Below are 62,999 nucleotides of genomic sequence, written 5' to 3' on the forward strand. Positions count from 1 at the left end.
TAGACTAAATGACATCCCTGCCTTGCTTCTAGCCTTAAACCACCTCATCTTCAGCAATTCCAGTGCCACAAAGAAAGCATAGAAATCTTAGAAAGGCTGAACATCTAATCTGTACTGCCACAAAACAGCATTATTATGAAGACTACACTGCCTGGGCTGGTTTGTTGTTGTAGGAGAGCTCTCCAGTACTAGGCAGCTCCTGTTTCTAAAATATAAATCACCACTAAAACCATTTGCTTGAGTTCAAAACCAACAATGGTGTACTCAAATTGCAATAAATTAGTTATGTAGGGTAACACAGAGAAACATCAAAAACTACATTAAGTCAAGGGGAATACAGTAAATATTTTTATAAGCTGGTGTCAGAGCACAATGCAGTTATTTTTAAGCTATAGCTTCAATCTTTGTCTGCCTATGGATATCGTGTGAGCTCGTTTTGCATCTTCCTGATTTGTTTTCTGCTCAAGCTTCAAAAGTCAGAGCTGGGGTAAAACATTCTTCAGGCAAGTTTTGAGATCAGCTGCTCATGATGTACTTGAGCTGAGACCTTCGGTTCCCTTTCCCAGCAGCTAATGCAGCACCTGGGGAACAACCTAATACCAAAATATCACATGTACAGAGAAAAGCATTTCAGGAAAGCATCACTCCTAAAGAGAATGAAGCAGACTGTAAATCTATCCAGCTCAGCCTCCCCTACAGCTGGGAAGGTCTCTCACTCCAGATTCCCTCCATCTGTCTTTTCAGCATTGATCTGTCACCACAGACAGCTGCTGACAGACGGCCCCGATTGACACAGCCACGCAGGAAATGGTGATAACCAATTATCACTGTGCAGGAATTCATCTCACAGACAGGCATCCCTGCCCACCAGAGTCTGCAGTTAACACAACCAAGTACCACCATCATTGCAGCAGCACTTTTTAAATTTAGCTTTAAACAGAATTTCAAAAATCAGCAGTGTCATGACCTCATGCACTCTGCCTTGTTCAATAATGCTAATGGCAGCTGCTTATGCCAGAGGCCTGGGAATGGTTTGTTCTTTTTCCTCAGGAAAAAAGCCAGACTTTGGAGAAGAACATAAAGTTTCAATCAAGAGTAAACCTGCCCTGTATCCTTCTTGCCCAATACCTTGTTCTCAGGAGCAGTGTGAAGCAGCTGTGGGATAGTCCCTCAGCAGATGACAGTAATCAGGATTTCTCTACCTGCTCCCATAACCACCCCAGCAGACTTGCATGAACACAGCCCTGCCCACTGCAGCTACCCCAGCACCAGTGCAGGAGAGCACACCCTGCCCTTTGTGCTCCTCCACAGCAAGGGAAAGAAGTTGTACCAAGACAAAAGACATCACATCCTTGACATTAAAGCTGAGTTGATGTAACTAACACAAAATTATATCTTTACAGAATGATACTGACCAAACTTCTATAAGGATACCTGGACACAGAGAATAAATTGATTAAAAACAATGTCTAAAAGTACAGTGAGTATAAAAAAATTATATTATGGATCAATTATTTACACACTGCCCCAAACCCCATATCTTCAGACCTGTTTAGGAAAGGATATTTATTTTACAGTTTAAAAAGATACCAGGAGATACAATAAGCTATTTCAGACATTAAATGAAAGCATTCCTGAATGCTGAAAACGATTGTGTACAGAATAGGCACAGAGAAGGAGCCTTTGAGAATCCTGAATAAGAAAATAAATCCCTTTATTTGCCTTGGAGAGTCTTTTTTTTTTGATGTCAGCTCAACTTTTCTTTGAAATTTTAGCATCAAGTTGCATACTGCAAAAGGGAAGCAGAAATGTTTATTTATCAGCAGAGAATCACAAGCCACTCTCTGCCCAGGATGGTCTCTGCCCTCTTTACAACTGCTGAGATGGCAAATACATCTCCTAATCCTGGATAATGGTATTGCTCAGGATAAGAAGTTCCAGAAGCAGTTTGCAAACCCCACATTTGTGTGGAAGGATGTGTGAAAAGATTCAAAGCAAAGGGTGAAATGGCTTGAAATTGCATTTTTCACATTCTGTTCTTTATGAATATAGAAATACAATTTTTATTCCTGTTCCCTCCCCCAGGATCATAGGAAAAATCACCATATTTCCTCAATATGTGAGTGGAAAAAAGACCATCTGAAATTAAAAACTAGTTTGAAGTGCAAAGGCTAAAAGATAAGGTTTTCTTACGTATATTTTCAGTGCAAAAGCAACCTTCCTGTTAAATCCTTGGTAATTTCATAATGTAAGAGGCACCTAACAAAGAACCACTGAATAACAAGGTAAACTTCTTGATTATCAGGAGGCTACAGCCTGTCAGGAGCTCAGTATTTCCTCAGTCCCCAGGCAGAGCCCTTTCCAGCTCGCCATGCATGAGCCATGCAGAGAGGTGAGCTCTCTCCACAGTGGGCTCTTCTCGGGGCTCTGAGGTGTGACTGCAGGGACAGGGGCTGGGGGTTTCATGCTGCCAACACCTGTGGTGGGGCAGGGGCAGGGATGTCACCCAGGATGCTCTCAAACAGCAACCAGTCTCCTGCATGAGCTGGATTTGGTTCCTACAAAGAAGAAAATCTGAGCTGCTTTATTACTGTGTTTGGATTTTCTTCAAATGTGTCTTCACAGGCTATGGATCTATTTCAACATGAGCTCATAACTGCTCCCCTTCTCCTGAGAACTGGAATGCCTGAATGTATGATTTTCCTTCTACCTTGAAAATGTAATTTCCTATTGCCACCAGTGCCAGCAATCATGCTAATCTTTGAAGAGAGCCTTGCCCCTCTTGTACGTCTCTGTTTTTCACAATCCCTCCCAGGCAATGGCTGTCTGCAGTAGATGGGGAGCCTTAACCAGGTTGTGGATCAAGGCCACTGAGAGCTGCCCAGCACTCAGGAAGCTCTGGGCACTGTTCCTGGGGTCACACATGGGGCAGTGCAGAGAGGGCCTGGAGAGGCAAAGGACAGCCTGGGATATACAGAACTGCAGCCACTGCACCACTTGTACACCATGAAGAGAAAATCCCATCACTGCAGCAGGTGCCTTCAGACACATCCCCTGTGTGTGGAGACAGTGCTCTCTCTGACAGGAATCTCCTGGTGCATTATCCCCACCATCACAAACCTTGGTGCCTTCAGCCAGATCCTTGTTTTCAGAGATTGGTTTCAGGAAACTAAGATGCCCAGTTTAAAATCTCAAAACGATTTGTGAAGGTGATCTCTGAAATGAAAACTAAATATATCTCCCATAAAATGAAATATTAATGCTGATATTGATCCAGGCCCTGAGAAAATAATTGAATGTACTTCTACTATTTGGATGGCTAAATATTTCCAATAAAGAGCATTATGAACAATGCAGAAAATGTTTGCTTTGGAGGAAGGCTTGAGGATTTAAAGCTCATGTTAGAAACATTAGCTGCTGTCACTAATGTGACTTGCTGACTTGAATGTTTATTTTTTCTGATTTTTCCCCCATTCCCTCCAATTTTTCAATTAAAACTTAATCACCTGCCCACTCACTGGCTGCAGAAGTGATAGGGAGATTATAAGCTGTCACAAAAACCTTCTTTGGTCTCACATTTCCTTCTGGCAGCACAGAGAAAAGGTCAGTTGTAGTGCTGGCCTACACACTAAGCCACACTTGTGGCTTAAGCCCTTGCTTTAGGAATGTTCATTGGGTGTTGGGTGGTGTGCTCATGTCCCATCTTGCTTCAATTTGCCTGAGTGCCTTCTAGTGAGCTGCATTGCCATCTCATCAGCAGAAATCAGGAGCCAGCTCCTGGGTGACATATTCCTTGAATTGTACAATTGCACAATTCCTCTGAATTGGACGTGTTAATCTGATTTTATGGCTAATTTCCATATTGGATAAAACTAGGGTTGTCTCTGTGTATGTGAAATGAACACACAATAGCAGATTTGTGTCCCAGCTGAGCAGCTGTCCAATGGAGAGAAATTTCTGCAAAGATCATCACCTTGAAAAGCAGTCTGAGCAGGGACAGCACAACACTTTACCTGCTAGGACACACAACAACCTACTGCTTTGCATTCATTTCCTTAAATAATCCTGTAGCTCTAAAAGCACCAAGAACTAGTTTAAGCTTGCAACCAGAGCAGTGGCTGGAGGGAGGCTGTAAAGGCAGTTTGTGTATATGTACAATGATAGCAGCAAGAGAAGAGATTAGATAAACAGAAGATCATTTACAGCATCATGTGCCCCACAAGCCTCTCCTGGCAGGAGATGTATTGCACCCACTCCAAAACAATTAGCTGACCTGACAAGCAGGGAATATTCACTGGGGGCAGGTAGCAAGGGTGATTTGCACTGAGACCCCCAGGCTATCAGAAGAGCAGAGGCCAGGGTTTTTCTGGACACTTTTATGGCCAGCTGTTTATTTTTAAGATTAATTTATTGTTCCTGGTGGGTGTGGTGCTTTAGCATGCTAAAAGAGATGTTGTGAGTGTCATCCTTATAGGAAGAACCAGGGAGAATATTTTGGCCTCCCTGGTTTATGAAGTGGGGTGGAGGTGAAGAGTTTGGGTAGACCTTGAGCAGACAGCAACAGGAAACATTACAGGGGTCCTCTCATAGACACATGGGGCATGAGCTGCCATTCCCAGCAGGCATGAACATCTCCAAAAGGGAGCAGAGAGCCTCCTAGAACATTTTCACTCCATAGCACTGTAAATGAAGAGAGTCATACACCTGTAAGGACTTTTTTTTTTTTTTCTCCTGAGGTACTGAACATTGGAATAGTCTCAAGGCTTTTCAGTAATGAAGAGAAAATTCCTGTATTCTTCTTTCATCTGTAATTTTGGGGGTAGCAGCTTTTTCAGATGCAGCAGAGTCAGCCCTGAGACAGAACTGTGAGGACCTGCTAGGGCTCTGAGGCCCCAGGAAATGCTTTAGAGTAGCTCTTTGCTCCAGAAGCTCTCACCCCCTTTGTACAACCCCAGATGCAGCCCTACTGAACTCCTGCCATTCTCACTGGCTGGATCTGCCACATGCCTGGGAAAACCCCAGACAACACCCCAAACTACACCACAAGGGCACAGGGTGAGGGACAGAGCCTGGGGAGTGTGCAGTGCCCTGGAGAAGATCCCAGACCTGTTGGAAGAGCTGTGGAGTCCTGGTGCCCAGTGCCCAGCCCTTCCCATGGTGCTGGTGAGCTGCTGGCTGGGCTGGAGGAGGAGGTGAGCCAGCATTTACCTGAATGACAAACCCATGAATGCAGCTGCTCTGCAAAAAATCTTTGTGAAAAATACTCCTTGTCGTCCCTTGTAGCAGACTGTTTTCATCTGGATCCTTTTGGCATTTCCAAGGATTACCCAGATAACCAGATGAAAAATGTTTGCAACCACTTTCTGTATCTGAGCCTGGTCTCTTGGAGCCCGTGGCATTGTGCCTATTTCTGATTGGAAGGCTGAAGGATTTTTAAAAGGAGAGAAGTAAACTGCAGATAATAACATTTTTAACCTTTCTGCCAGGTGGTGTTAGCAGCAGAAACAGGCAGAATGACAGTGTCTAGAGTTTCCATTTAATATAACTAAAATAAATGGTTCTAGCCTCCACCTAATACCTTGCCCTCTAGAGTTTTAGGAATGCAGACTGTAAATCCCTGATCACCTTAATTCCTGTTATTTTCTGAGCCCAAAGTTTATGTTATTCATCAACTGACTGAACTAAAATCCATCTGAGAACACCAGGCTTTTTGGTAAAATCCCTCTAGACCTCACCTGTCAAAGAGTCCAGGGAATTTTTAAAGCCTGGTGGTATCCAGCAGCAATAATGCAGTGTTTGAGGCCCTGCTGCCATGGAGAATGGCATGAACAAATCTCCATCCCTGAGAAGGCATCACCAGAAAAAGGACTTGGGAACCAGAAATGTCACTGTGGCTTGGGAAAGGATTCCCCTTCTGTCTTCATTCCAGAGCTACAGGCAATCTTTTAGATAGACTGGATCCATACCACAGTGTGTCTTGAAAATTTTGTCTGAAACTTGTACTTGATTCTCATGAGGAAAGTTACCCAAATATGGCCTGTGTCTGGTGTGCAGCAGCCCTGTATTTCTTTAAGTGGCTCCAATCCTGAACAACAGTGTAAAGATAGCCCTGTGTTAAATGTCAGAGTAAAAGTAAACTTTTGCTGCTTGCCTAATTTCCTGCCATATTTTTCAAGAGTTTCAAGGCAATATTTTTCAAGAGTTAATGAAGTAATGACAGAAGATCCATTAATAGGTAAAAAACCTTATATATATTGCAGAATGGATGGCTTTTTCTTTTTTTTCATGGACCAAATTCACACTGAAAATTTTTGATATGGAAGAAATATTGTTCATGACACTCCAATATCAGATTTTGCAAGAAAACTGTCAGGAGCTACTGAGTCTCCCACCTACTTACTGTGGCTTGAATAGATAAATGTTTCCAAAAGCAGTCAGACACTTAATTGATCCCAAAGCTTAAAAATGCTTTCTAAGGCTAAGCAACAAGTTTCTTTTTAATACAAGAGAGAAGAATGCAGAAGATTCTGCTCTACTGTACAGCAGAGGAGCCAAAGCAGAGGTTGCCTCTTGCTAGATCAGCCTGTCACTGTCTCTCTCATGCCCTAACCAGAGCTGACCTGGTTTTCACATGCTGGACTGCCTCCATGGGTAGATACAAAAACTGCTAAAGGTCACCATGTCCTGTGCCCAGGAAAAGCATAACCTTATTTAAGATACCCATTTGTAATAATTCATGTCCTTTGGGTACTCACACAAGTGATCCTTGGTGTGGGGATCCCATGGCTTGAATGGACACCTTCTGCTTGAGCTCACTGGTGCCTCACTGATAACTCAGACTCACCTGTGACAATGATTTTCCTATTGTACTATCCCAATGCTGTTATATACAGTAGTCACAGAGCTGTGTTTGCTGAATTTCCATGTGTTTATTTATTCCATTTATTAAAATACACTAGAAACTGCTTTTGTTTGCTGCTTTTTGCATTTACAACAGGACTGGTAAGTCAGAGAGCAAAGATATTCAATAAGGTGTTTAAAGCCACTTTTGAGGCTCAGTTTCTGGACAAACACCCCTGTCCCTCATTTCTGCAACATTACAGATGTCAGCAGACAAAAAGTGGCAGGGTGGGTGTGCTTCTCAACCCTGGGCTGCAGAGGAAGAACCCTGCAACATTTGGTAGCCACTGATGTTTGTGGGGCTGGAGGGTTCATGCCAAAGCACACTGTACTGCTGGCTAGACAGAACCAGACAGAAGGCAATGGAAGGATGTACAGAGCCATGGCTTTATTTGTAAGGCTGCAGGTGAACAGTACCACAAGGTGAAAGAAAATTTTAAAAGACACACTCTTTGCTGCCTCAAGCAGAGTTCCTACAAAGACTGCATCTAAGTCCTGTTTTCCATAGATGATCCAGATCTTAAAAATAGTACAATCTCAGGAGTAACAAAAGACATCCACTTCTAGATCTGCAAAAGTTTGGATCAGGTGTTCTGGCCATTGGAAAAATACCTTTTGCATGGGAGAGAAAAGGAAAACCCAGGCACCCCACTGATTTTTGGTACAGAGTCTGGATAGTTAATATTTCTTTGTAGGCTCATTCTGCTTTTTAATTTATACAGCCACACTTTACCACACGTGTCCAATGTACCTTTCTGATAAATTCTTCTTCCTGGCCTTTCAAGTGTAGGATCTCACCTTATTTGGATGTCCTTGAGTAATGCTCATAGGAAAACAACCCCTGAAATGCCAAACAGATGTGAAAATGCATCTGAAGAGGAATGTATGGGTGCTGTCTGTCTGTCATCACCCCTTTCACCATTTCACCTCCTCTCCTTTCATCTGGTGCCCACCTCTGCCAAGCTACAGGCAGGGGAGCTACATGAAATGTGAGACAGGGCCCTGTTTAACCTGACCTCAGTTTCTGCAGTGTGAGCTCTCCACTGGTCTTTACCTGGCTGTGTGAAATTCAGCTCCACTTCACTCAACATTTCCTTAAGGTGGAAGAGCTGTGCTGGGGTATTTTGGGCAGCTTCCTACCAAGGAGCTGGTCTACCTTAACAAAGACCATAAAGATAGGAAACCTCAGGAGTAATTTGTACTTACATTGGAAAAGCACCACCATCACCACCCCCTATGTGTGTAGCCAGTCAAAGACCTTCATTCTCAGTTTGCCACATTGTTTAAAGTGCAATTATTTTTTCCCAACCTGTTCTTAAAAAGCTTGAAAAATGTTGAACACTTTTAAGCAAGTAGATTACTATTTTTTTTCCCCAATACAGATGTTTTTCCTCTGAAATGTTTTTTATAAAAAGAACAGAGTTTTCCAGCAAAATAAACACAGGAGTTATTACAGTAATTAACAGAACTTTGTTTGATAGAAATATAAGTGCACCTAAAAACTAATAAGCAGTATATGACTAGTTTCTAGTTAAAAAAAAAAAAGAAAAAAGAAAGTAATCACATTCCCTCCCCAAAAGTACAAGAAATGTGCAGCAGATCCCAAAGGACTTTGTAAAAACACACAGTCCAAATGTCTCAGTAGAAGTTAAAAATAATGTCAGTCTGAAACCCACATCCACCAGCATCTTCAGCTTCTTATAAGAAGCGTATTTTTATTTCTCTTTCAACCTTTTTTCCTAAATGGTAAATTCCATTTTCTATAGGTAATTGAATAGCTAAATTGACCAAAATCTCTACTACAATCTTCTTAAATTATAGCTTTTCTCTGCAAATGCTTTGAAAGTCTCTGATTTCCAGTGCTTTCAAAACAAAGACCAATTCTCTCCATCCTGTTCTTCTATGCCACATGGGACAGAAAGCACGTTCTTGTTGCCCATATGGAGAAAAGAGGGGGCACGATTTGCTTCTTGTCTGTATCTGAATGACTCTGATGCCTGCAGTAGAATCAGTCCTAAATTTTTTACCACCATAGAAACTTAAACTCTTCACAGTATTTGCTCTTCTGCAAGTCCATAGTTACTCTGGGCATGAAAATAATTTTGGTGCCCTTTACCCAAATAACATCCTATTAACAAACTATGCCACCTCATTCAATGATCTTAAAGGTATTTTCCATCCTTAAGGATTCTATGAAAACATAATTACAAGACAGAGAAAAGGATTGTTGATAAAAATAAACAGAGCAAATCATTACTTAGTAAGAATGGACTGAATGTGATCTTAGTGTAGTGGAATTTGTGTGAGAAGCTTTAGTTTAGGGAACAATATGTGACCTTTCTCTTTTTCAAGAGAAAGAGGCATTTGGCATTCTTCAGTCTGAAGAATTCTTAATTTGCTTGAAACCTGAGCCATGTTGATAGAGATCTTTTAATTACTGTCCTCTGTTGACCTGGACAAAGCATTGTGAGAAGACTTCAAATCCATCATTTCACTACTTTGACTGAGTGCTCACCTGTTCAAAGGTTTGGTTTTGGCTGCTTTATTTTTTTGAAAAACCTGCAAGCAAGCAGAAAGAGAGAATATTTTCTATTATCAGTAAGCTCTTTCAAGCACCCATTGCAAAATAGGAGAAAACATTTTTCTACTCAGTGATCCAAAAGCCCATAATTAAATTCCCAGAGACAACAATAATGAAAACCACAACAAAACAAATTAAAACAAATAAATAAACAACAACAACAAAACAACAAACAAACCAAAACCATGACCTGGTTGATTGCACTGGAATGAATTTGACCAACAGATGGCAGCTATGAAAAGTAGGATAGGTCATGTTCCCAGCCATGTAAAAAAAATTAAAGCACTATAACCCATCTGCCATGTAAAAATGTTTCTAGCCCTGCTCTTGAGACAACTCATATAAAAGAAACATTCTCATGTCCATTGATTTTGGTCTATTTGCAGCACAAAACACCATGCAGGGATATTCATGTGCTTCCCTGTTCCCTGGTTGGTCTGTGACTTTGCAGCTTTCAGGGCACATAGGTTTTATTTCCTCTGTAGAAAACCTCTCTGAACTCCCAGGGTGAAAATGGAAGAGAAACTATAAATGCAGGAATTTGCAGGGACTGTTCTGCCAGACAACATGTAGGGGGCTGGAAATATCCCAGGAATAATAAAAACCCCAACACTCAGATATCAAAGCCTTGGGAGGAGAAAAAAAAGGCTCACCAGGCTGGTGTGTCAGGGGCCAGTGCTCAGCCTGGGGACAGCCCAAAAAGCATCCCTGTCCTGTGACACAGTGTAGTACAAAATACATTTGGACACAAGGCACATAAACCTCTCCTCTGATGATTCCTAAGCAAATCCAACAAACACCTCCTAATACCAGGGCAGAGTCAGACCTGGCCAGATACTGAAGTGGAAAATGCTTTCAGTAGAGATGAAAGTTTCCCTTCTGGTTAAAGTCCCCATTCAGATGACAGTTTTGAATTGAAAAAATATAAATCTTTAAAACTGGGGGGGGGGGGGGGGGTTGTTTTTTGGTTTTTTTGGTTCAAAAGAATTTCAGTTTTGAGCTGAGGAAATTCTTCTTTGTAGTTGGCAATATTTCTGGGCATTCATTGGCGCAAGAAGAAAAAAAGCAGGCAAGGAATCTGGGACTACCTGTGCCATTTCCACATGGGCACTCCTGGTCTCCTGCCCTCCAAAGGAGCACTTCAGCCAGGAAAGGCATGAGAAGCAAAGAGGAAGAATTTGTAGAGCAGGAGAAGTTCTCCTCTGATCTGTCAGGCAATCACAGGCAAGGCTCAAATGTGATGCAAAAACAAAAAGGCTGCTTCTGGTGGTCTCTGTGCTTTTCAGAAAAGCTCAAAAACAGCCATCAGAAAGCAGAGGGATTGCTTATTTAATCTGGTTCTAAAAATGAAGTAAGTGTTTTAAGGGCACAAAAGGCAAGAAAAACAATGGAGGCTAAAGGAGTCAGTTCTGGAAGGCTCAGGGTCTGGAGTCACAGGCTGAAGGTGCTCTTTGGGTGCACATCTTTCTTTGAACTTGTGTTTTCAGCAGCAGGCGCTGATCAGACCACAGTGCTGAATAAAGGCATCTAAAAGCAAGTGTGCAACACTGCAAAAGCCATGGCTGTAAGGTACACAGGTGAGCTAGAGAGCAGGACAGACAATCAGCTGCTCATCATTTCATGCAAACATTGAACTCTCTGCTTCCTTTGAGACTGGCACCCTCTCACACAGTCAGAAAAAGTAAGCAGATTTTGTGGGGTGGTTGACTTGCAGTTTGGAATATTTAAAGATCCCAACAGGAGCCCACCTACATCTGTAGGCACTCCAATATCTTGAAATCTGACCCAGTTCTCCAAGGCTTAAGAGTGATCCAGAGCCAGGGAATGCAATTAAGCAAATAAGTCAAAAGCATCAATGTCAGTGTTTCTCGACATCCACCATTCCTGGGGCAGTAGATTGAAGACAGAGTGGGGCCAGCCCATGGCACCCATGAATTGCTCACACCAGGGGCTGCATGTCTGAGCCTAGCAGCGGATCCCTGGAGGGTGGGAGAGGGGCTGGAGTGTGAGAGGAACATTGACCACCAGCTGTGGTGAGCAGTGCACATTCACTGCCCACTGGGAGAGGGAACCACAGCATTTCCAGTTTGTGATTTGCAGATGCTCAGCAATATTCTGCACACTGGCCCTGAGCCAGCTCAAGCAAGGTGGTAAAAATTTCTTTCACTTCATGCATGTTGGATTCCATGAGGATGACAGGGGTGTTCACACATAACCCCTTCTTCAGACAGAGCTCTCAGACACCTACTCAATATGAGTGATGACTGTGAAGAAGCATCCCAGAACCAGCCTATGTTTTCCTGTGACTTCTTTTCCCCATCTGTAAACCAGCTACAGCATTCACACTGTGAGGTGCTGAGGGGGGAAGCACAGAGATTTTTAGAGGCTGCCTTTAAAGCAGCTAATGATAATGAGCTGAGCCAGCAGCCCAGTGGGGTCGGGTTGTGTTGCCATGCAGGCTGTTTGTACTGGAACTGAAGCAGAAGCTGTAAATGTCAGGAATTTGTCTGCCAAATGGAGCATTTTCTGTCAGCAAAGCCTGCCAATGTGATGGGCATGATTGGGAGAGGTAGTTAAGTGAGAGATTGCTCACGGAATCAAAATTATTTGTCATGGATTATGTGTATGTCCTCAGTCAGCCAAGGGATAAACAATCAGCTTTGAAAGAGATGCACAATTTTGAGGAACACAAGAGCACCATGGCTACACTGCTGAGTGCTCAGCATGCTCTGCAAAGGGATTCCAGTGCCTGGCAAGTGCAGGACACATTGTCCCCCACAGCTCTCACCCTGTTCACAGCTCAGTTTGCAATGTCACCTCTCCAGGCCTCAGGACAGCTGGGACCAGGATTGCTGACTACATGGATTTTGTAGCTCTTATGAGATTGCTTTGAGAAGCCAGTTTCTGGTGGGGAATGATCAATTTTTTCCTTCCTTGATTTCTCTATTGTCTCTCCAGTTTCAGTTTTTAGCCTGACTTTAGTGAAGTTCCTGCAGCAGTCAAGCTGTTGCCCAGTGTAAGAGGAACCCAGCTATGCTTGCACTCCTGGATGTCCACCTCCCAAGCTGGTTTCAGTTGCTACTGATAAGAGTGAAATCTTGCATCTAAACTTAGTCCTGCTATCAGTGCAACTCTGAGCTGCTTTCTCTATTCCTTTGTCTTTCTCCCACCCTCACTCTTGCACATACTTGACCTGCAGGTAAGAAGGAGCCCTGTTTCTCCACTCCATTGCCTTACAGCAGCATGGCAGTTCCTGGCACAAATTCCAGTACAGAAATCCATCCCTCTCCATCCCATCCACTGTTGGAGCAGCAGGAAGTGGGTTCATCAGTATGTCTCAGCTCTTCCTTTAGACTGTAAACACCCAGGTGTTTCAGTACACCAGGATCAGCAGCCCTGCTGAGCATCTGGTCTCCCACATGCAGAAACACCTTCTTTTAGCATAAACTGCATGAGGCAACTCCAAAAATCTGACAGACTTTCCCAGATGCAAGAGACATTCCCTGTTACAGAGTATACAATTAATTCTGTATACAAGATCCATGGGTTTTTAAATCCAGAAGAAAATGTCAGTCAAGCAAGCTGGTATTTGGCATCACACCAGCTGGAGAACATCATCCCCTGTGGTGGGGTGAGCCCATCCTTCTGCTATAAAAACGTATTTTAGAGAGACACCTGGTCTTGATTTAAAACTACTTGTGATAGAGAACCCAGTACAGTACAGCCTCTAGTAAATTATTTCAGTAGTTAATTCTCTTCACTGTAAAAAAATCTGCACCTTATTTCATGCTGAATTGTCTGGCTTCCAGTCCTGCTTGGACCACACCTCCCAGAGAAGCATTCTAGCATGCAGCTCTCTCTAGCATGCAGTTCCAGCTTGAGTAATGCTGGAACTGGCCACCTTTAAAGCTTTGCTTGAACTACATCTGCAAGACCTTTTTGGAAAAGGCTTAATCTCCCCACAGGCACATGTGCTAATCCAACCAGGAAAAAAAGGCAGATGCCCAAAGACCACTCCCACCCAGTTTCTGACAGTAGCCATCCACAGGTGTTTAAATACAAATATAAAATTCAAGGGAGGCAGAATGGCCCTTTACATGACACATCTCTGCAGCTTCAGTCCTCAGGGCTTTACAGGCACCAAAATTAAGGTTGTAGTGAAGTTTATCAGCTGAAGCATAAGGTCATCCAGTTTCTGTTCTCATGGTTTCCAGACTGCTGGGGATGGGCAGATTGAACTCCCCTCTATTTTCATATCACTTCACAGGCATATCCTTAATAAACATAACAGAGGAACCCTTAGGGTAGGTTTTCCAGGTACCAGCTCACCCACTTTTGTGGCCTCATCATAAAACTTGATCGAAGATCTGTGATTTCTCACCAAAAGTCCCCAGTCACTTTCTCCTAAGGTTTCCCTACTCAGAGCGTGACCAGGATCACGGCTTGGTACCTATCCAGTCACACTTGTACTAAATTAAACACAGGGAAAAAAATTTGGCTGCATTTTGGCTGTCTCCTGGACTCACAGCTCAGCATTTTTGGCTCAGTTTACACCACCACTACAAATGCCCTAAATTGACAGTATCTGGTTTACATTTAAGGCAGTTTATATAATTCCTTTGGCTAGGTTTTTGCAAAATTTCCAGCAATGTATATAGCCAAATACAAAAAAATCAGAGTAGATTGTTGTGCTTTTCCCTGACAAATATCACATGCTTCCATGTTTACTACTGCTATGATGCCACATAGGTGCACCAGCCTCAGGCCAGGCCCTTTTCTGTGCTTGATGCTGTACAGATACTGAAAGAAAAAGCCACTGCCTCACACAAGTGAAACTGGAGTCCTCTGGGACCCTGCCACCTCCTGGAATGAAGTGTTGTTTCCTCCCACACAAAATGTACAGGGCACAGAGACCTCAAGTGAGTTTCAGATATCCTGATTGACTGGCAAAACCATCATCTTACAAGTTTGGCCAGATTTGAAGTGCACCAAGTGCTAGCAAACTGGAGCAGGTAGCCAACTCCAATGCTGACTGGCAGCTCATGTGATACACAGTGAGAGTGAAGGGGGAAGAAGTGACAAAAGCCCAGATTGGGAGATATCCCCCTCCTAAATGAAATTTGAATAGGACATAAGGCTTTTTGTTCCTGCCTGGGAAATCTGCTGAGCACCTCCTAGCTCCAGCAAAACAGGACAGCAAACTCCTGGCACTGAGCCCGTGGTTCATGTAACCCAGTAAGGATTGCTGGCACAGTGCCTCCCTAGTGGGAGGTGGGCTGCAGGTCAACACCTGATTTCATGCTGCTAGTCCAGTGCCAATACTCAACTGCTGCACAGAGCCAGAGGGCAGATATTTGCTGAGCACACTCCACCAACACTGAGAAGATTGCTGGAGCATAATGGTACATGGGAAGAAAACTGATTCCTACCGTGATATTGCTGGATTCAACCCCGTTTAATTCTGCCCACTTGCTCTCAACAAAGCAAATAGCACAGAAGATAACTGGCCATGATACAAACTCCTGGAGTGCTGATAGGAAGCTCTGAGCTTTCTACAAGCATTTTTGTGGTCTGAGTTTTACTTGCAGGAATATTTGTGGAGAGCAAGTAAGTAAGTGATGGGAAGCATCAGCATGGCTTCCCATCTTTTATCACACTCATATTTCAGTATTTATCTTCCTCAACAGATTCACCAGCCTGATAAGTAGGTCACAAAGAAGTAGTGGAAAGTTTTCTCATTTGCAAAATGCAGCCCAGCAGCATGACTGCTTGGTGTTATGTTGGTACCATTACCACTGTACCTCTCACTTGCAGCGCTGGGATTCCTTGGTACCTTCTGTACTAGGCTGTCACCAGGCAATGCTCTCTCAATGCCAGCCCCTTTGCACACACTGCAGACTGCCTCTGGAGGAGAACAGGGGGCTAAAGTCCTGGCATGGTTTGCTGCTAGTTGCAAGCCCAAGGTGCAGTTCCCTGCACTCCAACGCTCGTGCCTGCTGCATGCCAAGGTTTAGCAGACATCGGCCAGAGCAGGACTGGCTCAAACCCCTGAACAGTTAGAATAGACCACACATATCCATTGCCTTTCTGTGCAAAACCACAATGGAGATAAGACTTCTAAGAAAGGATAGCAAAAAAGAGTAAGTTTACAAAGTTCAGTCCTCTCTCTAGCTGCACAGTTACTGGCTTTGGAACTTCAGTACATGTTAACACAGAAATAAATTACAACACATTCTGGGCAAACACAGGTTAGTTTACAAATGTATAGAAGTAGAGCTGGTTGTTGCTTTGTAAGTGATCAGAAAAACTGATCACTGGTGGTCAGTATTTTTCTGCCTCTGTAACTCTGGTGCTCTATCACAACCCGAAGGTACCAGAATGCTTAGAATGCAGACTAAAATCCGACTGGAAAATTGCTGTGTGGAAAAATTGGATGAAGCAACAACTGAGCTTTGGGATGCTCAAGAAAGCAGCCTTTAACTTGGGATCCTTAGCTACACATGTTTACTTTCATTCAGACAGACAAAGAAAGAGGGCTATAGGAAAAGAAACCAAACATAAAGTGAGAACTTCAGATAAGAGAAAGCTGACAATTATGCAGCCCCACTGCTGCAGCCCTGACCCTGCCCTGATAAGCCTCCAGCCCATATCCTGGGACATTCTGCAGTTCTCAGCTCTGGCAGCACACTATAGGAACTGCAGATGATCTTTGTGCCTGGGTATCACCTGTGTGTCAGGCATTTCTTAGCAGCTCTCACAGCTGGGCCACTCCTGTCTGCACAGTCAGCCAGTGTTAATTTTAGTGCTGTGGTGCCTCAAAAGTCACCTCTACATCACCTTCCATCATATGCTTGCAAGATGGGACAGAATTTCAAGCCTGTGCATGGTCATAGTGATTTCCAGAGAGTCACTGGAGAGCCCAGGGACTGCATTTATGCTTTTGCTCTCCAAACCTTAATGTTCTTTAACCTCTTAATGAGATTTCCCCCATAGATGGATAGACATCCTGACTTCAGCCTGGCTGAACAGATTGGCACCACTGTCATACATCTGCAGACTATGGGGTTTGTGTCCCTGCAGCCTTCCAGGGGTAGGGAGTGCTGTGTCAGGGTGCCAGAGGAAGATGCAGGGCTCAGTGTGAGGCCACACACATGGCCAGCCCAGCAGGATCTGCCTGCCACTCCATGCTCTGCTTGCACCACTCTCTGCAGTGTTCAGGAAAACCTCTGGACTACTGTTTCCCCTCCAACCTTCTGATAGTCCAAGCCAAACTGCAGCACGTGGAGGTCTTCCTCTTTCTCTTGAAACATGAATGTGCTACAGCTGGTCAGCAGATTATTTTTTAATGAAAAATGGTTGTAATATAATCATCTGCCAGAAAATCAATTTGCAGAAGCAACAGCTAATTTTTCTTTTTAAAACATCCACCCCCTCTCAAATATTAGGTTTTTCTTCTTTGTTTTCATTTTTAGGAACCATTTAAGATTTTAATTGCAAAGCACACACAAACTCAAATGTCATCCAACACTAGAAATTTGGAAACATCACGGCATTTTCTAATAAAAATATGTTTTCTGTAGAAACTGTCAGCAAAAAAAAAAAAAGAACATTGAAATAGTACTAATGAAGAGCATGCAAAACCAATATCCTCAGCTTTCTGAGTCCTGGCAGCACACAGACAAAGGGACTCCAAGCTCAGGAGGCAAGTGAAGTGTCTGCAGCATGGTGAGCCTCTCTTCTCCATGGGTAACCATGCAAGAACATGATTTCATAGGACCAGACACAGCAAGCCCATCATCCCAGTTTGGTTCTGTGCTGAAACCCACACAAGCTGGTCTCTCTACAGCTTCAGGAGAAAAGCAGCTGTAAGTTTATTAGGGCCCCTAAGAGGGATGTTAATCTTTGCCAGGTCTCATGCTTCAGTCATCACAGTCTTCATGCATACTGCAGTTTTCTGCTGCTACTGTTTTTATTTAACTTGTCTATTTAAAGGCAACTCTTTAAACCTGTATTTCCTTTGGACCTGGAGAAGAACTATTGTTTGAAATGGATTGATACATCCTGCTGTGCCAGCTGCTTACAGAGATGGACAGAGCTGCCTGAGCCATCTCATGCTCCCAAGGGCTTGCAGATCAATGTTCAATCCTTGTGAGCCTTCTCCATGTCTGTGCAATCCTTGTGAGCCTTCTCCATGTCGGTGCTCCGGTGAGGCTGGTGGGGGACAGAGTTTTGTTGGCTAACACAATGAGAACCCAGAGAGGCAGGAAGCACAGGTGCTTCCCAAGATGTAGATGGTGGCTTCCCAAGGCAGCAGAAGGAAGCTGGGCAGCCCTGGGGGCTGTTGTTCCCCACAGACACCACAGCAGGGGAGCCATGGCCCCTCACCACAAGGGAAGGGCACAAGGAGGTGCCCACGGGAGCCTGCACCAGCCAGGCCTGTGGAGAGAGGCCCTGCTGCCAGGCTGGGCATTAATCACTGCTGGGCTGCCTTTAAACATTAAAAACAGCCCCAGGGTGCAGCCCCTGCTCTCAGGGCACGACTGGGGGGATGCCATGGGGAGCACAGCCCCCAGCACAGCCCTCCCTGCAAGGAGCAACCAGGAGCTTCCAGCGGAGGCTGGTCTGGGATCTTCAAAGGGACAACAAAAACAGAGCCCCAGGAGCAGCTGGATGGGCCTGGCAGGGGTGCACACACCCCTCTCCTTCGTGCTGCTCAGTGACCCCAGGGTGGCCATGGGCCTGGGCTCCACTCACCCTGCCCAGCAGAGCCCTGTGGGCTCAGTCCCCTGCCCACCCAGCTCCTCTTCCCCACTGACCCTGTTAGAGTTATGGGGACATCACTGACCAGCTGGGCCTGACTCCTGGCACCAGCATCACCACAAGCTCCCATTCTCACCAGAGCCTGAACTCCCTGCCCCAGATTTCCAGCAAAATAGCTGGAATTCCTCAGCAGGAGGGCCTAAGCCAGGCATGAATATGCAGCCCTACAAATAAACAAACTTCCCCCATGTTGTTTGGCCTTTTTAATATTTCAGTCAGCACAGGAAACTTCTGGTGAAGGGAATGGGCAATATTTCAGAGAGGGGAAACAGCCTGCTGGTCACGAGTTGAGCAGGGAAAGCTCCCCTGGGAAGGCCATGGGAGGGAAAGACACTGTGCATGTTCATGCCTTGTCACTGCTATTTTCTTTCCATTAGAGATAAAATACTACCAAGGGCCAGATCCAGCATGAAATCTCTCAACTTGAGTTGCCATTCTGGTCTTTTGCTGATTGTATCTAAGGATACAAACTACCTGATTTTGAGAGACAGAAGACTAAAAGACTAAAGACAAATATTGATGCACATTGCAATTTTAGGTGAAAGATCCTGTTTTTCTCCTGATCCAGTTATTATGAGATGCCAACAAGAAGCAGTTTTCATTCTGTTCATATTCTGCTGTCAGAATTATTTTTTCTCTGTTCTTTCTTCATTGCTTTATTTGGCTCTTTGACCCCTGAACTGCAGCTATGGCCAAAACATTTCTTACCTGCTCTTGTGGAGCCATTCCTTGTACCACAGAGCCAGGCAGTTCAGAGATAGCTGTACCTCCTGTCAGCTAATATGAAGTGCAGAGTAAACTTTTCACCATTAGTTTCCCAGGGTAGGAGTCAGTGCTTTCTCCCCAGCTTGTGCAGCCCAGACCTCTGGTCCAAGTGTAAACCCTTCTACAGCTCCATCTCATCCTCTTCAGCACAGGAAGGGCTTTCTAATTTGCCATCTATGAGCCCTGTCCTGGGCACTGACCATCAGGTCACCATCCCCAAAGGCAGCAGTGTCTTTCTTGGAGATAGCACTGTTAGCACCCCAATGCTAACAAGAAGAAACAAACGACCCTGAAAAGTGCATTTGGCAAATACATTTGGCAAACTGGGAGCAAGGAAGAGCCTCCATCTAGGGAACTGCCACGTCCAGACCAAGTGGATTGCTCCTCACCCTGGCTGCTTGCTGCTGCCCTGCTGGAGACAGGCCCAGGGATGGTGCCCAGAGGAGGGGCAATGCCCACCCAGGCCCCAAGGAGTGGCTCCAGCAGCACATCTGACATCTGTGTCCAAATGGGGCCGAGCCCACAGCTGCAGCACGGGCTGGGCTCTGCCTCCACAGCAGCAGACAGGCAGAGGCACATCTGTGATCTATTTCTTGTGCTAACAAGGATTCCCTGCATGAAGTCTTTTAACTTCTGTTCTTGAAGATGAGGCTAATGATAATCCTAGGATCTCCTATACAGAGAAGAGGAAACTTCAGTAAGGCTTTCAAAATCCTTCAGAAAGCAGCCTGAGGACGAGCAAGGGTGATTTCACTGATAAGCTGAGCATTAACCTGCAGCCTGAGCAGCCAGGTTTGCTTCCCATTGCGGAGCAGCCACAGCAAGGAAGCTGGGTTGGAAACACTTCTACTCTGCCCACCCGGACTGCAGTGGGATCAGCTTAGGGCTGAAATAAGCTTTGGGGAGTCATTGAACTCTGACCTAAGCTAGAATAATAGGATGTGTTTATGTCTGACAATGGGGGAGCTTTGCAGAAACCTCCAGTGAGCTCCGTATGCAGCACTGTTTTTATGGTCCTCCTAAGAAGGGAATTTCAAGGGATCGTATATGCCTTAAGTGTAAATTATGACATGCATTAAGGACCACCCGCATCAAATGGATGGTTGCCCCAGCCCAGCATTTTCATGGTGAATTGAGAGCAAATTCCACAAACCCTCTGGTTTGTGCTTCCATAGAATAATATATTTTCAGGTCAGCAGAGCTGTCTGCTTCTCACACAATAGGTCCTTTCTCCCCTTTCCTCATACCTGTCAATTACTCTCTGCCTCTGCTGTAATTTATGTTTTACTTCCGAACTGTATGACTGAATTCTGGAAATGTGTGAGGGTACAGCAGCTAGAAAAGCCTGTTCCCAGCCATAGTCAATGTGGTGTTATCACTCCCAAAATCCAAATGGGCACATTTGGAGTTCTTACACATACAGTGTTACTGCACAGACTGAGTTCAAGGTGAGAAGACCTCCACCATTGGACCTATTTTTGTAGTTTATTTCAAATACATCATGCTGCATATTTGTAAGTAAAAAAGATGCATTAATTTAGAGGTCAAAAAACACGTGGCTCAAAGAATGGAAGTAAATAGCTGCATGGATCAAGGTAATATGTAAATCTTCAACCTCTTCCTATAGTATCTGCTCAATATTTTAAGCTGTGTCATCTCTACCAGATGTTTTGGGAATAGGCAGCTTGTAATTGTCTGCAGAGTCTCTCCAGCTAACCTGAAAGGATTAGACTTGGACACAAAGCTGAGCCTACCTTACAGTCTGTTCTGCATTACTAGGTTATAGCAGAAAAACTGATAGCTCCCTGGTTAAACTGGAGGTTTTCTCTGTAAACTAAGAAGAAATTATTCTTCCTCCAAGCTACACTAGTTAGTTTGAGTGACTCTTTTGAAGTACATCCATCTCATCCTTTCATTACAATCAGGTTAACTTCAAATTTAATCTTTAGTAGATGTATGTCACTATTTTGCAGCTCTTGATCTCCAGTGATGTTACTGAGATCATACTCTTTTCATCTTATTTAGAATAAGGAATCACTGATTTTTTTTTTCACTGACTAAATTTGAAACTTTTTTCCCTTAAGAATTAATCATTGCTGTTATTTTCAAAATGGAATTTTTTTCTTCATAAAGTGCTGATAAATTATATTCTACTGCATAAATATTCTGTAATAGAGTGCTTGCAGTTCTTCCGTAGCCTGCTTTGTTTTTTTCTAAATCTTCCTTCTGGTTTTTCATTGGAATGATTGCAAGAAAGTCAATGCTGTTACATAGATTGTTTTCTTGTTTTATAAATCCAGGCAGGTCCAATATCTCTTGCTCTCTCATATAGCACTTCTCAATACGATATTTTCCACTCTTTCTTCCCCATGTGGGGATTCAGTTTAATGTGGAGGCCAAGCAATAGTTCTCAGGCTCGAGAGCAGCCCTGAAGTTGTTCTAGTGTATTCCACTTTACACCTTGAGCTTTCTGTGACAATGAAAAGCTCCTGCCCTTTTCCCATATACAAGAACAAAACAGATCTCAAATTGCTGCCTCTTTCTCTAGTACTTGTCCAGATAATTGTTTAATATAACTCTCCTCACATGGGACTTCTTCATCAAAAGTATTAGACAGTGAGACACATCTCTGAAGAAGGGCTGTAATACACACTCTGCATGTTTTTCATGCCTTGTTTCAGGCAGTAAGTAGCAGTGGAAAGTGCCAGGGAACTTCCTGTTCTTGTGGGAATTCCTGTTAGTCTAAATCCCAAGCAGTGGATTCACTGGGCTCCCCACAATGACTGTGCTCTTATATCTCAGAGCCTGTAAAGCTAGAGATAACAGTGAAGAGAAATCAGGAGTTTAGGATTAACAGTAATGAACTGGAGACTGAGAACTACCCCTGACAAAGTGCTGGAATACAGATGACCCAAACCCAAGGGTGGCCATCATAATTTAGAAACACCTCCAGGTGCAAATTCTCCCTCAGCTTCCCCAAAACACTCGGGCTCTGTGACATCACTGTTATCAGTCTGAGTTTCTTGCTCCCACAAAGTAACAGGAGGGACACCAGTGACAATGTGACACTGTTAGGTTGTGCACCTGATCACAGTCAAGCAGCACAAGGGCTTTGTTCTTAGTGACTGTTCTAAACAATACACAGCACCAAGTGTAACTATTACCTAATTCTGAATCTGGTAGAACTGTCTCTCAGAAACAAGCCAGTGAATTTTGTCTTCACTTTTTGTTGGTTCTGCTGTTTCCCATCTCTGCTTTGCTCCTACCCTCTGTCAGGCTCCTTCTTCCCACCTCCTTTTTTCCATATGTGTAATTCACTTAACATCAGATGCACCATTTTATGCTATATGTGTTTTCAAGATTTCTGCAGTATAAACACATCAGTAGATTGTATTTATTGCCAGTTCATTTACAATCTGACTGTGGAATAAGCAGTTCAATGTTTTCAAGTTAAAATTGTTTGGGTTTTATACAGCAAAAATTTTGTGTTGACTGATTTTCAAACTGCCAGCCATCTGTCTATTATTAGCATCAGACCCTGACAATGGGAATATTCTACTCATTAAATCACTGTTGAGCAAAATGTTTTTTACCATTAAGAAAAAAAGAAAAGTTTTTCATGTTATGAATGGTTCTCAGGAGATACATGCTACCACTTAAAGCCAAAGCTAACAAGGTCCTCAGAAATCACGCTGTTTTCATGTTTCCAGCTTCAGAACCAAAGGAATGCAGGTCTGGAAGGGACTTGCTGGATCATCAAGTTCATTTCTCACAGCACCACATAACACAATTCCTAGAGGCTTGGCTCATGTTTGGTTTCTCTGTGTCAACTGGCAACAAATGATCACTGTCACATTCAGCATACCTACCTATAGGCAAAGGGAGCTGCAGATGCTCCATTCAACTCAATGGTAGGACTGCAAATTTAAGTGTCTAAAAATACCTCCAAAGTTTCAAAACAATTCTAAGCATCAGACCTATCTCATATCTGACATGCAGAGGTTTCACCCACAAAGCCAAATTGCCATTTTCAGGCTCCTGCCCCTCATGACTTCAGCAAAGGTGCCAAGCAAGGCAATGAACCCAGTACAATTCCTTTGCAGCAAAACTTCTGTGGACAGCTAATGCCTCTTTCAAAGGAGTGGCATCCCTCCAGACACGCTCTGAAACTTGCAATATAAACTCAGCAGCAGCCAGTGAAACTGCTGTTTGAGAAGAAACATGTAAGCCTGTGTGCTGCCTTTGCTGAGGACCAGGCAATGAACCTCTGCATGCTGAACAAAGTCAAATTCCTGTGTGCATACTGCAAACCATGGGTAATTACAGACCATGCTCATTTTTGTGAGATGCTGAATATCCTGACCTCAATTCAACCAAATCTTCACGTTGATTTCACATGCCTGGCCCCACCAGGCAGCCAACCCACCTGTAAAGGTCTGGATCTTAGTGACTTTTTCATAACAATACTCAGCACTCAGTATAACCACTACTATAACAGCAACCTTCAGGTGTCAGCTCAGAGGTGCAAAGGAAAGGTTCATATCATCCTATTTTGGACAATGCATCTTTTAGTACTAAGATGGTAAATAGCTGAAGGAAGAAGCCAGCATTAAATGAAGACTAAATTAAATTCTGGGTTTGTATCCAGTTGCTGTTAAGAGAAGCAATCCCACTTCCAAGTTATTAATAGCAGCACGCTTTAACAATAATAATAATTAAAAAAGACATCTGGATGAAATCAGAAGAGGGGAGCAGAACCACATGTGCACAGGGAACCCAGGCATGTCCCAGACTTACTCACATATTTTGCTACAGAAAAGCCAGAGTATTTCACTGAGGGAGGAGGAGGAAGCCAGACAGAATGCACTTGAAACCTGGAGCTCTGCTACTTTTAAACGAAACATTTCTGCTTATCTCTTTACTCCTGCAAAGACAGCTTTTGCTGAATATCCAAACGTTAATGGAACAAGCCTTCAGGGAAGACAGCCAAGCCAAGTATCCCTGCCCAGAATTAGCTTTTCTCCTTGATTGCTCCCTTTCTTCATTTGTCCAATATTCCTCAGCCCATTTCTTTCTCCTTATTATGTGCAAAGATCATCGTGACATCCTCCTAATTCATCTTGATTTGTACAATGGGCTCCCCCAGCCCTAGGTGCCTCCAAAAGCATATGGTTTGCAGTGATTATGGAGAGCAGATAACAATTCCTTCTCACATACAAGTCCCAGTCTGGATGTTCCTTGGCAGGGAGAGGGAGTTTCCTCATTGCTCTGCCCTTGAAGAGTGAGGATGAGCTGACTGGGGCACCAGGAGCTTTGTCAGTCATGCATAAGCCAGGACATCCTTAGGGTGGCAAAGGTAGAACCATTCTGCACTGTCTTCCCTCCACTTACCAACCCAGCCCAGCAAACAATAGCAAGACCAACTCCACTGCCATTGAGAAGGCCAAACAAGCCAAGGTAAGCAGCCAAACACATCACACAAGATCAGCTGAGGAAGGTGCCTTATTTCTACTTGCACAGGGAGAGGACTAAGGGCAGGAGTTTACAGCTCTGCCATCTTGGCCCTGCCTGTTTCAGGACGATTTGCAGTCCCTAAATACAAACCCTCATGATCCAGGTCAAGGAGTACTGAGTCCACAGATAGCAGAGCCACCAGGGACTATTCTGTTCCTTACACTACACCTAATCCTGGACAGAGGACTTTCTCCAGCAACTCCTATCTCTAGGCAAACAAAATCTAGGTGGGAGGATGTAGCTTTCAGAAAAGATATGCTCTCTCAGAAGTACTGGAGAGATGATTGTTCCCCAAAGTTGATCACCACATCAGAGGAAAGCTTCAGACTGGCCCCAGTGCAGACTGAGAGTGAAAACAAGGATTTATAGTGCAGCAGACAGGAGGTAATTACAGTCTGTCTCAATAGTTACCTGGGGACTAACGACCTTGCACAGATGAAATGGTGAGGCTATTAGAACTGATTTTCTGAAAATACTCAGGCAGTCCTCTGACAGCTGGACAGACAGGGATGTTGCTAGAATTGCTGGTCAGAGCAGTATCTGTCAGCACTCTGCCAGGGAAATATGCTGCAGGAATGGAGTCTGCTGCACATGTTGCCTGCAGGGCCTCCTGGAGAAACTTTGCTTGAAATGAACAATTTGTAAGGATGAGAACAAGGAAATCCATTTTCCTTCAGTTAATGTTAAGTGTCTTCCCACTTCCCCACCATTTCTGTGAACACCATTATCATCTGCTATATAAATGCACAGCCCAGGAAGAGGCATTATTAGTGTGGAATCAAGAGAAAGAAGAGGAGGATCAGTGCTAGGAGGCTGCAGTAGAAGAAATCTGGTGACATACAGAAGGGGAAATTTCAAGGAGCTTTTCTGGGGCAGATTCTGTCTATGAACTTTCAGTGGAACATAGAAAGAAAGCCTGTCAAGTTACAGATCTAGATGGAGTTCTTATCACAGATCACAGTCCCCAAGTCTCTTCTCTTATAACAGGGGAATACCTTTGCAGTAATTTCTTCTCAGCTAAATAATAAGTCTTTTCCCTAAATAGAAATAATATGGAAAACTGATCTCTGAAAAGTCAATACATTGCAATTACAAATGGAACTAGAAAAGGAAGGAGAGGTCTGTGAGGAAATAGCATTAAGATATCAGTACTCATAAATTTTTTACAAGATTTCTCTAGTGTACAACTGCAACACATCTAAAAAAAGCCAATTATTTTAATAACTCAAAAATGAAAGGACACCACAACCAGAAGCTGCTTAAGTGGGTTGTGAAAAAAAACCCCACAGTTCTCCCAGCTTTATAAATTTCAACCAATTTTCTAGAATCTTCTGAATGTACATCTCTATCCTAACTTTCTGAATATCAACCAAAAGAACTCAGTTTGACTCTGCAAAGGATCACAAATTGAAAGAGGCTGCCAGTCCTTTGAAAGGCAGGATCAGAATGAAAAATGGCCTTGATAATTGGACAGATAGTCCCAACCAACATGAAATTTGGAAGTTCAAGTACAAAGCATTACCATCAAAATGAAAAATCAAGTGCAAAACCGGAGGGGAAAATGATGAGCAATTCACTGACTCAACAGAGAACTGCACAGCACAGAATGGTCAAGTCATAAACCCAGTGAGTCAATGGTGTGATGCCATTGCAAACAATACAAATTTCCTTCTGAGATGTATTATCACAAGTGTTATGTGTATATAGCACAAGAGCAATGATATCACTCTTCTGGAATACTGCATTCATGTTGGGGCACAGTTAAAGGGAGACGTAGAGAACTGGAAGAAGTCCAAAGGATAGCAATAGGAAGGGGTGAGGTATTTGAAAATATGGCCCAGGAAGGATAGATGAAAGAAGTACATTTGTTTAGTCTAGAAATACTAAGGAGAGATGTAATAGCAATCTTCTCACATTTAAAAGGGCAGGAAGATTATGATCAATTGCTCTCTGGGTTCCCTAAGAGGGAGAGAAGAAAAATCAGTTTTTCTCCAAGCAAGGCAGATTTAAAAGGGTTATTAAGAACATTTTCTGACTATTAGCATAGTTAAATATTGGAGGATTTTTTATAAGTCAGGCAAACAACCATAAGCATTTTGTAGAAGTAATCCTCCTGCCTAAATGCGGAGTGATGAAGGAGATCTCTGCAGGCTTGTTCCAGCACTACAAGATCATAATGAATCTGTGATTTTTCATATTTACTTTAGCCCTTAGTAAAAACTCAACACCTGCGGCTTCTCCAGCTTTAGGGAGGTTAAGTTGACAAGCTATAAAATTCCATCCTTTGTTTCTGAGTGCACATCAGATGTGTACGTGTTTAGCAGATGAAAACTGATAAATACATAATATACACACAAATGAATATGAATGCACACTTTCCTCTGGGTCCATAGGAGATCATAATTTGGCCCTAAATACCAAGCTTCTCAGAGCCATTTGACTCCAAGAGCCACATACAGAGCAAAAACCTGTTTGCAGTACTTTGTTACTGATTTACATTTATATTTCTGTAGCCTGTTTTTTAGATTGGTAATCAGGTTCTTTGCTAAAATTTCTGGAGTCAGTTCTGCTCTGGAAGAACGAGCTGGCAGGAGTTTGAGTGTCTTCAAATGTTCAGACCTAGCCCCGTCCCTGGAGCATTCCAGCCAATTAACTATCCCTAAATATCCAGGTTTCTTGTACAGCCTTGGAGATACTCCAAAACACTCTACAAAGTTTGTTAGTCTCCACTCACTCCTGCAATCTGCCTTTATATATTTATTCTGTCACCATAAAAACACTGCATCCTTTGGGGAAGAAAGCAATTTCTTTGGGGAAGAAATAAATTCACAGATGAAACTCAGTTTAGAGGTGTTACCAATAGTAGGGGAGACAGTGAAATCACAAGTGAATTTGGAGAAATTTTAAAACACACTCTGAAGCATCCTAGGCCCCAGACTGGGGAAAAGTGAGCAAGATGCTGTAAAACTGGGAAAATATAGCACATGCAGTTACTAGAGAAAAATCACCACCTTTTGACTCCATACCAGGTGACAATCAGATAGTTTAGTTCCCTCTTCTGAGGGATACATCCCTGCACAGCCCAACAACAAACCATTTGGATAACTGGGTATCTTGGGCATTCCTGCAGCAGATGATGTTGGTTTGTTCCTCCACTCTGGCATGTCCTGTGGGGCTGGCATCACTGCTAAACCCATCCCCATTTCCAGCCTTCATGGAGGAGGAATAGAGACAATAGAGAAATCCAAGAGGGGCTCAAAGCCTGCCAGTAACAAGGTAAAAGCACAGCACCCCTCTGCTGCAGCTGTGGCAGGAAAAGGTGCATTTGACTGCAAATACTGTCTCTACCCCCAGGCCCCAGTGGTCAATTCCCACTTTTGTTCAACTGCATGCAGTAAAATCTGCCTGACCCTTTCCTTTGCTTTGTTCTTGCATTGATTGCTCCAGCAGCCTTTTCCAACCCCCCTGCCAAAGGCCTTTCTTCCCAGTGCTGCCTGGCCTCTGCTCAGGATCCAAACTTGGCATGCTGCAAACACCAAAATCAAACATATTAGCAGGGAATTGGAAAGCTGTCATGAACCCTCCTGGTCCCCCTTCCCTGCACACTAATGTTTGTGGGTGAGACCAAAACACTGCTCAGAGGAGAGTATCACTGAAGGAAGAGACTGAACAAGACAATTGCAGGGAGCCAACTTGATTTGCAATTGCACCCCAACCAAGAAATCAATAGCATCATTATCAGCAAATTGAAAACAGAGCAGGGGCTGAGTGTGGACTCAAATCATACCAGGAGCCCAATGCTGCTTAGAGGGAGCATGGTTCTGGGGGAGTTTAGAGAGGGTTTGTCATGATGATAGATGCTGTCCCCAGTACTTATCCTGTGCTACCAAGCTGCTCAGCAGATGCACAGAAAGCCTGATCTCCAGCATTGGTAAAGCTCTGTCCCAGCCACGGGGCACACACCACCACCAACACAAGGGTCTTGTGCCTTCAGGAGGCAAAAGCAGCTAGCAAACCCATCCAAAGCCCCAGTGGTGTCCCATTTCCATGCTATCTGCATGCTGCAGACAGATGTCAGCTGGTGTTTCTTGTGGTTCAAAGATGTGGGTCAAAGCCAGGGCTAGTTTAACAAATGAGTTTGCTGGCATTGATCAAGGACAAGTGATTCAAAGATGCAGGTATTTAAATACCTGCCTCAAAATCTTGGGATAGATAATACTTGGGGGCATGACATTTTTGAAGGGAGGGTTGGATTCCTCTACCTGCCACAGGGGCTCTTTGATGACAGGGAATTCAGTTCCCTCAGCAGGGATGTTGATAAATTCCCTCCCCTTTTCTATACACAATTCTCCTTTTCCTTCAGCATACGTCATTGTTCAGGTATTGTCTGATAAACACAGAGATAAGTAAAATAAATTTGAAAGTTTTTTTTTTTCTGGCAGAAAATAATGTTTTCTGCAGCAATATTAATAATTGTTGACATAATGCTATATATATATATATATATTTCCCCAATTATCCTAAAATTCAAAATTGTGGGAAAATACACCAATGATTTGACTTGTTTCTCCTTGGGAAAATGCTTCTTCCATGATAAACACAGATCTGCTCCTGGCAGGTATTGGCTTCACATAACGAGAGGAGGCAAAACAACAGCTCAAGGGAAGTCAACTGTTCCTTCCCCAGCTCTGGTGGGGTTACAACAGGGAGTATACAAGATGTCCAAGACTTTTCAGTACTGCAGGCATCCCATGCTTTATTGCCTGCCTGCCCCACCATACTCCCAGACCAGTGGTGCATCCCCAGCCTGAACCTTGATGCACACCCTGCAATCTGTTTCCATTCACAGCCAGGCCTTGCTGAGCTGCCAAACTCTGCACTTCCTTGCCAGATCCATACATTCCCATCCCACAGGGAAGCGGAAGCTGAAGATTACAGTTCCCACAACACAAAATCCCTGTATTACATTCATGTTGAGGGCTGCTTCAAACCATTGTGCCTGAGAGAAGGCAGCCCCTGCTCTGCTCTGGGTTGTGTATGGGGCTGGTCTGCAAATGATGGGAGCCACAGCCCCTCAGCATCTCACCCAGCTGCTCTTGGGGACCTCCTGTGGCAAGCACAGCAGAGCCTGTGCACCAGCACTGACTGGAAGGTGGGATGAAGCAGAGTTTCCATGGCATTTCTGCATCAGAATACACCTTAATGCCTGCAGAAATAACCCTGCCCTGACTTATACAATTCATCACATCCCAGCTTGATCAACTGCACATCTCCACAGCCTGCAGCATCACTGAGCTGTGAGAGGGGATTACTGCACAGAGTGGGGTGCTTAATGCAGGTTAACTGATGTACCCAGGGGCATAGAATCAGGGAAAATTGCAGAAACCCTAAATTCTGACATTAGGCATTTCCCTCTCAAGAAGATGGGTGCTAAGTCCTTTGGACAGCTCTGGAAACCCAGAATTCATCTGCAAGAGGGGCACATGGTTAGGGGAGGGGGAAAAGGCTGATGTCAAGCAGGCAGCTCAATGTCAGGTGTTCTGGATTCAGTTCCTGACAGTTTGTTTTTCCTTCCTCTGTATGTACTCAAGCACTCTTTAATTTAGCCTGAGTGACGATTCCTGTCTCAAGGGTGCTTGGTGAGCAGCCAGCAGCAGCCCAGTAATAAAACACCTTCCCATTGCTGATAAGAGAGCATGAGGGAATTGCACTGTGAAGCACCCAGCCTGCAGAAAGAATGCAGGTAGCCTGCGATGGATCAAGCCCAGCTTCTTCACTCCTTCCTCCCCCAAAATGGCCTGAGCAACAAAGCAGAGAAATCCTCCCTTGCTGATCTTGTTTGACAGCTGTTTTTTACAGACTTTGGCTGGATCAGCACACAGCCATGACCTATGCTTGCTACACTGCCTATTTACCATCTTCACTCAGCCAGATGGGAAACCAACTGCCTCCAATCAGGGTCTGGTAGGCTTACTCGGGAACCAATTCACACCAAAAAGCAGGTTATTTTCCCTGACACAGTTTTCAGGGAGAGATTCAGTCTCTGTTCAAAGGAAAAAGCCATATGGCCACAACACACCACAGCCTGGAGCTCCTCTGGCTCAGGGCAGCACAAAAACATCTCTGACAGCACCAGGACAGAGCCAGAGCAGCCCTGGCCCCACACCAACTGATGGATGATGGGTGGAGGGCACCAGGGACACTCAGTCAGGCCTCATGCTTTGTAAAACAAAATGATACCACTCTAGGTTTTAAACTTTTTATGTGTAAACTCCTGCAAACAGCAACTGAAAAGGAGAAGGCTTCATTTCTAACACCCATGAGCCAAAGCATCCTTGGCACTGCAACATAGTTTATCCAGAGCCACTGAATTTCTCACCAAGCCATGTACAAGGAAACTGGTTCAAAGCCAAAGAGAGAAGGACTCATTTTCTCTCCCAAGCATGTTTCTGTTGAGGCTGCAAATTAACACAGGCAGGGCCCTTCTCTGGGCAGAGTCCTGCAGGGAACCATGGCCTCAGGCAGGTACCTCCAACAGCAGTAAAATACCAAGCCAAGCCAATTTTTACAGGCTGGTCAGACACTTCCTATGAATCCCCAGTGACTGCCTGCATGCACCACTTTATGGCAGGATGCAGGAGGACAGAGCCTTTACAGGCTTCTCTGTGCACTTCCCAAAATAACTGGATTCACCCTAAAAGCTGCATCTGGGAGGCAGTCCCAAATTTCACTTCTGAAATGGCTTTCACTAAACACACATTTAGGCACCTGCTTTTTTGGTCATGATGGTACTTATCTGGTAGCAGTATTGTATACAATCAGGAGAGTGCTTGCTGTGAACACAAGAGTTTAAGGGATGCAAAATTCAGGATGATCTTTCAAGAGAAGCTGCAGAAAATGCACCACTTACTGCCCCAGCCCAGTAACTGCCCCCTTGTCAGCAAATAAAGCTGCTCTGTAGGGATTAGAGGGGGAGAACTCACTCATTACACTGGAATATCTGACATTTGTGTAAAACAGATATGTTGACCAGTAGAGAACCACTCTCCCTCTCTCTTAAAAAAGTATTTTACTTTTTTGTCCTTCTTCATAAATATACTATTGAAATTGCAGGGATTATATGGAAATTTAAACATGAAAAACAGCATTATCCAGAGTTAACTCCAGAACATTTACATCATTGTTCCTTTCACATATGCTTATCTTTTAGAGTCCAGAGCAAGCAGTAGACTCCAAAGAAAGTTCATCCCACAAGTAGTAGGATCAACTCACAAATCATTGTCTCTGGATCCAGCATCCTCCAATACAAAGCCATGTCTGATATTTCCAGGAGCACAATCAGACCACAGCGACATTTCCAGCCAAGCAGAGATGAAATAACAGGTTTGGTCTGGTCCTGTTTGGCTTCAGTTAACTGCCAATAAAAAACAAAAATGCAGAGTGGTCACAGGCCTGCTGATAATTTGGGATGTTTCAATTTGTGAAACAAGCTCCACGTTTCTCTCATGACTAGGCATGGAATAACAAACAGGCTGATCTAGTTTCACTGCTGCTTGGATTGTCAGTTTGATTTGTTCTCAGATGTTGTAGGTTACATACTGCTTTACAGAGACATTCAGCAAAGCAGAAACACAGAGAGGGCCATGAGTTAATGACACGGTCTCATAAGGATTTCAGTCACATGGTAGTTATAAGCTTTTTCTGAAGCTGCAGCACGGTGAGTTTCTCCTGAGTCCTCTCCCTCCTTTTCTTTTTTCTTTCTCTCTCTTTTTTTTTTTTTTTTCCTTTGGTAGGCAGTACATTTATAATTCCTAATGAATACAACTCCCTGAGCCCCTTGTTCACAATATTAACAAGGTCTTGCCCCTCTTTTCAGGCACTTATTTTCACAAAACATGTTGGAACACAATTATCTTTGAGAACTGTGCCTTTCTTGTAAATTTGGATTTAAGAACACCAGATGGGTGAGATTGAAAGGTACTCATACATGTACAAATGAATTTATTTCATAACTTTTGCTTCCATATGAAACCAGAGTAAAAAATCCCTCAAAACTAAACACAACACAGAGAAGAGTGAAAGTTACTGAAAATGAAGATGAGAATAGAAACAAATGACAGCCAGCAAGAGCACCCATTTATTCACCATTCAGTGAATAAAGACAGTGAGCTTTTTCTCTGTGGCTCAGCTGTCTCTGGTGGGATGTTCTAGTCCTTGCAGAACAGACTCAGCTTTACTTCATTGTTTGACATTATTTTTATTGCTAACCTGGATGGCCCTGGAAAGAAAAGGATTTAGATTACAAAACAAAAAAAAAAATGGTTTGCAGACTCAACTAGCTTTGTGAACCCATAAAATAGTTTGCAAGGTTCATAAAACCTCAAAAGGCAGAAAATCCTCCACCCCAATTTCCTTCATCCTTCAGCCCCAGTCTCGCTTCACTCATTGCAGGATGTTATAAGCTCCCTCCTCTAAGGATTGTAACTTTTACACTCAGAGCTGATTACATTGCCTTCACTCTCTCTTGACATCTCCCTGCTGGACTGGAGCCTGCATTTGAGCAGAATCCCCCAGGTAATGAACCTGACCCTCCTGCTGCTGGCTGACTGTGAATGAGAGCTGGTGGGTTACTTGGCTTTGCTCTGATGCCAAGCAATTGTTTGTACAACAGCATATAAGTCCCTGATGTGTTATTCTCTGTTTTTCTTTTCCATTCTGCTGAATGAAGAGAAATCCTATTCAGCTCCTGGGCAAGGGGACTGCATCCTCTTTGCAGCACCCCCAACTGGGTATGAAGTGATTTGGGGAGAACAGGAAATAATTATATTTTAATCCAATCAGCAAGCCTGAAGCAGCCTCCACCTCCTAAGGACCACACTTTATGATCCAGTAAAGCCCTGAAAAAGGAATATTTTTTAGAAGGAAATAATTTACACTGAAACGCAGCCTATGAGATTATTCCCTGAGCCCTGAATTCCTGGCAGATCCTGTGGCCCAGGTCCACGTGTCCATAGCCTGTGTGGCCAGTAGTTATCTGTTCAGGCTGCTGCCAAACCCTAAGCAGGCAGTTTCAAGCCTCTTGGAGGAAATATAGTGGAGACTCTGCAGTGAAAATGCCCTGGTCATTTTTCTGCCTAGCTCCACTACAAAGGCAGACAGGCTATGCAGAGCAAAGGTTCTAGACACACAATAATTAAATGAAGCCTCCATTGCATTTTCAGAGGCCCATGCTCATAGCCTTACTAAGTGCACTTCTAAAAGGGGTTCTCTGATGCTATCTAAGGTTTGCTTTGTTCTTGATATAAACCTGCATGGTGCCAGTACAGGGAGATACCAGATGGTGCCTGTGGAAAGAACCCACCTGCAGCTGAGCTTTGTGAAAGCTCTGCAGAAGGCAGATCTGGTGCCAGGGGCAATTCTTGGGTGATCAAAACAAGCACAGTCACTACAGCTTCACAGGTCATGGGCAGCTTTCCCACATTGTTCTGCAGTGGAAAATAAAAAAGGCAGGATGTGTTTCCATCCTTACTCCTTTGAGAGCACTGCTAGGCACAGTACACCAAGTTTGATACTGTCTATGGCAAAGGCTGAAAACAGTCTCAAGAGCCTGGTACTCACCATCAGTGTTTGCTGCAGCTGCAGGGACACTTGGTCACCTCTGAGCAATGTTCATGCATGTAAGTAATAGTTATGTTACAAACAAAACCTCCCAGCCCAGCTTGTTCTCATGAGGACAATTTGGAGAGGCAGGGAAATTCAAACACTCCCACCTCAGCCCTACACACTGACAGCCCTGTGACATTCCAGGAGCTGCAGATGAAGCCTGTAAGGTAATTCTGCGGGGAAACAACCAGAAAAGAAACTGACTCACCAATGAGAAAGCCCAGCCCAGACTGAGAATATCAGAAGAAAAATAATGAAAAGGAGAATAAAGTACTTCACAGCTAATGCCTGCATCCCTTGAATACACACAGAACTGCAAACTTCCTCTAACTACCTAAACAAAATAAAATCAACCCCACAATACTTTTAATGAATTAAGAAAGATGCACACACTGGTCTGAAACAGGCACCAGAAAAATAACTTTAGCTCAAACATCAAAATGTTAGTAAAGATAGCAGCAGCTCAGAAATGGCTGTTAGAGCTGGAGCTGTGCTTCACCTTGTAGGCAGTGCTGCTGGGCCCCCACTGGCACCCACAGCATGGCACAGTGTTTGCCAGCCTGCTTGGGGCAACCAAAACACCCCAGGGGCAACCAAAACACCCCAGGGGCAATCACTGCTCACCTGGGACAGCAGCAGAGGAAACCCACCCTGTGAGCACCATGCACAGAGCAGGTACTCACTGGGGGCAACAGCAGACCAAGGCACAGAGCTTGAGCTTCTCCCCACAGCAAAAGGCCACTGAGACTTTCTTTGAAAGAAATCTTCACATGAGTGCTATGCAGCTATTGTTAAGAATGTTATGGAAATGCAAAATAAATCAACTACTCAACAGTAAACACTTGCTAATCAGCCTTGATGAACAGAAGTGCAGTTTCAATTAGGATTTAGTTGCAGTATTAGTCATTTACAGAACATACATCTAGTATTAATGGTGGCATTTCCTTTTCCCATAAAGCACGTTCAGTTTTTCTCAAAATACAAACACATGCTTCTAAATTCTCCTGAAGAAGATCCAGGATCCTTCATGCACAGCAGCTCCCATTGTGCAAGAAACCCTGAGCTGTTTGCAACATGGTACTAATCACAATGACTGCCAGCAGTCACAGACCTTTGTCCAAGTAGGGAATTTTAACTCACCGAAACAAATGAGTTACTTATGGGAAAGGAACCCCCCATTTTGCAACCACCACATCTAAATAGGCAGACAAGCTCTTTCTGCAAACCAGTATGGATAAGTGGCTGCAATTTTCCTAAGCTACCTTTAAAACATGGGTTTTATTTTCAGTTCAGCCAGAAATGACCTTGTGTGACTTCGGTTCTAGCCTCTCCTCCTCAGTCTGCAAGTTATTACTCTGTGATGGGCAGAAAGGCCCCGCTCCTATTACCATTGCTGCAGCCAATGTGCTGTTCCTTGGAAAGGCAGCACTGCCAGAGTCCAGGGCTGGAGTCAGAGCACTCAGCGAGCTACATTCATTACATAGCAAGAACAACTGAGAAAAAATAAACACTTCTCAAGCCTATGACTAACTGAAGCTGTAAATTTCAAACACTTATTACAGAGTCATAGCTTAGCAAAACAACACGGGACGTGTTACATATCAGAGGGTAACCTTTAAAGAAGGACTTACACTCTGGGGAAAGTTTTAAAACAGAACAGGATGAAGTTTATGTGCCTTTTTTCATGTGGTTCTTATAATTAACCAAACTGTCACAGAAAATCATCCTAGAGGCCTGGATTCAATCCAGCCTTCTCTAACACACATCCCATCATCCTCTCCACTACTGAAATATCCATACTGTATTCGTTAAATCATTAGGACTAGTGAACAATTTTTCAATATAGTTTTTCTCCAACCCTTCTGTTTACAAATTTCCTTTAGGCAGATTGTGGGGATTTATCCCTCTTTTCATTTAATAGAGCCAAATATAGCTTCTCCCAAGGGACCAGAGCACCTGGTGCTTCCCAAACTGTCTTAACACGTGTTTACCCAGTGTACACAACTTACTGCTTAGACTCTGTGCCTGATCATTCAGGGCACATGCCATGATTTCTGATCATGACTACCTAACCTTATTTGACTTAAATACATTACCTTTGTTTCAGACTTAAATAGCAAAAAAATTCTATTCCTCAGATACACACAGATTGACCACCAACTCAAAATTCACCCTCCATCAAAAATACAAATTCTCCCATGTGCAAGAACTTGCAAAAAAGCAAAAAGGGAAAGCTGCATAAAGAGGCCAGATGGTAACTTAGCTTCTCATTCAACAAACTGTTTACAAACAGGTTTCAGCTTTACAACCACTTCTCTGTACAATCACAAAGTGCAGGCACAGGGGCCTTGGAGTTAGATTTTATCCAAGATATTTGAATGCTCAGACCTGGATCTTGGCTTATTCCATCCTGAAGAGCCACATAAAAGAAACTTACACACTGCAGGGAGGATGAGGACAATCCTTAGTCTGAGAAAGTTTAGCTCTGGGTATTGGGGACGGGCCATTGTTCACTGAAGGTCACAGTTCATCACATCCAAAATGTTCTCAGACATCTCTGTTACAAGAGCAGTTGGGATGAAAACACACATAAGGAGAAATATGTTGCACACACTTTGTTCTCCATGTTCTCTCTCTCTTGCTCTCCATAGATTTTCTCAGATTCAATCAGTGAGAAAATCTGGCTGGTTGAGGAAATATGTAAACAGATGTGTTAAACCATGCAAATATCTGGAAATGTCTGTTTAGTGTAAGAAACAGTTAACTATGGAAAGACTCAGCCAGTGAGTGCAATAATTGCAGCAAGAGAACAATCTATTTTTATCATTCTTTGCCATCTTGATACATGTAATCTTAAAAGAGATCTAATGGAGCACCAAGGTATTTATAAGTTTTTATCTATCAGTGGTGTAGCTGAGCTGTATGAATATAAATAACAGACTTATGTTGGTTACAAAACAGTCACTGCTTATCATGCTCACCAAGGTGCAGATGACATCTGTCTTTCTAGGTCTAGTTGTAGAGTGCAACAGTGGAAACACAACACTGGAAAGGTTCACCTTGTTCATGAGTCAGGTTATTGCTTTGTATACACTGACAGGGCTATTTATTTTGATTATATAGACTGGTTTGAAAGAACAGCTCAAATCCATGCTCTCATTCTTAGTTTTGTTTCTGATTCACATTGGCTCTTGTAGATGCTCAGTCTGTTCTCCAGGTATTCACATGGAAGTGACTGAGACATGCCAAATTTACCAGCAGCTTCTCATTAGTGCCTCTCCCTTGATTATGACATCTGGTGAGGTTGATGACAATAACAGAAGAAAAATGTGAAGTTCAGTCATTTGGAAATTACTTAAGTGGAGGCCATTTTGCACAGTATGATGTTGAAATGTTAGGAATGATTGAGGCCAGATTTATAGCTCAAGCAGTTTTACATCTGTATTTCATTTGTGAGTAACCAATACAAAAAAACACCTTTAAAACATTTTAATCATTTCCTAGCTGACCAAGAGCTCCAAATATTCTGTCAGCAATATAACCTAGACCACAGAATTGGTCATGTTGAAAGGAATTTCCAGAGTATCTTTCTATGGCTAGTCCAACAAACCTGTCCTAGCCAAGGCTGTGATTATCCTACTTTTGTCTCTGCAGAATGATTTTCAACTGCTGGTCAGTAGGAGAGATTCCTGTAATACTCATGTATATGACAAAGAGACCATTCAAAAACTTCTAGCTATGAGGAAGGACAGCTCAAATTCACCCTTCTTCAGGAATGGCCATCCTGCAGATTGTCCTGCTAAAGCAGCTTCTCTGCAATACCATCCACAGCTCAGCATGACAGTGTCATGCAGAAATAGGGCAAGTTAATATGTCTGGTCAATTTATGGGACACACTGAACACAAACTAAGCTTAAACTGCACTTAATGCCACCCAAATTTTTCCTTACATAGCACAGATCCAAAACCTCAGCCAAAATTATTCTCTATAACACACTTGATTAACACTGCCACACACAATCAACAATGGCCTAAGGAGATGAGGTTAACAAAATAAATTAAGCCATCTTATTAAGCCTGTCAGAATACAAAACACAGGCATGCATTGCTTTGCAATGGAAGTTAAGCTCCCAATTCAGTGCCCAGACACTTTCTTGAGTGCTCACCCATAAGACAAAGATGCACTTAAATGACCCCCATGTCCCTAAAAGGGCAAAAATAATAGTTCTTTCCTGACAAGGTAGTTCTGCTTGCACACCAAGCAAGGCAAGGCAATAAGCCAAAACTCCCATCCAAGACACAGTAGATAAGTAAGTGGGGTAAGAACTTTTCTAAAGCAGACTTGGAATCATTGCCAGCAATAAATGGAGATTTTCATGTTTTTTGCATGCATTTGAAGTCCATGGTTGGGTCATAAACCAAGATGCTCTGATTAACTTCAAAATTCCTATTTGCCAGTATTACCACCTTTGAGCTGGCCATCATCTTTGTTACCTGTCTGCCAGACCTCCTACAGGCTGGGAGGGAAACAGGTTTGATGAAAAATTGACAGGATTTTCTGATGAGTTGCTCTACTCCCAGAACTATCCTCCCCACTGACAAGGCTCAATACTGCATTTGCAAAAAGCAAATCAAAATATGAGAAGCTCCAACTATTTGCCCTTCTCCCTGCCCTTTGTGTCTCCCATAGGCAGGAAAGCTGAATAGAGTGACTGAAGTGATGGAAATTCAGCTGACCAGGGAAGGGGGATTCTTTGAACTGATGCCTGTTCCTTTTCAAGTAAACATGTTGGTCTCTGATATGATAAACATAGAATTTTTTTCCTGTATTTACCTCTAAACCAGAGTTCCCCTCTGAAAGATTTACTATCTTGTTTTGGCCCCATGCTCACAAGGATTCACTTTCCTGTGTACTGGCTGATGGAAGCCACACAGTTTTTTCTTGAGACCCCTTGAGCACAAGGGAGCCTGTCCTGCTTAGCAGCCACCTCCTCCACTCCAGATAGACATTTTTACCTCTTGATGAGCACATCATGGTTGGTCTGCACCCTCCTTGGTGATATTACCACAATCTACCCAGGCATCTTTGGGCATCAGAAGGGAATGATGAGCCTCACAGCATCTCCCAAACAAGATTTAAAGATGGAGCATTTTATACTTTGACAAAATTATATTTTACCTCACACATTATGAGGGACATGAAACATCTTGACTTGGCAGTGATGACACCTGAATTTCCTAGTAAAGTAAATTTCATCCAAATAAAAGAAGTAGAAAACAATAATCAATTGCAGGTAACACAATTGCATCAGGGCTAAAGGGATCTCCCCTCACCTAAAGCATGCAAAGAAAAACAAATTCAGTCTATAAAAACAAGCTTCTTGTACCTCCAAGATCTTGTGAGCTAATGAAGTTTGCAAGGCACTTGGAAGGTAAGTGGCACTCCTACAATGACAGAAAGCCTGTTTGAATCACAAGTTGCAGCTGCACATGTTGAATGCCACAGGGCTGACCTGTGAGAGAACAGCTGACCAGGAGCCTCATCTTGGTTTAGGCCACTCACTGAGTTTTGCACTCCCTGTTGTCCTTATGGATCTTCCTGGGGCAGGCAGCAAGTCTGAAGATAAATTCTCATGTCTGTAGCTATAACAGACTGTCTGACCAGCAAAACCTGGCATGCAGAGCTGGTCCTGCAGGAGCTGGGCATCTCAGACAGCTGAGCTGCAGCCCCAGAGATCCTACTGCACTGATTAATGTTCCATTTTTTTGATCTCCCAGTGATATTTTAATTATTCAGGAGTGTTTGAGCTGGAGATCTCTCCCTAATTAATCCATGATCTAGTAAACAACACAGACCTACTCAAAGTAAAACTTTAAGGCAGACCCCTGGAGTAAATCAGTGGTCTCATATGCTCAAAATCAGAATAAAACTGTTTTGCTGAAGCAAATATGATTACAAAGAAAGCAACTGCTGCAGTTAAGTCCCAGAAAGACACTAATTGTTGGCAAACAGCAACTATTAACAAACATGAAAAATGATAGTGTCAAGATACACAATGTAATTATCTGTACACAAAACTGCAATATGAACCCTGTATAGCTATGAATAAAAGGCTTTGTTTGTTAAACTGGCCATTTCTCAACACTTGGATGAATGTGAACAAGTTCAAACATAAATCAAAGATATAAGCCAGGACACCTCAACACTGGTGATAAGTCTTCAAGAGTCTGGACAGGACAACACCTTTCAAATAAAATATATTTCCATAATAGATGCTGTTTATTTTTCTCTACTTCCCTGTTGGCAAAGATACCTACTGACCAATTTATTTTTCACTGCTTGCAAATTTTCTGGCTGCCCCCTCTGATTGTAAACATTGGTGGAAGAATATTTATTTGTTTAGCAGTACACTCTTGGGAAGAATGATAAAAGCTATTCTTCAAAACCCCGAAGCATAAGCCAAATTTGAGAAGAAATTACTTTGGCTTTGTCAAATCTTGTGATTTTTATTCTACCTCTTCAACATGCAAGACATTTTATCCAGAGAAAGTGCTAAGAAAAGGAAGTGGGAATCCTGGATTTTGATTTTAGTGTCACCATTTGCTGAAATTAAGCCTAATAAAGTACCCAAGCAGCTTCTACCACACCAAGCAGCCAGAGCACAAGGACACTCCAGAGGGGAGGATGACATGGGTTGGCATCAGTGCAAACTGGGACCATTGTGCTGCTGTGGATGTGGCTCTGGGCATTGAACACGAGGCTGAGTGCTGATCACATGAGAAAGAGCCAAATGTTGTTCCATGTTTCCAGCCATTGTTAATCTACAAAAAGCTAGAAAATTTGTCCCAGACAAATTTGCCCAAAATTCAGAAGGGAAATAAAAGTAAGGCAACAACTGCAGCTTTTTTATTCCCCAGTTATTATTTTTGAAGAAAAAACTGAGCTCCAGATGGCTGATTCATTTTAGCAAAGGTGCAAGGTTAACAATGTTCCCTTCTCTTTGCAAATACTGGTATTAGTCAGGAGCAAAATTTGTTTCTCATCTTCCTTATGAATTTTTAGTTACAATACATACAAGCTTTGTGACTAAGTATGTTTTCATTGAACAAAATCTGAGTTGTACAAATCAATCAGTGAAACACTTGCAATGCTTCTGACAACAGAAAAATAGAAAAATGCCTGGCTTCATACAGAAAAAAAAAAAAAAAAAAGTGATGAAGACTTTATTTTTCTTTAATGTGATGTTTTCCTCTTCATGGTCATCCAGATGATCTGAGTTCCTTGGAGGAAACCAGTCTGACATGATGTCAATTAAGAGGAGAGAGGTTTCTGTGTGCCTGTTGCCCTAAACACTCTCAGCCTTTGGTGTCCCTGCCCAAAGCAGTGAACAAGGCAGAGGGGATTACTCCTTCCTGGCAGTTTTGTTATGGAGTGGTTGCACTGGAAGAGCAGTCACTATGCTCTTACAATCCTAACTCTTTTTCCCACCAGAGACCCTGAGTTTTGACTCCTTTCCCTTCCAGTAGATGATTTCTGCCTGAAGTTTATCCTGTGTGGTCTCCTGCCAGATTCTTTCCTAGGGGAAGTTTGTGACCCATCAGACAAGGCTTTCTAATCACTCACACTTGGAAAAGCCATCCTTGCTTTCCCTGGGAATGCACAGCTTACAAATATCTTGTCTTAAAAAATTCACATTTTTCATTTGCTGGTCCCCATACAGAACTCCCAGCAAAAGTAATGTGTAAGTTTGCAGTGTGACTTTGCAGTTGTTTGCTGCAAGGTTTTCTTAGCTACTGAAAACTCTGAACTCCGTTGTCTTCTCTATAGAAACGAGAAAGTCCAAGACAAATTAATCCTCTTGGTGGGAAAGCTTCAAACTGCATGAAGTGGCACTTCAGTATCAACTTGCTGTAGGAGCAGAGTAGTGCATTCCCTGAGCACCTTGGACAACCCCAAGCAGAAATTATCCTGTCTGGGAAAAGGGGAGAAAACAATCCCTGCTTACCCCACTTGAGTTGTGTTCATAGCTGGCTCCTCAGGACAGGAGGGTAAATGTGGAATGCCCCATGCAGTAATCTTGCCCTCAACCATCACCATGCTGTATTTCACACTTCAAGCCCAGACAAGAGGAGCAGCAGTGACTGCCTGATACTCTGATTAGCAAATCAGGAGCCCAGTCTTCCTGCTGAGCTGAGAAGCCACTTGTTAATAGCCAGGCTTTGGTGATTTCCAGATGGCATGACAGGGGCTGAAGGAAGACAATTAACAGGTAATTACAAATAGTTTATCAGGCAAACTGTTTCCATCGATGGATACAACAGTTCCCCATCAGGCTCCTCAAGTTCACTGGACAGAAATAACATACATAATTCTAGGCTTGCCCTTTCTTAAGCGATTTACTCTTTGTCAGTTTTTCCCTATGCTCACTCAGATAGTTTGACTTAGTGCAGTTCAGCTGAAGAGGAAAAATATCTGGAACAGTCAATGTGCAGAGAGCATCAGCTGTGTCTCCCAACTCCCCAGCATCCTCCTCATATGCTTCATCACACAGCATTTATACACCAGCCCCACTTGAGCAAAAATTATCAAGAAGAGCCAAAAACCACCCTTAGAACAGCAGAGAAAAGCATCCAGTGTAGGTAGCATTGAAATGCAAGTAACAGACTATAGCTCCACAAAACATGAGCACACAGGAAAAGTAAATCTCACTTAACAGCTCCTCATGATTTTCTCCCCCCTTGATGGCTCAGCACAGACTCCTAAGCCCTGCTGTCTGCACAATGCTATTACTTTCACCTCCCTTAATGTATCCTGCTCACCACTCCTCAGTCTCTGTGCCCCACAAACACATTAACAAGCTCCTGTGTAGGTAGGGTAGCATTACCCCCAGTTTGCAGACAAAACAGCAAGACACAGAGTTAAATACCACAAGCAGCTATGCTGAGAAATGAAGCCCGAAGTTCTACCTCATTTTAGGTACACACCCAAAGTGGGGTCAGCATAGCTGCTTCACACTCCCCCAGAAAAACACTAATGACACACATCTGCCTGTCAGGGCCATGCCATCTCGAGTGAAGGCTGATGTTGGAGGACACAGTCTTTACACTGTGTTCCCAGGTTTTAACCAGCATTCACCATTTAGCCACACTGACCTTCAGTGCACAGCATCTCCTCAACTCTGTGTGTCTCCTCTAGACAGCCCCAAACCTCCATGCAACCTTCCTCTTGTGCATTCAACACACAAGACAGTGATTAACCTGCCTCACGTGCAACCAATTACCCAACTTTACAGGCAGGTCCTCAAGGCTCCACATATCACTTTGTCTCCATAAGGTCATCCATCATGATAAAAATGCCTATCTTCAGCACTGGCAAATTCCTCTCGGGACAGGTAACTGTCCTAGAAGTACAGACTTTGTACAGCTCTTACAGGCGTGTATAGAGCAAAGAGAAGCAATCAGAGAAGGTATAGTTGTATGAATCTGACCAAAGGAAAGTTAATGAGGACTGAAATGGAAGAAATGGCTCCTAGAACAAGGAGGAGTGCAGGAAAAAGTGACATATTTCCCATTGCTTGAGACCATTAAAGGTAGCTTGGACAGAGTTCAGGAAGGAATAGTAGCCCTGGGTTTTTGCATACATCATATGCCAAATAACTGCTGCAGAACTGGCTTACTGCTACAGCATTATTTTCTGTATCATTGTTTTGCATATATTTCAGCTGCACAGGGAGCTGTGTTTTACTCATTTAGTCTTGTTAGGTGGAAAGCAGTATCCTACTCACTGCTGGTCTCCAGACTCAGACAGGTCACTCCCACTCCCTGCTGGCAGGTCTGCAAACAGTGTTACAAAACTCTTCTGCACCTTCTTCCTAGGCATACCATAAGGTACAATGTTAAAGTGATCCTTCATATAAACATCACTGTATTATTCCTAAGCACAAAGTAAACTGAGCCTTTTGGTGTAAATTGTGTTTAATTTCAACCAGGAAAGCATCAGAACTACAGGAAACAAAAGCAAATATGCTAAACCAAGCAGCATATTTATGTCCTCATGATCCTGATTCTAATTGCTCAAACCAGAGATTTAGCCAAATGTGTAACAGCCTCCTCTTATCCTTTAGGATGCCTTTGAGAGGGAATAAGGTGACCATGCACTGAAGCAGATGGTCCTGAATGGTTGTGGAGTCTCCCTCACTGCAGATATTCAAGAGCTACCTGGACAGAATCCTGTGCCATGTGTTCTGGGATGATCCTGCTTGAGCAGGAAGGCTGGACCAGATGACCCACTGGGGTCCCTTCCAGCCAGACCCATTCTGTGACTGAGAGCTCAGTGCAGCTGGTACTTTTCATATTGCATGACTGAAATACAGCCAGGACAAATATTCCAGTCCTGAATCCAGGTCAAGGTGTACTGTCACAAACAGTGCACACTGCTCTGCAAACCTGTGCAGATGTCACAGCAGACTTGAAGGAACTTCCACTTTCTACAGATGTATCTTCCTCTTGCTGTGATCTCAAAGTTTTTTCCAATGACCTTTCCCTTCTGCTTCATGGGAATTTTTTGGATGGTCAGTTAAGAGAGGGAGCCAATTCCCTTGAAACCGGCACCCTCTCCCACCCAAGGGAACACCTCCTTCGAGAGCAGCTTTAGCCATGGTGCTCTGGAGGAATCACCACCACCAGCAGAGATGAGAGACAGTGGTTCCTCAGTCGGCTCTCTATCACTTGAGAACAGATTGTTCCAATATGTTGTACTGGTTTCATGAGACAGACAAGTTTGGGACATTAGGTGTAATTATAGTGCAATTTCAATTAAGAGTCAAACTGTGGTCCAAAAAGGTGAAAAGGTCAGTGCTATATCTAGCAGTACAGCTGGATGGTGGTTTTGCACTTGGCTACAAAACTAAGGGAATCCTAACCAGGCCAAAAATAGCCCTGTCTTCAGCCATGATTTGCTGCCAAGCATCAATCCCAGAGCAAATTCTGAAAGGATATTTGCTGGGATTTACAGTTTAAGCAATGCATTATGCACTCCTTTGTTTTAGCAGGTTTAGGCTGCAACTTCCTCTCTTTCCAGAAAGCTTTTTTTTTACCTCTCTCCTTCCCAAGCTTTGATTACAAAAGAACTAGATGAAGAGATCTTCCTTTATATAGAGTGTCTCAGCTGTCAAGTTTTACATCATGGCAAAAAAAGAGAACTAGCACATCATCCTGCTGTAGCTTAAACAAGGATTTAAGGAGCAAACACAGGAGACAGATTTGCCAATTAATCATCAACGGTGGGAAATTGTCTCAGAGCACCTCCTAGGGGATGAAGTCTGAGAAAACATCTGGCAGGGAATTTGATGAAGCACTAACTAGGACAACAAGTAAGTTAGCAGAGCATTCAAAAGGCAATATAAAGGCAGCATAACTTGTTCAAACTCTAAAATTCTATCAAAAATTCAATATACTCAACAGTGATGGACAGTGCTTAACATCTAAATTCAAAAAGCTGGACCAAAGTGACATGAAAGACTAAGCAAAAGGTTGAATATGAAACCAGCTGAAAAATGAGGAGGAAAGCAGGGCTCAGTAAATTCCCATGGTGGCTGGAACCAGTACTGTAGATGGGTCAGTCCTGGCACCACAACTGTTTATTGGGGCTTATACAAGTGGCTTAGGCCATACACAAAGCACAACATCTTTACAAGAATTCAAAGAAATGTAACACAGGACAATTATTTTTCTTCAAATAGATCTTAGCCTGGAAGTAAACTTTTGGGAAAAAATTGTGTGGCTGCTTTTTTGCAGTCACAGATATGCAATCAAATGACAACAGATTACAGATTTAATGAAATCCTCAGTCTGGGTTTTCACATTGGATCTGCAAATATTCACACATGTCCATGAATGCTGCTAATCCCAAAGACTAGAGACAGAACAAGCCCTCCATCTGAGCCCCCTTTGAAAACAACCTCAGCAGGAATACTATACATTCTATTAAGATTTTGGCAGCTACAAATGGGAACTTGGTTTTAAAGCTGGGCCAGCTACAATGTCAGACACGTGCTCTTGTCAGCCAACCATGAAGTGTCATCCAATTCTAAGTGCAAATAGCCTTCTAGTGCCATGTACAAGGATGTCCAGGGGAGCAGAATCTCTACAGCCTGCCTCAGAAACAGAGGATACAGCTTGGGGAAGGGAAGGAAAGGCTGAGTCAGCCATGAGAGCAATGAATTTTACATCAGACTGGAATAGAAGGGCCTTTCCAAATAAAGCAGACAGCATGGAAATAAATAGGTCTTTATCTAATGTCCACTAAAATATAAGATTTATCTGGGCCAGGTAAAAAAACCTTCACATTTGGGCACAGAGAACTACGCCAGCAAAATCTGGGCAGAGATAAAACAGATCTGGAAGATGCAAGGTTCTGAACTTCTCACAGATATCATGGAAAAGGAAAAAAATCTTGAAAAATTAAAAAAAAACAATTGGCATGCTTTTACCTAAGTAACAACATATGTCCTGACAGCAAATTGTGGGTGAAATCAAACTAATCTGTTCCTTCTGGATTAGGCAACATTTTCACCCTATTCAACAATGTTGATAAAAAAATTGAATAGCTCAGATAGGCCTCTTGTCTAGAGATAAGCTGCTTCCAAAAATACCTTTGGTAAAATGGGAAATACCTCCATATCAGGAGATTCTAATTTATCTAGGTTTCTTATGAAAAGGTTTCTTATTTATCTATGCTTTCCAGAGGGTTGTCAAAAACTGTTGTAATCTGAGCAGAAATGAACTGATTTCATCTTGCTCATACTCATGAGAACTGCCATCCACTTCAGCACTTCAGCAGGACTGATTTACACACACACACAAAAATAAAGGAAATCAGTTGGAAAACTTCCTCATGGTTTTGAATGTACTAACTGTGTCTCTCAAATATGCCTGTGTGCAGTTGATAACAAATGCAGATCCATCATGTTGTTGATAAATGTTTTGAAAGACATTTAATCCATAGGCAATCCCATTATAGTAGAGAAAGGTATCTTAAAAGTTGCTCATGAGTTCTCCTTTGTAGGAAACACTTCCTGTTAGGACTGGAAAAACACCAATTTTATGGTTGATGAAGTAAAGGCAAGCACTGATTATGGGAGTGTCATGCCAATACAGAAGTGCAACCTTATTAGCATCAGCATCAAGGCAGAAATCTGTGGCAGCAATGCAAATGCAATATTCTACCCAGGTCTCAGTTATGGTGCCTGAGCCAGAAATATGGACAGAATAAAGAACTGAAAAATTTGGGAGTGTGCATGACTGCCCACAGCTGCACAAAACATGCAGGAGAAAACTGCCTTGCTTCAAGGCTGCTGGAGAAAAAGGCTTCCCACTTGAGACCTGCTCCCTAAGCCAAAAGGAAGACAAGCTGGTCCATAGGGGCCCAGAGCAGAAATGATTGAGTCAGAACCTTTACACACACTAACAACTTGAAGAAATTAAGGGAAGAGCCCAGGAAAGACTTGGCTGGCAGTTCTCAGCCTTCTGCACCTGGCAATGTGAGCTGCCAATTTGTTTGGATATCTAGCCATTTCCAGTTTGATGTGACATGGGAAACAAAACTTCTTGTCCTGACTGCTATTTGAACCTAGCATTTAAATCCCAAAGGAAGATGCTTCATTAAAGATGATAGTTCCCAACACAAGACACATACCAAACAACACCCCAAGCTCTGGCTAATTAACCTTTTATCTCCTAAGTTTTCTGCCCTTTTGCTGGAATCAAGCCATGCAAACACCCCTCTTGCTCCTGCACCTGGTTTTCCATCCTTCCCTGTGATCCCAGTGCCTTTGGCTCAGTCTGAATTCCCCATCTCCTCTAGGCCAGCCCCTTGCACTCAGTGTTCCTGCAGCCTGACATCCAGATGTGGAGCTCAGCCTCAGACCTTTCTTTTCCACTCACACTAAAGAGCTGCAGCAGCAGTTGACATCTATTTGGTTATACATTTTCAAAAAATCATTTTACTTGTACACATGTGATGAACTGAAAAGTGCTCATAACTTCTGGAAAAAGCAGACAGAGTCTCCAGAGTCTCCAGCTTGCCCCTGGGTGCAACAGAGGAGCCAGGACTCAATGTCTCACTAGGAATTTCTCCAGATCACACTGGACACAAGAATCAGTCCAGGAAGCCAAGCTGCTATACACAAACCATAAACTATCTGTCAACACCCAGAACTGATCCTGCCCAACTTTCTAAATAACCCAGACTCACATGGTTATTCTGCTATATCTCAGAACTCTGCAACTTTTCTTGGACTGCCCATCTCCAGTTATCAATATATTAAGACCCATATTCTCTGTACACTCACATTTTAAAAGCAGAAGCAGGGAATGAAAGTGTTACCCACTTCTAAAGCCCTCACTGCACAGAAGGTGTCAGAACAAGCAGCAGCCCACTGCCATTCCCATCATTCACATGAAAAAAATCATTGATCAGAAGGGAAGTTCACTGCTCCCAACATCTTCCTAACGTGCCTGATGCAGACAGCAGCAGAGCACCTCAGGACAACAGCAACCTGAGAATACAATGCAAGAAATAAATTAACAGCCAAAGCAAGGAATGCAAGGAATACACATGCATTTTAAATCAAAGGGTCCTATAACGCCTGCCTGGAACACTTGGGAAAACTAGACAAGTGTAGCAAACATGGAAATATTGTCCTGTTTCCAGGCAGTGAAATTAGTTAAGTCCTGGGCACATTAGTTACATAGGCTCAGTTTAGAATCTGTTTATACAGAACTAGGAGTGCATATCCTGAATTTAGATTGTACCTTTAATTTGTACAGCCTTCCTTAGGGCTTCAGATATCTTGAACACTAAACATAACACAAATAAATCAGATAAAAGATAGCAGAGCTGAATCCCCAAGAATAGGGGGAAAAAAAGACAGCAATACACCCTGTACTTCCAGTCTGGTTACAAACTGCAGTGAACAGCAAACTTTCCAAATTCTTTTGAAATATTTGAGTGCTGCAGGGATAGCATGATGGATTTAGATTCAAGACACTGAAGAACTATCCAAGAAAACTAAGCCTTTGATTCGCACTCAAGTAAATCTTCCTCTGGATTAATCTGCCCAGCTCTGAGATAACATGTAGATTTTTTTTTCCCCCCCTTACACAGGCTAACATAAACAAATTCCCCACATGCAGTGAGTGGTGGGGCAGCTAAAAGAAAAGCAGTTTATACTTTCCAAGGAACGGAAAAACACTTTGTCATTCACTCTGGAGTTTGGCTTTCAGAAGTGCTGCCAGGGCACTGAGTGTTTGATATTATCAGTCTGCTACCAAGAACTTCATTTAAGCACAGGGAGCTGCCTGCATCGCTGGGTGATTCCCAAAACAACAGGGCTCTGGGTAACATCACCTCACCCACTCCTGCTCTGCCTCTGTTAAACAGGACAGAGCAACTGAGCTCCAGCCTGAAGAAGCTGCTGGGTATTCACACAACTGCAGAAACTGGCATTGCTGGTTCCCAGAGATACAAGGCTATACAGGCTGGCAATTTTTCATCACTAAATAAAATCAGCCAGTTTACAACTGGTCATCACTTACTTTTTTACCCTCTTCTCCCATCAGCAGCAGTCTGATGTTCCACTGCTTGTTGCAGGAACAAGACAGTGTTCTAGGATGGACCAAGATGCCATGAGCTCTTGCCTAACCTGCACAGGTCTTATAGAAAAAGACATATCCTGATTTCTTGTCCCAAATTCAGTTTTGGTCAGTAAATCAAACCTCCACAGTAACACACTCTGCCAGTCCTGGCTGGACCCTTCTTTGGCCTTAAGCCCAGGCTGTGCCCAGGCTGCAGGGCTGACTGGCCACAGCCCCTGTGCCCTGCAGGCTCAGCCCAAGCTGGAGAGCAGCTCCCTGGGCTGGGCTCAAACCCGCTGCCTGGAGCCTGTGTGGGAGCACACGGTGCTGAGCTCTGCTGGGGAAAACATCTCAGCTCCTCAAAAGCATGCTACAAAATCCCTGCTGTGTCTGTTAGTTTGTTTTCCTCAGCAGCAATATTTTAGGAACAGCTGAGCACTCAGATTGCCCTTTCCCTGGGACTGAGAGCCAAGCAAACCCAGCTAGCACACACAGCTGCTTCTTCATAGGAGAGTGTTTTGCATCTGGCTACATCCTCGAAAGCACGGTGAGAAAACACGCTTGGATAGCAGTCAATTAACACAACAAAAGACACTCGAATAGTCCTTTCCCTGCTGAATGCTATCCCTGCCTCCAGTCTTCTGGGTTTCTACCACATCTATTCTCTTCATGCAAGGGAAACTTTACTTTTCTCTTCTTGGCACATCTCAGGCAGCACACTGCTTCCTAAAGGCACAGCCCTCTGGCTGGGACAGTCAAACCGAGCCCAAGGCAGCAATGTGGGCTCTTCAAGCAGCTCCTGCTCAGTGAGGTTCCATTGCTGACAAGCCTCTGCCAAGTGACTGCGTGTGTTCTGCACTGCTACAGTTGTGGGGATTGCAGGTGCTGAAGGCTCTTTGGCCCTTAGTCTGATGCACTCCAACATCTTTTCTTACATGGCTACATTGAAGCACCTCTCAGCAGTTTGAAACAACAAATCTTTTACACCTCTGTGGAAACTGGGTCCTGGACCTGCAGTGACCATCCCAGGACCACCCCACCTGCTCACAAAGGCAGGATTGGAGGGCAAACCCAGACCTGACAGCTCACAAGATTTCAGCAACAAATCACAAGCAAAAATCAGAACTGGCAAGAGACCCAAGTCTTGCAGCTCTCAAATCCACTCAAATTGAGGCAGATCTCTGCTGAAGATAAGCTGTAGCTCTGCCAGGAGGGAGCATGGACAGACGCATGGGTTGCTGTTCAGTTTCCCATACCTGAAAGGCTCCATTTTTACACTCCTTTCCAGCAATCGCTGTAGAAACAGCCAGGAGGTTACAGACATCAGCACATTATGTGGAAAGCTAAAAGAATCAAGAGAAGTAACTCATGCCAATTATTTTTCAATGTCCCTGGCCTCCACCTACTGCACTGTGCACAAACTGGTAGGGACCGAGTGGAAAGAGCAGACACCACCTCCAGCCCAACAAATCCCATTAGAACCAACTGACTGCTTAATTGGGAGATCCTGAATTCAGGGAGTTCAGGCAAGTATGGCATTAGATTATGTCTATATTTACATCTGTCCCAGAGGGCCACATTTCCTGTACTGCAAACCCCACAAGAAGGGGTAATTAGATTTTTCCTTCATTGATGTTTGGCTCTGTTACAGAGGCTTTGGCTTTTTGTTCCTGTAGGAGCTTCCCTGGGGAAACTATTTTCTTGAGTTCTACTTTCTCCTTCTGCCTGCCCTTTGCCTGAGCAAGGGTTAGAGTGGGCCCCCAAGCTGATCCTCAGGAGGGGTCCAAGGCTGAGGCTGGCCAGGATCCCTGCAGAGAGCAGCCTCCCTCTGCATTAGGCAGCACCTTGCTGACAGAGACCCTCCAAGGAAGGGCAGCTGCACAGCAACTGATCTACAGCTGCTCATTCCACACCCTATGGAGAAGAACACCCAGACAGATGTCCCCAATGCATTCTTGTGAGGCAGTGAGCATGTGCATCCCAGGGGTGCCAGCCTGGACAGATTCCCTGCAAGGCTGAGACTCCTCATTAACTCACCATAGCCCAAAGCTGGGTGCCTACTAGCCTGCAGATGTAGCAAATTAGACTACTTCCCTCCTAGATAGACTGGCTGGCACCCTCATGCTAAAATCTGAAGTTTTCCCAAAGGTTAACAGGCAAAGAGTTGGAGTTGTCTCTCATCCTGCACTCTTCATACATCATTTCAGCCTGAAAACTGTGTGAGCAGAAAAAGAAGTTTCTGAGAAAAATCTAGTGACTGTATGTGGCCTTACCCCTGCAGCACATTGTCAACACATTAATTCTCTTTTGGATAAAATTCTAAAGGATTCTGACCTCCGGCATCAGGAGGACTTTCTTTAACAGCCACACAGCCTGGCAGCCTGCTCCTTTGTTCATTCAATGCTTGCAGAAACTTTTCAATAGAATCAATAGCAGGAGCATACATCAGTTTCTTCAAATTGCTAATTCTGTCTGTAGACACTTCTTCCAGCTACTTGCAATCCATAGAGAAATCATCTGGGATATAGCCATGACCACACTTTACTGGGAGAAACACTTAAGCCTATAAAGTTCAACGTTCATCTTGAAAGGTTGTGTCATTGCAGGAGTTGGTCACAGCTGCATTGACTGGCTGAGTCTCTTGATTGTCACAAAACTGGTTCCAGGCAAAGTTTGTTGTGCTGCCTTCTTAAGCACACACACAACAAACATTCAACAGCAAGGAGATGAGAGCATGCAAAGGGGTCAGAAGATGGACTTCAGTCACATGGCAGCAGCATCCTTTCATTCCTGCCCCCTGTGACATGCATGAACAAAATGGAATGCATTTCATAGATAATGGTTCTGCTAAAGCTGGGCTTGAGGTATGACTTGCAGCACTCAGCAGGGCTGTGGAACCCAAATTCTGGGTAGAGCTGGGATGGTGGCAGAGTCCTCAGCAAAGGCACAGTGTCACTGTACAGGCCAAGACAAGGCACAAGAGAATCAAGGGGTTCCAGCAAATACTGGGGGTGTGAAGGAGGAAAGTTTGAACATGTATGTCAGGCAAGTTTCCCTGAAGGAACCTAACTGGCATGAAAACTTTGAGACCCTCTGTTGGCCTGAGCAGCAGTAACCAGTATCATCCTACTGCACATGGCACAACTCTCACCCCAAGTACCCCAGACAGAGGTTATGAGCACACAGCAGCTCAGACCCAGAGCAGATCAAATAACAAATGTATAAAAAGAACTACATTCACCCAGGTCTTTCCCAGGGGCTTAGGAAAGAGTAAGGAGTGAGTCCATGAGACAAGCTCAGGCACCACAGGGAGAAGAAATGTCCTGGCTACTTCTGGGCTGACAGTGCCAGCCTGACTCATCCCCAGCTGCAAGCAGAGCCTGAGCCAGAGCTACAGATGGAAAGGACTCAATGGGCTGGAGCTGAGGAGAAGGACAGCCTGCAGGAGCACTGCAATTCCTCTGTACAAAAAGCCTGAATGGCATGCTGCTCCTGGGATCCAAGGGACAAAGCTCAAAAGCTCATCTGGCAGCAGAGATTCAGCAAGGAGCAGTGCAGGGAGTTTGCAGAGGGATTGCTTTTGGGTAGGTCCCATACAAAATAAGCCTCTTAGCCATTACTGAGAAAGCAACTGAGCAGAACAGCGTTTTTGCAAAATTACTTCAATGCTGTTGAATTTACTTCTCTATGTAACACAGCTGACAAATAAACAGAAAACAAGATCTTTTAACAAATAGAACATTTACACATCTTAAAGATATTGCAAACCTGAAACACAGGTTTGCTTCCAAACACTAACAGAGACGAAAAAAGAACCCCATTTGCCAATCCATCCATCTGTGCTCAAGCTCCACCCCAGCAGCTGTAGTGCTTCAGTTCTGCCTAATACCTCTCCAGATTTATTGGATGCCCAGCTAAAAAGCACTGATTGTTCCCTGTTGCAGTATTTTGCCATGGGTGAGGAATGTGGGAGGGATCCATAATATTTTTATGACTATTAGATGACCTTCTGTTAACTTAATGGGATAAGTCACAGGGCCCTCCCTGAGAAGAGGGCAAGAATCCCTTGAGATGTATGCTCATGGAGAGGCATAGAGGTCAAACCAACAGTGGAGCCTGAACACTGTCAAGAGTTTTAATTATGAATTATGAATCTAGGTACTCTACATTGCTATTTTGGGAGCTGCTAAATTAACATACAAGTAAGAAACAGGAGGATCTTCTCAAAAGATAGGGCACTTCAGCCTCCCATCCATTAAGGGATGTGAAATTTTGAAGTTCTAACAGCAGTGATTTGTGGTGCCTGATATATCAAGGCCATAGAGCACCAAGGCAAAATCTTGCCTTCATTGCTCTCTTCATGCCAAGGGGAAAGCTAATCCCCCAGAAAATCCCTCACCAGCACAGATAATATTTCTTAAAATAGGATATCATGTCCCCTCTGTTCACTTTCCACACCCTGAGGAGTAAAATTGAGTGGCTTCTGACTGAAGCTAGATGATGTGATTTTTCTTCTCATAAGAAAATGTTGCTGGATTCAAACTGAGAGTTTTGCAAGCAGACATAAATCTAAAACAATAATAACTCTGGCTAGAAGTGCAAATATGAGAGTAAGTGAGCTTGGAGTCATTAAAAGAAAATTTTGCCTCTGGTCAAGACTACTCTTTTCTGCCTTTCTGAAAAAGGCTAAAATTGCCTTTGAATTTCATGCCAGAGTTGAAACAAGTTTAATCATAGGCTACAGGAGATTCACAATCCTGTGTTCCCCAATCATAGGAAATTTCATATCTATCAACTAAAAATGCTGCCACAGCTATTCCATAAGGATGTTAAGCCATTGAACTCAGGACAGTAAGTGAAATTTGTATCTGCTTGCATTCCCAAGAGGCAGCCTTAGCATCAGAACAGGAACACTAACCCCAGCTCCTCTCAGGGCTCAGAATACCCCACTGTGGATGGGAAAACCCCATTCCCAGGAGAGTGATTGGGGTTTCTGAGGGGCTCACCACAGTGGTGGATGCAGAGGAGAGGGTTTCATCACCTCTCCTTAGCAGAGCACTGCATTATTAGGAGCCTGGACAGACTGAAATTGCCTTCCTGGGAACTGCTACTCGTGTTGACTCAAGAGGAGTTGGGTGCAGATCGTGCTTGAACCTCCAAACCACCCTCATTTTCCTCAGCTTCCTTATTGTTCACCAGCAAAGCACAAAACAGGCTAGGGACTCAACAAGTTTCTTTTTAGGGCTGGTGGGTAGGGAAAGTTCAGTTTCATTCTCATCATAATTAAAGCACATCTCATCAGAGCACATGAGGCAATTTATCTCCTCACGGGGAGGGCACTGCTGGCACTCATCTGGTGAAACAATCAGCTGGGCAGAGGGTGGTCCTCAAGGTCTCCTTGTTTGTGTGGGGGCAATCCCAGCCAGGGCAGGGAAGCACCCACTGCCCTTCCACAACTCACAGCCAGCCTCAGTCAGCAGCTACACAAATCTGCCAAGGGCAATGAGCAATAATTTAGTACCATTACATCACAGATCAAGTGAGCAGCACCATCTCTGCCCAGAACCCCAACAGCACCAGCAAAGCCCTCTTTGGAGCAGGGTGGCCAGGGAAACAGACCCTGGAGCTTGAAGGAGACTTATGTACCTCAGACCTATGACAATTTAATTTACTCTTCTTATAGTTACTAAAGGAAGAAATCAGTTGTGCTGAATGCAACATTTCTACCAAATACAACTGGGGTAAAAAAACCTTTCAGCTGGAACCAAAGCTGTTTGTTCACAGACCAGCAGACCTCTCAGGTGAAAGGTCAATAGAGCTGCCGCAGGCTGTGTGCCACTGGAGATGCTGGCAGAAACAGATCCACCCCATTCCCTCTGTGTGTGTAGGGTGTGGGAGGAAGATGAATGCATGATCAACCTCTTATCAAATGGCTTTTTTCTTTCCTTTTTGGGGTGGGGGTGGCACTGGGCACTGGGCACTGTTCACAGAGGGAGGGAGTCATACAAATAATTTCCTGGGTGCTCACTTGAGAGACCTGAGTTAAAGCATTGCATCAAGAAACCATAGGACTAACTCTGGTCAGAGTTCTGTGGTGACTAAAATTTTTCATATCAGGATAAATATAGACAGATATAAATATATAATCCATGAGACTGGGTTGGTTTTGTGATTTCAAGTTGTATTCAAGTAAGAATGTTTGAAGAAGGGCCTGAATCTGACCTGGGTTCATATCTAAAGGTGGCCTCAGCTTCTGGTCCTTTTGCTCACAGCAGGAGATCTCAGCATTCATGGTCACACAGCCAAGCAAGCCCTGGAGTTACCTCCAGCCTCCTCAGTTTTCACTCATATCCTCCCCCTTAACTTCCATACATTTTATTCCATCCTCATTTTTAGCTTTCTAATTCCATGGTGGCCTCTCAAACATACTAAATATAAATGTGTGGACCCAGCTATGTAAATAAAGTGGCCCATGTGGTGAGCACACATGAGGGCAGGGGGCCTTTCCCATCGATGGGAGGGCTGATTGCCAAGCAAATCCCAAGATCTGCACTCCTGCACAGGGAAGGGAGCCTAAGATTTAGGAGCAGTCACAACTTTTTTTGAAACAGCTGGTATTTTTTCTGCCTAGGGTAGAAAATGACAGGCACTGGCACACCAAGATCTGCTTCCATCACCAGGAGACACAGACATGGAGGAGAGAGGGTCAGGGGACAGGGAGATATGCAGTGAAAAAATTTATGGATAAGTGGCATGCAACTAGAAGGGATTACCAGTCTTACATGTGCATATCACTGTTCATTGAGGTGCACACCTTAGGGGGACAGTTGGGTATAATTTGTTTGTGTGACTCCTTTGTTCCTTCCTGCAAGTACAGCTCTGACTCAGCTTTGAAAAATAAGTGATGAGGCAGCTGAGGCTGCCAGACAGCTGTGCCTCCATTTTCTGTGCACTGTCCCATGGTGGTAGGGGATCTGCCCCTCTGCCAGGCAAATATAATATATGGCAGAAACTTATTCCCATTACAGACTCATCTGACATGACAGGCAAATTCAAATTTACATACCAGCTTTCCACCTGGGGAACTGTCTCCTCCCTTCAAAGCACACTAGCCATGGCAGGATCTCAAGGTTTTCAGAGGTAAGCACCCATTTTTTCAGAAGTAAGCACCCATTTTTTCAGAAGTAAGCACCCAGTGCCCAGGCTGGGACCAAGTTGGCATCTGGGGTCACTCCAGGGATTTGTCTGACCTCACCCAACCTCCATGTCCAGGAGGTCTGTCTCCTTTGCTGCTCCTTCTCCTTGCTCTCAGTCTTTTCCTATTCCCAGCCCCAACTAGGGGTGATGTGACCAAACTTCTGGTTTTAAAGCTGTCTGCTTGAAACTCTTTCAGACAACACAGTAAAAGATATGATGGATCCTGCTATGCTTGTTTGCTCTGCAGCCTTTTGGAGGCAATGCCAAATAAAATGAAGCCCCAGAATAAATCCTGCTAACAGGAACACTTCTACAAATAACCTCAGCTACACAGCTTCCAAGTCCTTGAGCATTTCTACATCTCTGCAGCCAAAAACATATGTTTTGTATTGCTTCACATAAATCTCCCTGGTTATTTATCTACATAAACCCTTGTATAAATTGCTCACTGGGACTCAAAATGCAGCAAGCAGGCTCTTTGATGTGTCTCAACCCCCAGGTGCATCAATCACTGCTGTGCACACCTTATTTGCTCCCATGCAGGGAGAAGACACCAGTCCCCTTTGCCAGAAAAGAAGGCAAAGAGTCAAATGGTTTTGATGGATGGATGAATGTCTGTGGGATAAAGCTCATGCACAGAGCTTGTTTATACTGAGTTACTAGCACTCCCTCCTCCCACTTACTAATAAAACACTGCTCCACCAGCCTTCCTTAGGAAATATACTCCAGAGAAAGAGCCTGCACATGAATATTTAATCTCTTTGTGAGCTCCTTTTACACTACTGCATTTCCTCCCGTGGTGGCAATTTCTCTCTCTACGGGAGTAAGTAAAACAACAGCCTTGTTTTGTGGTGTTAAGGTGGTATTTTAGTCTTGTTACAGAATTACAGACCTGCTCCACACAGAGGTGGAACTCACCCTTCATCATTATAGCACAACTGTTGGTTCAGGGAATGAATCATGGGTTTAGGTTAGAGTTTAGCTGAGTAAGTTCCTTGATTAAGAGCTAGCACTGTATTTCACAAGGGAAGTGAAGACTTACAGACAGGCAGGCAAGATTCATCATCCTTGAGTAAGCTGTGCTGCTGATAATGCAGTGTGATACTATCTGGATCGAGCATCACCCTGCCTCAGTTTCCCCATTCAGAATGAAAATTAATCAGAGAAATAGAAAAACTGAGGATATTTACTTCATGCTGACCAGCACCCTTGTTGGCCTCATTGTTGGGTCTCAGTGATGAGAGTCAGGCTGCACACACAGAACACTGTAACATCACACTGCTCCAGGGAAAGCAACCCCTTGTGCATGCCCTCTCACACCTGCACATGGCTCCTGCACTGCTGCTGCAAGCTGCTGTCTCCCAGGGTAATGGCAGAAATTTTTTGTGGAGTGGAAGTTGAAGGGATGGAGAAGTCAGAAGAGGGGAGATGGAACCTTAGAGCAGCTTGGCCAGCAGTTCAAACACCTTCTGTGACAGCCCAAAGCTCCTATCCACTGACAGCTACTGAGGAAGCAGTTGCCTGGCTTTGGGAGCAAGCCACACTCTTTATCCAGGGGTCCCAGCAGCAGCTGAATTGCAAATTCAGACAGCAGATGTGTGACTGACTTCATGTCTCCTTCAGCTCCATACAAATAGGCTGAGGCTACTCTGGACTATCTCATGGGTCATTTTTCTGCCTCTGCACTCCTCCTGTGCAGTTACCACCTGGACTCTGCTTTTTTGTGGCCTGTGGTGTGAGGCTGGACTTCTTTAACTATGGTCCACTGCTACAAAAAACCTGTTATTATTAAAGTGGGGATGGTCTTTCAATCTTCAATTACCTCCCTCTTTGATTACTCCAGTCCCAAGGGACTTCTTGTGGGGTGAGGAATTTTTCAGTGTCAGTGGGAAAAGTGGATGTGTGCTTGCTGGATCCATGTGAGGTGAAATCCATGGCTCTCACATCCAGACCCCAAGCCATGCCCATATTGCAGCAAGCAATCCTAAGAACAGCCTTTTCCATCTGCTCTGCCTGGCTGTGTGTGCCTTAGTGATCATTTCTAGCTGCCCCTTAGATAATGCTAACCAACATACCCACCTGCTAAAGGACTTCCATCACACTCAGACTGGGAATGATTTAGACTTCAGCCCAGACATGGAAAAAGGAGATGGATCTATTTTTAGTGTGATAGTCCATTGAGAGGCACTGATGCCAATTTCAGCATGATGAGTCTCTCCCAAGTTCTGCAGCTGACTGATTCATGGTAGGGGGTTCCTGTATGTGTGGGCAACATGGTCTTTGTGACATGTCATCTGTGAGCACATCTGGAACTCCCACAGTTATTGCATGGGAGCTGTTCATAGCAAGTGAGCCTGACAAAGCCAGTAAGAAAGATTGAGAACTGAGGGGCAGCAGGAATGGAGGATGTGCACCAGGCACACCCCTGAGAGCTCCCTGGCAGCTCCCTGGACAGAAGGCTCATACATCTCACTGGCTGGCATCCTCTGCCCCTCATTAATTTGGGACAGCAGCCCTATCCCTATCTGCCTTTATGGTATTTTGCAGCTCCCAGCCCCACTCCTGCCTCAGTCCTCCTAACCACTCACACTGCTGCCAGCAAAGGAAGTTCACAGGCAGCTGAGAAGTGCTGAAATCGAAGGTATTTCTTGCCTTGGGGCTTAGATTTGGAATTATTGCCTTGACCTTAATCTCAGCTCTCCTGATGTCCCCTCTCCCTAGATCCCTGTGACATTCCTTGTTTAGCTTTGACTGTAATCCCCCAAAGATCATGCATTTCAATCACACAATTAGAAATAATACTATTAGTAACAAGAAGCAAAGATTTAACTTGGGAGTTTTCTTTCCTCTGGATTTTGAGTCAGTTTCTGCAGTTTTTCTCTGCAGTTTTTTGAGCTAGAAATGTGTTTTCATGGAGAGCCTTGCACAATCACATGGTTCTGGGAGCTGGACACCAAGCTCTGGGAGCCCTGCTGTGGAACTGGAGATCAAATGCATAATAAATAAATGTAATTTTGATAGTTCTTGTTATTACAGCTTAGTTTAAGAAAAACACATGGGTTTTCAACACACATATACATACACTTGCCTATGTGTGCATACATCCCGATCACACATCTCTCTGCCAAATTCTGTGTAAAATGTCACAAGCTCAGCACACATTGCTCAGCCAGCCCCTTGGAGAGCAGAGCAGTACTGGGATGGGGATTGATCCCAGCTGTACAGAGTTGTGCCCCACCCCTGGGGGATGGCCAGCCAGGAGCCCCTCACACCTGCTGCCACAGGGAACTGGTATCAATCCACATTTTGGAAAGCCTCTAAGGTTGGTGTCAAACAGGTGACAAATAAGAGAAGGGAAGTTCATGCTGACATGCTGGGAGGTCGCTTTCCTGAGCGAGGGGCTGGGGTGAGGAGGCTTGCAGGTATCACAGGGAAAGCAGGAATCACCAGCAAGTCAGTGATAGAGCTGCTGTAGGGGTCTGTGAGATCCCCACAAGCGCATCAGATGTGTTTGTACTTATCCAATTTCTGCTTCAGACTGCCTTTACCATGGAGGTATCAACCTCAGCCCCCTTCCCCGGCATCACCCCCACATCATCCCACACCAGTGTGAGTTTCATTAACACTGGATGGGAGCTCAGCCCCCAGCCATCGCCAGGCACAAGACACAGCCTGGGCAGGCGCCGGGATACCCTGAGCTGGCAGGGGGCTGGCTGCAGCCTGCCTGGCCCGGGGAGCAGCCTGTGCAGGGCTGGGCTCCTGCTGTCCCCTGCCGGGCATCCCCAGCACGGCTGCCCCGGCTCTGGAGACTGCAGAGGGCACAGTCTCCTCTCGGAGCAAAGGAAGAGGCGGCACACTTCAGATTTTCTCTTTAATTCTGCTGCTTATGTGACTCCAGGCAGCCCTCTGCTGTGTTTTTCCCTGGCTCAGGACTGGAGGGGGTCTGCCAAGCTCACCTCAGGATGCTGTCAGTACATTCAGACTGCTTTGGAAAGCAGTGGACCTCTGGGGATACAAGGCAGAGTGAAACTCTTGCTGACTGCAAGGAGATATTTGTACCCAGTAAACCCACAGCTGCAGTTCATTGGTGCTTCTGATTGACTGGGTCTGTGTGCCACTACCTGCTCTTGTGACAGCCCATTTCCTCTCCATGGCCGGTGACCTGTGGAAGGAGGGCAGAGGGGGACAACACCTGGCAGCACTGCAAAGGCTCTGGGCAGCTGCTTGCTGGCTCCCTGTCCTCTGGTGGACAAGGGAGGGCATTGGTGTCAGTCTGTCTTAGCTGGACACTCAGCTGGGAGCACCTCAGCTGCTGCTGCTCAGAAAGGGCACCAAGGCTGGTGAGCAAGGCTGCCGGAGAGGAGAGGAGAGGAGAGGAGAGGAGAGGAGAGGAGAGGAGAGGAGAGGAGAGGAGAGGAGAGGAGAGGAGAGGAGAGGAGAGGAGAGGAGAGGAGAGGAGAGGAGAGGAGAGGAGAGGAGAGGAGAGGAGAGGAGAGGAGAGGAGAGGAGAGGAGAGGAGAGGAGAGGAGAGGGATATCAGAAACAGATTTCCAGAATATTGTCCAAGGCAGTTTAGGAACTATTTTTATACTTTGGTTAAAAACTAGGTTAAGCATGTTCCCGCAGGTTTCTTCCAGAGCACGGTTTGTGGTACCCTATGCCCCAGGATAGGATCTCCACTACCTGCAGCACTCTTGCAGCATCACCATTTTGCAGAGGCAAACAGGAGGTGAGTGTGCTGTTCCCCTACTGGGGCAGCCAATCCAGTGGACTTGGTCACAGAAAAATGGCCACAGTGGTCGCGCCAATGCAAAACTGACCTGGGCAAAGTGTGAGTAGGGAGAGATGAAGACAGAGACTAACACCATCATGAAATCATAATCCCGAGAAAATATCCTCTCAAATCAACCCATACATCATGGGAAGCAGACTGGAAATGTGAATCCTGGCTGTCAGCCAAAGTGCAAATGGTAACCCCCTGTGCAAGAGTAGTGGCTTAATGTGCTGTGGGGACCACTGCTGTTACACGTCCCAGAACAGCCTGTGCTGCTGCATAGGTTTTGCAATGTTGGTTACAGGCTATTAAACCCCTCTAAGCTCATAAGTTGCCATTCCTCTCCTGACTGCATAAACTTATTCCTGAAACCTCACTAAAACACACCTTCACTAAGGGTATCATCTCCTCACTTGAACAGAGGCAAAAGGAGAAGGGACCCTTCTACCAAGAAAAGTCAAGTTAATGCGAGGTTGCTTTGTAGGAGCACTAGCCAAAAAAATCCTAAATGGCAGGAAGGAGCTGCTAAATGTGTGTTGATACAAATGAAGTCTGAGGATACCAGTTCTGTCCATGCTACCCTGCTGGGCACTGGAGTGAGAGAATCACCTAGTGCACTCAGGAAGAGCCAGTGAAGGCTGGGTGCTGCCCCAGGCTAAGGATCTGCCCACAAGGGGGACAAGAACCCTTAGGAAGGCCAATATAGGCCCACTCAGAGGATGGAGGCTGGGCAGCCAAAGGAACATGGGGAGGAGATGGAAGGTTTAAATTGTTAATGTATTAATCTGCCTTTTCCAAATAAATTCTGTTCCTCCATGACCACCACCACTGGCACCCATACATTTACATTTATTTAAAACCCTGGGGCATGTTGCTTTCCAGAAAGGAAACATTGCTGTCAAGGGCACTTAGACAAAGTAATTTACTTTCTGGGTGAGAGCTCAGTGAAGTTTAATAAGAGTGGCAGAGTAAGAGCCCAGTGTGCTGCACTAACCATGTTGGCTAAGGGGAGCCCCCTTTTGGGAGGGGGCAGCATCTTGCTGCCTTGAGCAGTGCTGGGTGCTGCTGAAGGGTGGGTGGTCATAGTTCAGGGCTGCACTGTTTTCTGCATCTCTTCAAGCCAAAGCTCATGGCTCTAAGTCATTCTGA

The 62,999-nt window shown here is 44.1% G+C and overlaps 1 long non-coding RNA gene across 1 annotated transcript; it reads right to left on the reverse strand.

The window, feature by feature from the left end:
* Positions 1-21,265: 21,265 nt before the first annotated feature.
* LOC306805278 lies at positions 21,266-59,298 on the reverse strand. Its single transcript, XR_013775170.1, has 4 exons — positions 59,156-59,298; positions 42,250-42,492; positions 31,853-31,994; positions 21,266-21,879 (listed from the first exon to the last, which is right to left on the reverse strand). It is a non-coding gene; the product is annotated as an uncharacterized lncRNA (long non-coding RNA).
* Between the last annotated feature and the right edge of the window lie 3,701 nt (positions 59,299-62,999).

This window comes from Erithacus rubecula (genome assembly GCF_903797595.1).
Source record: "Erithacus rubecula genome assembly, chromosome: 9".
Classification (NCBI taxonomy): Eukaryota; Metazoa; Chordata; class Aves; order Passeriformes; family Muscicapidae; genus Erithacus; species Erithacus rubecula.